This window comes from Lampetra fluviatilis, chromosome 53, assembly GCF_964198595.1.
Source record: "Lampetra fluviatilis chromosome 53, kcLamFluv1.1, whole genome shotgun sequence".
Classification (NCBI taxonomy): Eukaryota; Metazoa; Chordata; class Hyperoartia; order Petromyzontiformes; family Petromyzontidae; genus Lampetra; species Lampetra fluviatilis.
The window spans coordinates 5,928,804-5,988,967 of record NC_136327.1 but is presented as its reverse complement, the minus strand read 5'-3'; the positions used below and the strand labels follow the sequence as shown (position 1 = coordinate 5,988,967).

The 60,164-nt window shown below is 52.6% G+C and overlaps 1 long non-coding RNA gene across 3 annotated transcripts; it reads left to right on the top strand.

Annotated features, from left to right (window-relative positions):
• The first annotated feature begins 4,362 nt into the window (after positions 1-4,362).
• Positions 4,363-59,329, top strand: LOC144949326 (uncharacterized). Of its 3 annotated transcripts, none has more exons than XR_013640265.1 (4): positions 4,363-4,408; positions 14,963-15,048; positions 33,879-34,041; positions 59,283-59,329. It is a non-coding gene; the product is annotated as an uncharacterized LOC144949326 (long non-coding RNA). The 3 variants fall into 3 exon arrangements; XR_013640266.1 differs by lacking the exon at positions 4,363-4,408 and adding an exon at positions 4,544-4,587; XR_013640264.1 differs by lacking the exon at positions 4,363-4,408 and adding an exon at positions 13,420-13,509.
• The last annotated feature ends 835 nt before the right edge of the window (positions 59,330-60,164 follow it).

The window sequence follows — 60,164 nt, the reverse complement described above, 5'->3', positions numbered from 1 at the left end:
TCAACATGACCATAAATAATAGCTCAACTTAGTATCTTATCGTGTGTAAATGTATAGCAGCAGCATAATCTAAATAATCTAACAACATACACACAACAACAATATGATTATATGGATGGCATGGCATGTATAGTTTTGACTTGCACTGATAGGTATAAAATAACCCGATGTTTAGACATATATACACCGTTCATGTATTTATATTTAAAATCGAGCGGTGGCGCATTGGTTAGCGCGTCTGCGTCACTGACCCCCCCCCCCCCCTGCTCTTCCCTTTACCGACCTGCATTGCCCTGCGTGGTGAAGTATGGTCACTCATGGGCAAGAGGCCTTCATCCAGCAGTGGATTGGCAAAGTGGCTATACCCCTTAAAAATGCGTAGCCTTCATATATGTATCTCTCCCCCTCCACACGTAAAACAAAGCTGTTACACGTGCTCATCAGCCACACGGCCTTTCTGGGGGTGTATACGTTCAGCAGCACTGATTGAGCACAAAGAAAACACTCGACCGGTTTCCACATTCAGTGTATCATCAGCAGTATGTCAGGCTGGCTAGAACCATTGGTTCAGCACACACGCAGAATCTCTCGGCCGGTTTTAATGATTATGATGATAGTCAACAATTATAATTATTGTATTTCAATACGACCTCTCTATGATGATAATGGTATTCGCTGTATTAAGACCTTTATAGGATCACAAAATGAGCATGCCATGTAATGCGCTTCATGTATGGCGATGATGATAATTGCGATAATGATGATGATGATGATAATGGCGTTCTGACATGATGATGAAGTTGATGCGACTTTTGTAGGATGACGACGACGATGTACCGGAGTTGATCATTACTATTTTCGGAAGATTAGAGTGATTATGATGATGATGATGTTGCTGATGGTTGATGTTGCTGACCACGTGGTGGTGGTAGCTGGTGGCTGTAGCTGGTGGCTGTCTCGTTGAAGATCAGCGCTGTCCCCTCGAGTCAGCTCGTGCATCCATAACACACACCACACAATATACACAAAACACAATACACACACATACACAACACAATATACACAATACACACACACAACACACATATACATAATATACACAACGCACACACTACTCACATACATAATGCACAACACAAACATAAATAATATACACAGCACACAGGCACATAATACACACAATGCACACACATAATACACACACCACAAACATGCACAATATGCATAATACACACAATGCACACACATACACAATACACACATACACTACACACACCACAAACATGCATAATATACGTAATATACACAGCACACAAATAAATAATATGCACAATACACACACATAATACACACACCACAATACACGCAAATAGACACAATACACACAATACGCACATCACAAATGTACACAATACACAAAGCGCACTTACATAACATACACAATACACACACAACACGAATACAGTACATCATATACGTAATGCACACAACACACCCCGCACATAATATACACAATATACACACACAACACACATACTATACACAATATACACACACAACACACATACTATACACAATACACACACACAACACACATACTATACACAATATACACACACAACACACATACTATACACAATATACACACACAACACACATACTATACACAATACACACACACAACACACATACTATACACAATATACACACACAACACACATACTATACACAATACACACACACAACACACATACTATACACAATACACACACACAACACACATACTATACACAATATACACACACAACACACATACTATACACAATACACACACACAGCACACATACTATACACAATACACACACACACATACTATACACAATACACACACACAACACACATACTATACACAATACACACGGCACACATGCATAGTACACATAATACATACAACACGTGTAATATACATGACACACCCAAGACGTGTGCATAATATACATGACACAATACACAGAGCACGTGCGTACATAATACTGTGTTCATAATATATCATACGCAGCGTGTGCGCAAGATAGTAGGACACACCGGGGAGAGAGACACGGGGAGAGAGACACGGGGAGAGAGACACGAGACACGGGGAGAGAGACACGGGGAGAGAGACACGGGGAGAGAGACATGGGGAGAGAGACACGGGACACGGGGTGAGAGACACGGGGAGAGAGACACGGGGAGAGAGACACGGGACACGAGGAGAGAGACACAGGGAGAGAGACACGGGACACAGGGAGAGAGACACGGGGAGAGAGACACGGGGAGTGAGAGACACGGGGTGAGAGACACGGGGTGAGAGACACGGGGTGAGAGACACGGGGAGTGAGAGACACGGGGAGAGAGACACGGGGAGAGAGACACGGGGAGAGAGACACGGGGAGAGAGACACGGGGAGAGAGACACGGGGAGAGAGACACGGGGAGGGTGACACGGGACACAGGGAGAGAGAGACGGGGAGGGAGACACGGGGAGAGAGACACGGGGAGAGAGACACGGGACACAGGGAGAGAGACACGGGGAGGGAGACACGGGGAGAGAGACACGGGGAGAGAGACACGGGGAGAGAGACATGGGGAGAGAGACACGGGCCACGGGGTGAGAGACACGGGGAGAGAGACACGGGGAGAGAGACACGGGACACGGGGAGAGAGACACAGGGAGAGAGACACGGGACACAGGGAGAGAGACACGGGGAGGGAGACACGGGGAGAGAGACACGGGGAGTGAGAGACACGGGGTGAGAGACACGGGGAGAGAGACACGGGGAGAGAGACACGGGGAGAGAGACACGGGGAGAGAGACACTGGGAGAGAGACACGGGACACAGGGAGAGAGACACGGGGAGAGAGACACGGGGAGGGAGACACGGGACACAGGGAGAGAGAGACGGGGAGAGAGACACGGGGAGAGAGACACGAGGAGAGAGACACGGGGAGAGAGACACGGGACACAGGGAGAGAGACACGGGGAGGGAGACACGGGGAGAGAGACACGGGGAGAGAGACACGGGGAGGGAGACACGGGGAGGGAGACACGGGGAGGGAGACACAGGGAGGGAGACACTGAGAGAGAGACACGGGACACAGGGAGAGAGACACTGAGAGAGAGACACGGGAGACAGGGAGAGAGACACGGGGAGGGAGACACGGGGAGAAAAACACGGGGAGAGAGACACGGGGTGAGAGACACGGGGAGGGAGACACGGGGGGAGAGACACGGGGAGGGAGACACGGGGAGAAAAACACGGGGAGAGAGACACGGGGTGAGAGACACGGGGAAGGAGACACGGGGGGAGAGACACGGGGAGGGAGACACTGGGAGGGAGATTGGAAGAGACAGGGGGGGAGCGAGACGGGGTTGTCTGGGGGGGTAGGGATGTGGGTGAGGAGGGGGGGGGGGTAGACTGGGGTGGTGGCTGGAGAGGGGGTGCGTGGCAATGTTGATTGAAGGTGGGGGGGGGGTGTCTCTAATAATGGGGACGGTGCCTTCGTGCTTTAACTGGGCGTGGGGAGCGGTGGGTGTCGTGGTTAGGATAGCTCGAGGGGGTGGGGTGGGTGGTGGTGGTGTGTGCGTTCTGGTTGGAGCGGTGGCGCAGTGGTTAGCGCGCTTCGCCACGAACCCGGCTGTAAGGGTTCGACTCACCGATTATCTGAACGGGTCCTGGGACCCATCATAGGTGCTCGCTAACAGCACTTGCCCCAACATTCACTATTGGGATACGCGTGTTGTATGATCCAGTCATATTGTTTTGTGGGTGGCTAGCACCACACCCGGGCCGCCTTCGTCTCCCATAGTGGCGATGTTTGCACACCATTTGAGGCCGAGTCGACCTAGGGGGAGGCCCAGGACCGGTTCAGATAATCGCCACTGCTGTTGGTTGGCCGTGAGCGGGAATCGAACTCGGGCGTTCGTTAGCGCAGCGCAGCGCTAACCGCTGCACCACCGCTCCGCGCAAGCCGAGTCCACGTGCATCTCTCTACACACAGCGCGACGTTGTCGGCTGCCGTTGTAGCTTCGCTGCTGGTTGGCATCATCATCATCATCAGCAACAACAACAGCAGCAGCAAGCATCAGCACGTAGCCGTGGACCGCATAGCGGCGGTGCTGCTGCTGCTGATGATGATGATCGTCGCCGGCGGTGGTGGTGGTGGTGCTGCTGCTGTTGTGTGTGGGGGGTGGAGAGGAGAGAGAGGCGGGGCCCGCCCGGCCCGGCCTCGACCCCAAACAAAAGAGGCCGATCGCTGCATTTGTATCCCGCGCCGGGCGAGGCGCATGTGAACGCATGAACGGAGCCGTTCCCACGGCCGCTCCGGGCACAGACGCTCATGCAGCACCGCTCAACGGGACCTCTGTCAAGGCGTGTGTGGTGGGGGGTTGTGGTGGTGGTGGTGGTGGGGGGGGGGGTGGTGGTGGTGGCAGAGATGGGAGGCGAGGGAGAATAGAGAGGGATGAAGGGAGGGAGGTGTGGGGTGGAAAGATGGAGAGATGGACGGGCGGGCGGGCGAGCGATGGGATCAGTGGGTGGTGGTCGTGATGGTGAATATGAGATTGTCCAATAAACGTGGTCACGTTCAGTTATCGTAATATGGTTGTTATTGGTTATTGCTGTGTCAATATCTGGATGGAATTCATGGTGAATATGAAATTGTCAAATCGTGGACACATTCAAGCATATCGTTGTTGGTTAGTGCTGTTCCATTATCTGGCGGTAGTAATGGTGAATACGTAATGTGTCCAATCACAGTCAATCATTCAACGATAATATTATTGTTATGACTGCCCCTTGCTGCGTCATCGTTATCTGTTGATGCAAGGGTATCGTCCAATAGGAATTGCGTTCAATCGCAGCACCATCATCCTCGTCATCGCTGTGAGCGACGGCATTTATCTGGCGGTGTTGGTGGCACATTCTGTTGGTCGTATAATTATGTTGTGTGATGTTGATGATGGTGGTGGCTGGCAAGAATCGCATGCAATCATTATCATTGTCATCATCATTATCATTGTCATCATCACTGTCATCATTATCTGGTGGCAGATAAATACCCTGTATATTTTTTTGTAATGAATTCCAAAAGATGATGATGATGATGATTGAATGTGATTCCTCTGTAACGATGATGATGATGGTATCTGTCCGTCTCGGTGCTCATGAATGATAACGGTGGTGCGGACGTGTGCGATGTTCATTGCGGGTACAATGATTGATCGCTTTGCGTTATTGTGTTTCGTGAATGCCAGATGATAACGATGGCTGAGACACCAATCGTGATTGAGGAATCACATTTAAGCATATTGATATTCACATTATCATCTCACATGGTGGTGGTGGTGGTGCCGCCCGCTTACGGCCAACACCAGTGACGATTATCTGAACCGGGCCTGGGCCTCCCCTAGGTCGACTCAGCCTCAAGTGAGTACCTGGTTCAGTGTGTAAACATAGCACCTAGGGGTTGGTTTTGGCCACCCACCCGCTAGTGTACTGTTCCGGCCTTCGTTGCTGTTTTGCTAACAGCACTTGACCCTACAGTCATCCAGGAGATGGTTGCGTCGTATCATCCAGTGGTATTGTCTCGTGAAATGAATGTCACTTAATAATCACAACTATTGCCGAGGCACAACTGTCATCGTTATGACGCATAGCCCCCATTCTTTATAACATCGGTGGTGGTGGTGGTGATTGTGGTGATGATGACTCATGATGGTGGTGGTATAAGTGGTGGTGTTGAGGATGATGCTGATGATGATCCGAATGATCGTGGGAATATGATGGTGATGATCAGGATAGTGGTGATTGTGTGGTCGTGGTGGTGGTCACGATGTAGGTGGCAGCATCTCTGTAATGGGAATAGACGACTGCTGGGGATTATGATGCTGGTGTTACTGGTCATATTGATGATGATGATACTGGTGATGATGATGATGCTGGAGATGGTGACGCTGGTGATGCTGCTGCTGATGGTGATGCTGGTGATGTTGCTGGTGATGATGATGATGGTGATGATGCTGGTGATGATGATGATGATGCTGGTGATGCTGGTGATGATGATGCTGGTGATGCTGATGATGATGATGGTGGTAATGATGCTGCTGCTGATGGTGATGCTGGTGATGTTGCTGGTGATGATGCTGGTGATGGTGCTGGTGATGGTGGTGCTGGTGATGATGGCGGTGATGGTGGTTGGTGGTGATGAGGGGGGAGGGTTTGGGGTTAAGGGGGTGGGTGGGTGGGTGGGGGGCTCTGGTGACACCACGTGTCTCTCTCTCTCTCTCTCGGCATTGTTCCCGACTTCGCGTCGCCTATTCCTGACACTGCCCGTGAGCCAGAGCCCGGGGTTTTGTTTGGGATGGCCGAAGCGAGTGTGTCTGTGCGCGTGTCTGTGCGTGCCTGTGGGTGTGTGCGCGTGTCTGTGGGTGTGTGCGCGTGTCTGTGTCTGTGCGCGTGTCTGTGCGTGCCTGTGGGTGTGTGCGCGTCTGTGCGCGTGTCTGTGCGTGTGTCTGTGCGCGTGTCTGTGCGTGCCTGTGGGTGTGTGCGCGTGTCTGTGCGCGTGTCTGTCTCTGTGCGTGTGTCTGTGCGTGTGTCTGTGTCTGTGCGTGTGTCTGTGCGTGCCTGTGGGTGTGTGCGCGTGTCTGTGCGCGTGTCTGTCTCTGTGCGTGTGTCTCTGCGTGCCTGTGGGTGTGTGCGCGTGTCTGTGCGTGTGTCTGTGCGTGCCTGTGGGTGTGTGCGCGTGTCTGTGCGCGTGTCTGTGCGTGCCTGTGGGTGTGTGCGCGTGTCTGTGCGCGTGTCTGTGTCTGTGCGCGTGTCTGTGCGTGCCTGTGGGTGTGTGCGCGTGTCTGTGGGTGTGTGCGCGTGTCTGTGCGCGTGTCTGTGCGTGCCTGTGGGTGTGTGCGCGTCTGTGCGCGTGTCTGTGCGTGCCTGTGGGTGTGTGCGCGTGTCTGTGGGTGTGTGCGTGTGTGTGTGCGTGTGTGCGTGTGTGTGTGTGCGTGTGTGTGTGTGTGTGCGCGTGTGTGCGTGTGTGTGTGCGTGTGTGCGTGCGTGCCTGTGGGTGTGTGCGCGTCTGTGCGCGTGTCTGTGCGATCCTGTGCGTGTGTCTGTGCGTGTCTGTGGGTGTGTGCGTGTGTCTGTGCGTGTGTCTGTGCGTGTGTCTGTGCGCTTGTCTGTGCGCTTGTCTGTGCGCGTCTGTGCGCGTGTCTGTGCGTGTGTCTGCGATCCTGTGCGTGTGTCTGTGCGTGCCTGTGGGTGTGTGCGTGTGTCTGCGCGTGTGTCTGTGCGTGTGTCTGTGCGTGTGTTTTTTGTTTGTGTGTGTGTGTGTGGCTGTGTGTGCTCGCTAACAGCACTTCCCCCCTCCCAAAAGTCTGCGAAGGCTATATGGGGGATCTTTGTCGGTGTGTCTGTGCATGTGTGTGGTTGTCTTTGTTTTGTGCCTGTGCGTTTGTGTCTGTGAGCGAGAGAGTGTGCGTGTGTGTGCGTGTGTGTGCGTGTGAGAGCAGTCGTGTGGGGAGCGGCAGTCTGCTGGTTGGCGACCTGCACATCGAACCCGGCGACCCGAGTTCGATTCCCGCTCACGCCACGGCCAGTGGCGATTATCTTAACCGGTCCTAAGCCTCCCCCTGGGGTCGACTTACCCTTAAATGAGTACCCGGTGCCTTGCGAATTGAACACCACCAATGGGGAGACAAAAGCGGCCGGGCGTGGTGTTGGCCATCCACCCCCTCGTATCCTGTGCCGGCCTTCGTTGATGCTCGCTAACAGCACTTGCCCCAACAGCATGTTGAAGGCTATACGGCGGACCATTGTCTTTTGTGTTTGTTTCCCCATATTCTGCCCTCTGTGTGTGTGTGTTTCTCTGAGCCTGACTGCACCACTGGGTGGGTTCCGCAGGATTGGAAGGATTCCCCGATATGTCCTCGTGCTTGGAAGAAGGGGGGGGGGGGCGTACTCTGTGCCAGGAGCGGTCCCAGCAAGGATTATTCTGCATCGCGCACTCGCCACGCAGCACCTTGAGGGAGAGGCTTGCGTAGCCTCGATGTGGCTTCAGACCGTGGCGATCCTGCACGGAAGCCATATTCTCTGTCCGTCTGCTACAGCAGAGGAGCAGAGAATGTTACCAGGACCTACATCTGAGCTTTATTGACCTGGTCAAGGCCTATGATGCCATCAATAGGCCATTGCTCTGGGTTGTTGTTCGTGCTTTCGGAGACCCCAGACTCTCTGCTCACAATCATTAAGGACCTTCACGATGGTTGGCAGGCTCGGGTAAAGCTGCGTTGACGCGAGTCGGAGCCATTCCCTGTTCACCTTGGGGTACGACTGGGATGTCCTCTGGCACCGACATTATTTGACATCTTCTTTGACCGCATAGTTCGAGAAGCTTTCCATGGCTGTACCGGAGGAATTCCATCTGGTGCAGATAGATACAATGGGAGGCTGATCGATGCGGCCAATGGATGGCTCCCTATTGGTCAAGCATGTACGCTGATTATGTGGTAATTGCTGCTCGCTCTGAGAAGCATTTGGAGTCTCTACTGCTGAACCTGAAGTGTGTTGCTAATAGATGGGACATTGCCATCAGTCTCACACAAATACAAAGCGCCTGCCTGGGTCTGTTGTGCCATCGAACACTCCACCCTGTCAACTTCCCGTGAGCGATGGGGCAGTTTGTCGACAGAGTGAAGGAGTTCCCTACCTGAGGCAGTGTGCCTATGACCAGCTCCGGTTGGCAGTGGAAGTCAAGCGGCATTATCTTTTCATTGGCTGCGGTAACGCTGTGTGGAAAGCTACCTTGGCCTGTCGCTCCGGTGCGAAGCTCCGGGTCTTCTTGGCTCCAGTTTTAGCCTCTACCCCCACGATGCTTTGCAAAATGTCGACCCCTTTAAAGGTGCACACCCTCTCTGCTGATTTGAAACATCCTGAGCGAGCGTGTCTGAGCGGGGGCTCTACGCTGCGCTGCAATACACTCGCTGCGAATCTTTGTGGACGGATTGGACATTGAGCTTTAGACGAAGCTACGCAACCGCCCCTTCCTGGGTTCGATTCCCGTTCCAGGTGCCTTTCTGCGTGGATGTCGGTGTGTGTTGTCTCCCCCGATTCCGCGTGGGATTTCTTCCAGGTTCTCCGGTTTCTCCCTCCCATGGCGAACAAAGAACCACCCCCCGCCCGCTCGCTCCCGACATACGATGCAACTGTTATTTATCCAGAACGTCCCAATGCTCAAGAGTGTTCATAATCACCGTTTTTGGGTTTAGATCGCGTTATTTATAAATGTGTCGTAACCCTCCACCACCCGACACGGCCAATCAGTAAAAAAGTGTCACGTTGACAAAAGACAAATAGTTCACTGCTTTAGCCCACCGGTGTGTTGAAGCGTGAAACCACAACATTTACAATCTGGCGAATTTCCCGATGATGCTGGATGCAATAACCAGCGAAACGTCGTACTCAAATTGTAAATGTTGTGGTTTCACGCTTCAACACACCGGTGGGCTAAAGTAGTGAACTATTTGTCTTTTGTCAACGTGACACTTTTTTATTGATTGGCCGTGTCAGGTGGTGGAGGGTTACGACACATTTATAAATAACGCGATCTAAACCCAAAAACGGTGATTATGAATAATATTGGTCGCGAAAGCCTACGTGTTAAACTGCTCAAGAGTGTACCTACAAACAAGGTAGGCCCTGAATAATATCCAGGGCCTACCTTGGCTCCTCCCACCCTCAACCAGTATATATACATGGACTCATCTTCTTGGTTCTTTCGGTAAAGTCACGTAGAAGGGAAGTAATAAAATAATAAAAATAAAACATTTTAAACATAATAAAATCATTCTCACGACGTTTCGGCCACAACGCAAGCAGCCGTCCTCAGGTGGAGAACAGGTCCGTCAAGTAGACAGAGTCTGAATGGCACGCTCCAGGCTTGGAGCGACTCCAACGCAGAAAGGTACCTGGAACGGGAGCGACTCCAAGCCTGGAGCGTGCCATTCAGACTCTGTCTACTTGACGGACCTGTTCTTCACCTGAGGACGGCTGCTTGCGTTGTGGCCGAAACGCCGTGAGAATTGTATTTTAATATGTTTTATTTTTATTATTTTATTACTTCCCTTCTACGTGACTTTACCGAAAGAACCAAGAAGATAAATCCCCACAGTCACGAAAGCTTTAAATAGAAATATACAAGGACTGTTTTCTTGGAATTTCTCTCACTTGATACAGCCATCGTGCTGTGACGGTTGCACATGAAGACGGAAGCTTGTGTTGCCTCCGAAACGTCGTGATTTTTATTTTATTTTTATTTTACTTTTATTAATTTTAATTTTAATTTTTTACCTACGTGACTTTACCGAAAAAACCTAAGAATATACCTACAAACAATGTAATTGGGATGACACGCACGCGCACACAGCAGCGACATTTGCTCCCCCCTTCCCCTACTGCGAAAACATGGCAGGACCCTCTTCAATCCGAGCCTTGAGACTCGGCGAGGCTTTCATCGGTAAACAAACGTGATGATGATGGTAACAATGCACGTTGGACTTCTTTCGCACCGTACGTAGCCAACCGTGCGAATTGGAGGTGCCCGATTAGCCTTGTCTGCTCACGATGAGCAGAAGAGGCCGCGATGGCTAGATGTTGACTACCTCGCCTGGTATACAGAAGGTCGTGGGTTTGATCCCGACCCTGACGCCTGCTGTATATTTGGAGTCTGCGTGTCTCTCTCTCATAATCACGGTGGCTAGGAGATGTTGACTACCTCGCCTGGTATGCAGGAGGTCGTGGGTTCGATCCCGACCCTGACGCCTGCTGCTGTATATTTGGAGTCTGCATGTCTTTCTCTTCATCATCATCATCATCACGGTGGCTAGGATATGTTAACTACCTCGCCTGGTATACAGGAGGTCGTGGGTTCGATCCGGAACCTGACGTCTGCTGTAAATTCGGAGTTTGCGTGTCTCTCTCTCAACGTGACCACGTGGATTTTTCTCCGGGTCCTCCGATTCCCCCCCTCCCACACCTCCGCATTTAGAATCAACGTCACGCGTTTATTTAGAGAGTATGTGGCTACTGCTAGAAATGTCCACGTGACGATGACGAGTCACTTCGTTGAGCTTTCATTTGTGACGGCCCAAAGTCGCTTCTGAACAAGAGCTGCTCTAGAGCCCAGCGGGGCCTTAAAATAAAATTAAAAAAATAGTTAAGACCAGCTCTGTGCCTACTAAAGCCGACGGCGATGGTGCAATGAACGTCACGTTAACGTTCGTGACGATGTTGTCCATCTCTCCCGCTGTGTGCGTAGTCGCCAGTCGTGTTCTACGCTCGTCTCGCTCGTCCCCATTTAAAGAGCGACGTTGCTTCTCGCGGTGGTTCGCCGTGAATGTTACGGACACGGGGAGAGCAAAACAGGCGATCGCGAGAGTCCAATGTGAATCTATGAACGCGCGGCTCGCATGAAAGGGGGTCCCCCCGTAAAGGGAAAAGGACGCCTCGGAAGGTCTTTTGAAGGAACTCGGGTTGCATGAGGATGAGAGAGATGTTTAGAGACGGATCAGAGAGGGAGAGAAAGAGAAAGGAGGTGGGGGGAAGAGAGATAATACTCGTACGGACAGGGCGTCGTTCGTCTCGCACTCTCTGACATTCACTCAACATCGAATTGCGTTGTTGTGACTCGCAGATGGCAGTGAAGCGGCGGTCGCTGCGCTGTTTGTTTTCTCCGTTAAACGTGGGTGGGGGGGGTCACACCGTTCTCCAAGTTAACTTAAAAACATTTTTCTTGGTTCTTTCGGTAAAGTCACGTAGAAGGGAAATAATAAAAGAATAAAAATAAAACATAATAAAATAATTCTCACGACGTTTCGGCCACAACGCAAGCAGCCGTTTTCAGGTGAAGAACAGGGCTGTCATTCAGACGCTGTCTTTCCGACAGACCTGTTCTTCACCTGAGGACGGCTGCTTGCGTTGTGGCCGAAACATCGTGAGAATTATTTTATTGTTTTATTATTATTTTATTATTTACCTTCTACGTGACTTTACCGAAAGAACCAAGAAGATGAATCCCTGCAGTCACGAAAGCTTTAAATCGAAATTTTACTTTAAAAAGGTAACAATTTGAAAAGTCGATTTTTGTTTTTGGTTGCGTAACTTTGATTTATGTTCTGCTCATTGTGCTGATTTTGAGTCTAGGGCCCTGCACATATTTAGGCAATGCGTCGAACAAACCAATAAAAACATATTGCAGTGCATCAACAGCGATGTTTTAAGGGAACGCATTAACGTGCCTCGCCCTGCTGATGAGACGGGGCAAGGTCAAACACCGGTGTAGGCCTGGGAAGGTTTCTCAACAAATTCTGTTGGAAAGCATTGGTCGTGGGGACGTCCATTTCGGTCACGGCCACGGCTCTGACTCCCTCCCTCCCTCCCCCCTCCCCACCTTCACCAAACACGCGTTGGACAAGCGTGGTGAAGTATGGTCAAACAACCCCCCCCCCCCAGGCCCATAATAGGTCAGTCGGGCTCTTGAATGTTTCGTTTTAATTAGAGAATTTTGAGATAATTCGAACAAAACAATTGCGAACAAATGTCAGCCGTAGATTCCTTTAGACGCCTGACTGTTTTTTTTAACTCGCAAAGCAACGCGATCACAACGGTGTCACATCTGCGCAGCTGGCAGATCACACGCGAGCCTGGCTCTGCTGATGAGACACTGAATATCGAAACCGGTTCAGCAGTTTTTTTTTATTGCTCATGGAATGGATAAACAAAAGACGTGTCGTTTTTTTGTTTCTTTACGTACATGATGATGGGAAGGAAGAGGACGTTCCTGCCGAGTTATTTAATTTCTGATTACTATAGCGGCCTCTAGCGGCTGATGGGGGTGTCATGGTTGGAGCGCTGCGCTACGAACCTCGCCACCCGAGTTCGATTCCCGCTCACGGCCAACGCCAGCGACGATTATCTGAGCCGGTGTTGGGCCTGTTGAGTACCTGGTGCGGTGTGTAAAACATCGCCACTGGGGAGACAAAGGCGGTCGGGCGTGGTGCTGGCCACCCACCCCCTCGAGTGCCTTCATCGGTGCTCACTAACAGCACTTGCCCCAACAGTCTGTTAGGGCTATACGGGGGATCTTTGCCTTATTTAACAATACCGTGCCGTAATACTGGACTCTAAACGAGGAACCGATTCGTATGAACATCGATTCGACAACGGGTATCTCGTAGGCTGAAGAAATGATATCAATCGACGACTATCGATCCGTTTCTCTCGACTTTTGAATGGGCGTTGTTGGCGTTGGCTTTGCATGCGCCTCTATTAGAACCCACTACGGCAATTCAACACGCGCGCTCCTGTGCACCGCCCGCTCTATTCGAGATATTACGGCCCCACGCGGTCGGTATTTAAATTACGTCACCCACCAGCTCATCAGATCGTCCGGATTATAAGACGCAAGCCCCCTCCAAGCGCAGGTGAGCCCGGGTGTTGATGGAGTTAACTCGCATAGGCAGTGGACCTAACAACTCCCCACACTATCGGTGCTGTTAGCGAGCTCCTATGAAGGCCGGCACGGCACACGAGGGGGGTGGGTGGGTGGCCAGTACCCACGCCCGACCGCCTTTGTCTCCCCCAGTGGCGATGTGTTTTACACACGACGCGCCAGGCACTCGTTTGCGGCTGAGTCGAGCGAGTTGGGAGGCCCCAGGACCGGTTCGGATTAATCGTCGCCGGCGTTGGCCGCGAGCGGGAATCGAACTCGGGTCGCCGGGTTTCGTGGCACGGCGCGCTGACCGCTCCACCACCGCTCCCGACAAAGACAAAGATCCCCCTATAGCCTTAACAGGCTGTTGGGACAAGTGCTGTTAGCGAGTAGCACCCTATGAAGGCCAGGGGTAACACACACAGACACAAACACACACACACCAATACCAACACAGCCGCCATTCGCCACTATGTGCCTGTGCCAGGCTAGGTGCACCTGAGGCTACTACCACGTGAAGTGTCGAAGGCTCGCTGCTGATCGGAGTTCTCGGGACAGACCCAGCAGGTGCCATGGGGTTGGCCGACTGAGACGACCGGTAGATGCACCACCGGCTGTTATACCCCCCTCCCCCTACTGTGCCAACTTTGCCGTATTTTATCCGCCCGGCGCTCCGCTCGTTGTTGTGAGCGTCGCTTCTCTTTGACCCCTCGGTTATTGCTGGAGGAGCGACTGCCTCCCAACTGCCCAGCAGCAGTAGCACCAGCAGCAGTAGCACCAGCAGCAGTAGCACCAGCAGCAGTAGCACCAGCAGGAGCTGCAGCACCAGCAGGAGCTGCAGCACCAGCAGCAGTAGCACCAGCAGCAGTAGCACCAGCAGCAGTAGCACCAGCAGGAGCTGCAGCACCAGCAGCAATAGCACCAGCAGCAATAGCACCAGCAGCAGTAGCACCAGCAGCAGTAGCACAAGCAGCAGTAGCACCAGCAGCAATAGCACCAGCTGCAGCACCAGCAGCAGTAGCACCAGCAGGAGCTGCAGCACCAGCAGCAGTAGCACCAGCAGCAGTAGCAGCAGCAGTAGCACCAGCACCAGTAGCAGCAGTAGCACCAGCAGCAGTAGCACCAGCAGCAGTAGCAGCAGTAGTAGCAGTAGCGTCCTTCACGAGCCTCCTCCACAGAAGGCCGATCTTATCCACCGCTCACGGACCCACAGAGAGGCACAACACAAAGACAACCGCAGGCGGACACAGCCACACAGACACCCCCCCCCCCCCCCAGGCATATCGACTTTTTAAACTCCACTTTTGGGGGGGCAAGCGATGGCTGTGTGGCTTTGCCTCCCGTACGCAACCTCCACGAGCCCAGCGGGGACTTGACAAGTTGTGGATCTCATTGTAATCCGGCGCTCCCGTCGTCGTGGTGGTGTTGGTGTTGTCGATTTGCAGGCTCGCGAGAGGTTTGGCGACTGCGTGTGGAGAGAGGTCCTCATCCAGCGGTGGATCGATCGAGGCGCACGGACGAATCGCCCCGGGTGAGATCTCCCACGGGAGCCGTGCAGACTTAAGGGTTCGCCGGCCGGCACCACGGCCGGTCATCCTTTGCCTCCCCGGCGAATGCTGGTTTTAAAGGCCGAATCGACCTAGGGGAAGGCCGAGGATCGGTTCAGGTCATCGCCAGCGGTGGAGGTTGGTGGCCGTGGGCGCGAGTGGAACTCGGCTGGCCGGAATCGTGGCGCAGCGCTGACCGCGACGCTACCGCTCCCCGCTCATACACACACACACAGACAGACAAACACACACAGACACACACACAGACACACACAAAGACAGACAAACACACAGACAGACACACATGCAGACATCACACACACACAGACACACACAGACACACACGCAGACAGACAGACAAACAGACACACACACAGACAGACAAACACACAGACAGACACACATGCAGACAAACACACAGACACACATCACACACACACAGACACGCACCACACACACCACATACACACAGACAAACACCACACACAGACACATCACACAGATACACCACACACAGACACACCACACACACACACACCACACACACCACACACACACACGCGCAGACACACAAAGACAAAGACAAAGATCCCCCGTATAGCCTTAACAGACTGTAGGGGCAAGTGCTGTTAGCGAGCACCTATGAAGGCCAGAACGGTACACGAGGGGGTGGGTGGCCAGCACCACGCCCGACCGCCTTTGTCTCCCCAGTGACGATGTTTACACACCTCACCAGGTACTCATTTGAGGCTGAGTCGACCTAGGGGAGGCCGGGACCGGTTCAGATAATCGTCACTGGTGTTGGCCGTGAGCGGGAATCGAACTCGTGTCGCCAGGTTCATAGCGCAGCGCGCTAACCGCTACACTACCGCTCCCCCCATATACACACAGACAAACACCACACACAGACACATCACACAGATACACCACACACACACAGACACACCACACACAGACACACCACACACACACACACCACACACACACTACACACACACTACACACAGACACACACAACACACAGACACACACACACAGACACACACACACAGACACACACACACAGACACACACACACAGACACACACACACAGACACACAGACACACACCACACAGACACACACCACACAGACACACCACACACAGACACACCACACACAGACACACACACAGACACACCACACAGACACACCACACAGACACACCACACAGACACACACATACATGCACTCACACACAGACACACACACAGACACACCCACACACCGACACACCAGACACACCACACACAGACACACACATTACACACACAAACACACACGACACACACATTACACACACATTACACACAGACACACACCACATACACACACCACACACACAGACACACACACACAGACACACAGACACAACACAGACACACCACACACAGACACACACCACACAGACACACCACACACAGACACACACACAGACACACCACACAGACACACCACACAGACACACCACACAGACACACACATACATGCACTCACACACAGACACACACACAGACACACCCACACACCACACACAGACACACACCACACAGACACACCACACACAGACACACACCACACAGACACACCACACACAGACACACCACACACAGACACACCACACACAGACACACACACAGACACACCACACAGACACACCACACAGACACACCACACAGACACACCACACAGACACACACATACATGCACTCACACACAGACACACACACAGACACACCCACACACCGACACACACATTACACACACAAACACACACGACACACACATTACACACACATTACACACAGACACACACCACATACACACACCACACACACAGACACACACACACAGACACATTACACACACACAAACACACCACACACGCGCAGCATCAAGCCTTTTTCTCACCCCTAAACACAATTGACCATTGACGGGGGGGGGGGGGGGTAGTGGGGGGGGCTAACGCAATTAATGCCCCCCCCCACTCGACCAGCTACCACCCCCCCCTCAAACAGAAGTATCCGTCAAGACAGACAGAGCACACATACTGTCCATCTGCTTGACCAAAGGCTGTCTGGCCTTTATGTTAATTCTCTCGCGTTTAGCATAGAGAGATTCTCGCTCCAGCCTAAGGCGCAGTAAATCCTCGCGTCTCTGCGCGCGCGCTCGCTCGGTCGCGTGTGTGGTGTAGGGGTTGTGTGTGGTGTGTGTGTAGTGTGGGGTGTGTGTGGTCTGGGGTGTGTGAGGTGTGTGTGTGTGTGGTGTTTGTGTGGTGTGGTTTGGTGTATGTGTGTGGTGTAAGGTGTGTGTGGGGGGTGTTTGTGTGTGGGGTGTGTGTGTGTGGGGTGTGTGTGTGTGTGTGGTGTGTGTGTGTGGTGTTTGTGTGTTGTGTGTGTATGTGTGTGTGGTGTGTGCGTGGTGTGTGCGTGGTGTGTGCGTGGGGTGTGCGTGGGGTGTGTGTGGTGTGTATGTGGTGTGTGTGTGTGTGTTGTCTGTGTGTGTGGTGTGTGTGGGTGGTGTATGTGGGTGTGGTGTGTGTGTCGTGTGTATGTGGTGGTGTGTGTGTGTGGTTGCAGAGCAGAGGGGGGGGGACCCGGGGAGGGATGGAATGGAGGGGGTGGGGTGGATGAAGGGGCTATTGGGGTGGAGGAGGCGGGGGGCGGACGGTCTAATGGAGGATGGGAGGGCGGGGGGCCCTCATTGTTTGACCCAAAAAACGAGGATCTGGGTTCACGTTTACCCCAAAAGAATCGCGCGTTTTTTATTAATTCGGCGGTGGGGGGAGGAGGGGGGTGGGCGTTGGGAATCTTCGGCAGAACGGAGCTGCCATCCGGGAGGGACGAATGTTCCGAGTCGGATCTCCCGCCGCGGCAGCCGTAACAAATGGTGCACGTTCAGTCCTTCACATCCTACGCGGCCGTGGTGGTAGATGCGCGTACGTCGACAGAGTGTGCATCGGCTGGCCCACGCGTGGTCGGTGTGGGTGACGTGTGGGTGACGTGTGTGGGCTACTCGGCAGAGGTCGCAAACGGGTTTTGATTCCTTACCCGTACCCGTACCCGGCCGCACCAGGGTCGCAAATGGGTACCCGTACCCGGCCGGGTACAGGTAGCCGTATCCTACCCGTACCCTACCCGAAATGAGTGACAAACGGTTACTCACCAGTGACTCACGGCCTACCCGTACCCATACCCGGCCGCGCCAGGGTCGTAAACGGCTACCCGTACCCGCCTGGGTACGGGTAGCCGAGTATCGGGTAGGGTACGGGTATCGGGTACCCGGTTGCGACCTCTGCTACTCGGACCTGTCCCGCGGACGTCGGTAATCGTGTTTCTCGTCTAGGGCGCCCCTCTAGGTCAAGGCGATTCTGCCCGCGTCTTTAGCGGGCGCGTTATGGGATGGACATGGATGCGGCGGGGGGGGGGGTCTGTACGTCTGTCTGTGTCTGTGTGTCTGTGTGTGTGTGTGTCTGTCTGTGTGTCTGTGTGTGTGTGTGTGTCTGTGTGTGTGTGTGTGTCTGTGTGTGTGTGTATGTCTGTGTGTGTGTTTGTGTGTGTGTGTCTGTGTCTGTGTGTGTGTCTATGTCTGTGTGTGTCTATGTCTGTGTGTGTCTATGTGTATGTGTGTGTGTCTGTGTGTGTGTGTCTGTGTGTGGAGGAGTGGGGAGCGGTGGTGTAGCGGTTAGCGCGCTGCGCTATGAACCCGGCGACCCGAGTTCGATTCCCGTTCACGGCCAACACCGGTGACGATTATTTGAACCGGTCCTGGGCCACCCCTAGGTCGACTCGGTCTCAAATGAGTACATGGTGCGGTGTGTAGTAAGCATCGCCACTGGGGAGACAAAGGCGGTCGGGCGTGGTGCTGGCCACTCACCCCCTCGTGTGCCGTGCCGGCCTTCATAGGTGCTCGCTAACAGCACTTGCCCCAACAGTCTGTTAAGGCTTTACGGGGGATCTTTGCCTTCGTCTTTGTTGTACGTCGAACTTCTTTCGCACCGTACGTAGCCGACCGTGCTAATCGCAGGTGCGGTGTGTGTGTGTCTAAATGCGGACTCGGGATGTTCTCGACCCGCCGTGGTAATGTGGAATTTCCGACAGTGTGTCCGACGAGAGTGTGTCCGTATGCGCGTGCGACCGCGTGGTGGTGGTGGCACAGTAGGGGGCACAGGTGGTGCATCAGCCAGTCATCTCTGTCATCTCAGTCAGTCGACCCGTGGCACCTGCTGGGTCTGCCCCGTGACCTCCTGCCAGCGGGCGTTCGACACTTCACGTGGCCTCAAGGTGCACATTGCCTGGCACAAGCGTCGTGGTGACGTCACCGCCACTTAGTGTTGTTGTTGTTGTTGTACTGTGCTCGTATCTGTGTGTGTCGGTGTGTATGTGTGGGGAGCGGTGGCGAAACTTGTGCCACGGTTACCTGAACCGGTCCTGGGCCCCTCCACTAGGTCAACTCAACCTTAAACGAGTATCATCTGGTGCGGTGTGTAATGGGGGAGACAAAGACGGGCGGTGCCGGCTGACATTCGGTGCTCACTCACGGCACCGACCCCCAATAGCCCAGAAGGCTGCACAGTGGATCTTTGTTGTTGTTGTTGTGTATTAAGCAACACGGCTAAGCACGATTTCAACTTGGGTGGTGCTGGAATAGGCAAACACCGCCGTTCATACGAGGTGCTATCGGCTCCTACCGCCGCATTATTCGGATCGAGCAGCACACGTTCGTTGTCACGGCGTCCTCCGTTGTTTGACTATCGCCGCCTTCAACCCAAACACCACGTGCTTGCTGGACAAGGACGTGGTGAAGTATGGCTGGGTGATTCTAGATTTGAAGCCTTCGTGACTGCAAGGATTCATATTCTTAGGTTTTTTCGGTAAAGTCACGTAGGTAAAAATTAAAGAAATAATAAATAATTGGAAGAAAAATTACGTTATTTCAATTATTTTTATTTAGTTTATTTTAAATAATTATTTTATTTCTATTACTATTTATATAATTTTTTATTTGCTTAATTTTTTCCCGAAAAAACCTAAGAGTATGGCTGGGTGAACGACCGCCTTGACCGAACACTTCGCAAGGACTTGCGCTCATTTCACACGGCCTCATTCTAGATTTGAAGCTTTCGTGACTGCATGTATTCATATTCTTAGGTTTTTTCGGTAAAGTCACGTAGGTAAAAAAAATCAAAATTAATGAAAGTAAAATAAAAATAAAATAAACACAACCTCACTTGGGGGGGTACTCATCCAGCAGTGGAGAAAACATGTATCATTATTTGTTATGTATATAAGGCTTATATAACATGGGTAACCTTAGTCTTCGTGGTATGGAGTGCTTTACTTACGATCAGTTTAATCTTCTTAGGTTTTTTTCGGTAAAGTCACGTAGTGATTTTTGTTTTTATTTTTTATTTTATTTTACTTTCTACGTGACTTTACCGAAAAAACCTAAGAAGATGATTCCTTGCAGTCACGAAAGCTTCAAATCTAGGATCAGTTTAATGTTATATTTAAGGCTCTGATAGGGATGATTATGAAATTCTAGATTTGAAGCTTTCGTGACTGCAAGGATTCATACACTTAGGTTTTTCGGTAAAGTCACGTAGGTAAAAATAAAATTAAAGTAAAAAAATTATTAGTTTATTAATAATATTCTTATTTTATTTTTATTTTAAAAATTATTAATAATATTAATTTTATTTTATTTGTATTCATTTAATTTTCATTTTTTACCTACGTGACTTTACCGAAAAAACTAAGAATATGATTATGAAAGCTTTCCCCGTCCGCCTTTGTATCCCCAGGCGCTCACTTGTTCCGAGATAAATTTTAACCTCGATTTACGAACACATCAACGTTTTTTTGGCTCGCGTCAAATTCATAATGAGCGCGCGCCAATTAGAATTATTTGGTTGTCGAATCATTTTTTTTTCGTTTAACAGCTGGAGGTGATAATGTGCGCTGGGCATTTTGTCATAAGTGATAATTGCAATACACATAGTGTAATTGATGATAATAATAATTACATTAACATTGAGATTTGGTGACTATGATGTAAGTATGCCATCGGGATGTACGTGGTTTAATACGCTCAATTATAAACACTTAACGCTGAGTGTGTGGGATTGTGTTGTGATCTGCCATGTGGTGGTTGAACTCGGTGGTGGTGATGGTGGTTGAACTTGGTGGTGGTGGTTTAACTCTGGTGGTGGTGGTTGAACTCAGTGGTGGTGGTTGAACTTGGTGGTGGTGGTTTAACTCTGGTGGTGGTGGTTGAACTTGGTGGTGGTGGTGGAACTCGGTGGTGGTGGAACTCGGTGGTTGTGGTGGTGGTTGAACTCTGGTGGTGGTTGAACTCTGGTGGTGGTGGTTGAACTTGGTGGTGGTGGTGGTGGTTGAACTCTGGTGGTGGTTGAACTTGGTGGTGGTGGTTTAACTCTGGTGATGGTGGTTGAACTTGGTGGTGGTGGTGGAACTCGGTGGTGGTGGTGGTGGTGGTGGTGGAACTCGGTGGTTGTGGTGGTGGTTGAACTCTGGTGGTGGTTGAACTCTGGTAGTGGTGGTTGAACTTGGTGGTGGTGGTGGTGGTTGAACTCTGGTGGTGGTTGAACTTGGTGGTGGTGGTGGTGGTGGTGGTGGAACTCGGTGGTGGTGGTGGTGGTTGAACTTAGTGCTGGTAGCTGAGCTCCGTGACGATAGTTGACACGACACGGCCAGTGTCTGGCCGAAGCGAGGAGCACTCCGCACGTGTCGAGGCGCCAACGAGTGGAGTCTCGGGCAGCGGTGACCACGGCGGCAGTCGCGGCGAGACGCGAGAGCGGAGAGCAGTCGGTGTCTCTCCCGGGAGACGCGTTGAGTTGTTAGTTGAGCACTTTTTGATCGCGACACTACTCACAGTTGGAGGATCCTCGCCAGAGGTCGCAAACGGGTTTTGATTCCTTACCCGTACCCGGCCGCACCAGGGTCGCAAACGGGTACCCGTACCCGGCCGGGTATCGGGTAGCCGGGTATCGGGTAGGGTACGGGTATCGGGTACCTGATTGCGACCTCTGGGATGAAGACATGTTGCAGGCGCGGGTGGGTTGATTCTAGGAACTTGAATTGTGAGAAGAGACAAGACGTTGGGAAATGAGTGACAAACGGTGACTCACCAGTGACTCACGGCCTACCCGTACCCGGCCGCACCAGGGTCGCAAACGGGTACCCGTACCCGACCGGGTACGGGTAGCCGGGTATCGGGTAGGGTACGGGTATCGGGTACCCGATTGCGACCTCTGATCTTCGCCCCAGGGCTCAGCTGGTGCGCTGTCGTTGTTTGGCCGTCGGCGTGGTTTAGCATCGGCGGCATCGTCATCGTCGTTGCCGCTCTGGAGGCCGGGAGATCCGGCGATCGACGTTCGGTGGTCGCGTCGACGGCACCCGTCGTGATCTCTCGCGTAACAGCCGCGCGCGGTGGGCCGCGTTGAAGGCTGCTGCCGTGCTCCGCTCCACCCAGACCCACGGTTATCTGCGGGCCTGGCCACCTGAATGTGAAATCGTGGCTTTGTTGCTCTGCGTCCACATCAGCAGCCGTACGGGAGAAGTACCCGGCACCGTTTGCTTCAGCCGAGTACTGAATTTTTAGTTTCCGTTGCTGCTGCTGCTGCTGCTTTGGCAGTTGTGCACAAGCACAGTTAACACTACCACCACCGCTTCTCAACACGATTGTCAACAACACTCTGTGTGTGACCCTTAATGGGAAAATATAAATCGCAGGCGACGTTTCGGACAACGTCCCTTCTTCATTGCACATAAAGGCCGTCGTTTATCTATGTGCTGTGAAGAATTTTTTTTTAATCTGGATTGAAAACTAATTTTCTTCGGAACGGCTGTTTGTGTTGAGTTTTTTTTGTCCGTCCCTCGCGCCTCCGATTCGCGCGGTTGGCTTCGTGCGGTGCGAAAGAAGCTCTCCATACGTACATGCAGAGACCCGAGTCGTCATTTGTTGTGTATGATGCTTTCTCACCTGATGACGGACGCTTGTGTTGCGCCCGAAACGCCGTGATATATTTTATTTTCTACCTACGTGACTTTACCGAAAGAACCAAAGAGTATGGATTCCTTGCAGTCGCGAAAGCTTCAAATCAAGATTGTTGCCTATTGTTTTACTTTTAAGGCCACGCAACGGCGTGATTTGGTGAAAGTGTGCCGACTTGTTGTGTTTCTGTTTGTTTGTTTGCTAACCTACCGAAAGGAGCCGTCACCAGGTAGATCAGTCCAACTCTCGACAAACTTCCTCCAAAGTAATAATAATGAGGCATTCCACTTCGCCGCAGTCGCCAAAGGAATTCTACGTGGCAACTTTGTTCAACGCGGCGGCGGGCGAACGGAAGACGCCACACGGGGTACAAAACACTTTAGCCACAATAGAGGCCAGAATAATTTATTTTAACACGTGGTAGGCTTTCGCGACCAATATCATCCATAATAGAGGTTATTTTTGGTGTTAGATCGCGTAAATATATAAATGTTTCGTTAAAACCCGCCACCACCCGGCACAGCCAACTAGTAAGGGTTGTCACGTGAACAGAACGTGGGCAATTCGTCACTAGTACAGCACTAGTGTATAGTGTAGTGTGTAGTGTAGTGTATAGTAGTGTAGTGTATAGTAGTGTGTAGTATAGTGTATAGTGTAGTATACTAGTACAGCACTAGTGTATAGTGTAGTTATACTAGTACAGCACTAGTGTATAGTGTAGTGTATAGTGTAGTATACTAGTACAGCACTAGTGTATAGAGTAGTGTATAGTGTAGTGTATAGTGTAGTATACTAGTACAACACTAGTGTATAGTGTAGTGTATAGTGTAGTATACTAGTACAACACTAGTGTATAGTGTAGTGTATAGTGTAGTATACTAGTACAGCACTAGTGTATAGTGCAGTGTATAGTGTAGTGTATAGTGTTGTATACTAGTACAGCACTAGTGTATAGTGTAGTGTATAGTAGTGTATAGTGTTGTATACTAGTACAGCACACCGGTTGTGTGTTGGAGAGCCAAGCCACAACATTTACAATCTGAGCACGACGTTTCGCGCCGGTAATTACAACCAGCTTCATCAGGCGACAGCCAGATTTGTGGACAAGTTAAACTGTCCCGTTCCTTATATAGATAATTAACATATATCAAAAAAAATCCTCGTTTTGCAAGCGTGACCTCATTTGCAACAGCACCCAAAACGGACTGCCACCTCCATCACTTGCAACCGCACCTACCCAACCCCCCCCCCCCCCCCTTAAGACCGTTTAAAAGACCATAAAGTTGTAGTTTTGTGTAAAAAAAAAGAAAATCAACAGGCTTTTATTGGGCGCGCGCGTGCCTGGCGTGTGGAGTTTCCCCCGTGCGGGCACTTGTTCGAGTTTTAGGACTGGTAGTCACAGTTTATAGAGTGTGGGGTCGTGCTGTGTGCGGGCAGTGGGGGGGGGGGCAGGGGGGGGTAGACTGGGGGGAGTTGTGGGTGGTGGTGGTGGGGTGAATTGAACAGCAGCACCAAACATAAAGTTACGTGGAGGACAGACGGACAGACGCGTTCACAAAGCCAATGTTGTCTTTAACCCTCCCTCTCACTCTCACTGCCTCTCTCCTCCCTCCCTCCCTCTCTACACTAAACAGCCCCATTAGCTTTATAGACTCTGCTGTTAAGCACCAAGGGCCGCTATACGCGGGCGGGGGGGGGGCTTGATTTCTCTGCTGCTTAGTACGAGTAGAGGAGGCTTGGCTTGCCAGGGGTACAATAAGTCCTCGTACGGATTGTCGGCGGAGGGCACACAAGCGTGAGAGTGCAAGGCTCAAAGCCTGTCCAATAAGATCCTCACAGTTATTGCTGTAATCATGTTGATGTGTGTTTACACGCAACCGCAGACAAAGGTCCCCCGTGTAGCCTGAACAGATTGCTGGGGCAAGTGCTGTCAGCGAGCGCCTCTGAAGGCCGGCACGACGCACGAGGGGGCGAGTGGCCAGCACCGCTCCCGGCCGCCTTTGTCTCCCCGGTGGTGATGTTTGAGGCTGAGTCGACCTATGGGAGGCCCAGAACCAGTTCAGATAATTGTCACTGGTGTTGGCCGGGATCGTCGCGCAGTGCGCTAACCACTGCGCCACCGCTCCCTACATATTCACTACTTTAATGAGCCAAGAATGTCTGTGTGTCCCGCGCGTGACGTCACTCCACGTCGGTCAGCCCCCCTCATTAATAATAATTAGCCGTGTGACGTCACTCCACATGGGGGAGGCGAGGCGCCTCCTCCCCCCTCCTCGGCGTCAACTCACAACCCTCACGTCACGTGATCTCCGTGACGCTGTTGAGACATCGAAGTAAAAATGACGTCATGATGAACAAGGGATTATAACCTTAAAATGAAATAAGTCCGTGTCACCGCGGCCTTACAAATTGCACACGAATTGATGCAATGCATATGACGTCGCGCTCTGCTTTTCGCTTGCAAGTTTCAGATTTGCTGCAATAAAACCCGTCCTTGGACGGGCAAAAGGCTAATCAATGTACATTCTCAAAACACATGCAGCGAACCGTTTTATATGCGTGTATATATATGTATGCATATAGACACACGTGTACGTATACAGAATGACATTATACTATACAGGCACGCATATACAGAGACGTAAAAATAGCAATAACAGTGGCAAATAACTGCACAGGTCCTGGGCCTCCCCTAAGTCGACTCGACATGAAATGAGTACCTCGTTCGGTGTTTAAACGTCGCGATTGTGGGGAGACAAAGGCGGGTGGGGCTTGATGCTGGCGACCCACCCCCAAGTGGTGCAGTGGCAGCCTTAATAGGTGCTCGCTAACGACACGTGCCCCAAATGCTATGTGGGCGATCGCATAGCCTTAGGTTCACATAGACATATGCATATATACACGCACACAAGAAATATAGTTGGACACATACGGCTATAGACACAAATAAATACAGCAAATAGACACAGACACACGTAAAATCACACACACACAAAGATAAAGGCAAAGATCCCCCGTGTAGCCTTAACAGACTGTAGGGGCAAGTGCTGTTAGCGAGCACCTATGAAGGCCGGAACGGTACACGAGGGGGTGGGTGGCCAGCGCCACGCCCGACCGCCTTTGTCTCCCCAGTGGCGATGTTTACACACCGCACCAGGTACTCATTTCAGGTTGAGTCGACCTAGGGGAGGCCCAGGGCCGGTTCAACTAATCGTCACTGGTGTTGGCCTTGAGCGGGAATCGAACTCGGGTCGCCAGGTTCGTAGCACAGCGTCGCGCTAACCGCTACACCACCGCTCCCCACTCCTCCACACACACTGACACACACACACAGACACACACACAGAGATACACACACGCACACACTGCCCATAAAGGCGGCAGCAGCAGCAGTGTTGCTCTCTGCTCGTTAAGGAACGAGCGAGCGTGGACCCTTCGCGAAGATGGATGGGAGAGAGCGAGACACCACCCCCATCCCAACCACCACCACCCCCCACCCCCACCACCGCCACTACCACCCCAACCTTCATAGCCATCACCACCCCCACCACCACTACCACCCCATCCCAACCACCACCCCACCCCCACCACCGCCACTACCACCCCCACCACCGCCACTACCACCCCAACCTTCATAGCCATCACCACCACCACCGCCACTACCACCCAAACCTTCATAGCCATCACCACCCCCACCAACACCACCCCCACCACCGCCACTACCACCCCATCTCAACCACCACCACCACCCCCACCACCGCCACTACCACCCCAACCTTCATAACCCTCACCACCACCCCCACCACCGCCACTACCACCCAAACCTTCATAGCCACCGCCACCCCCACCACCGCCACTACCACCCAAACCCCAAGCAGCACCACTAGCACCCCCACCACAACCTTCATAACAACCACCAACACACGAACCACAACCTTCATAACAACCACCAACACACGAACCACATCCTTCATAACCACCACCCCCACCGCCTCCACCCGACCACAACCTTCATAACAACCACCACCACCTTAACCACCAACATCCCTACCACCACAACCCCCACCACCACCACAACCTTCATAACCCCCACCAACCACCACTGCCACCATAAGCCCCACCGCCACCGTAGGCCCCTACACGTGGACCTTGAGCTCACCGCTCCATCTCCCCCGATGGCCGCCCTCTCGGGGCGAGGTCTCCCTCCTTGGGCTGCCATTCCTTCCCCCGGTCTCTCGTTTCCTGTAAACGGCCGGTCCCGTGGCCGTGACTCGACCCCCGGGGCGATGAGGCCACACTTTCTTTTGTTTACGTTTCCCCAACGTCGCTAAACCGTGCTCACCGGAGGTGCTGCGTGCGTGCGTGCACTCGTTCTCCCGTCCGCGTGTCCGTGTCGCGTGCGGTGCCGGCGGAGGTGCACACGTGCGTCTCGCTTCACCCCTCGCTCTCCTTGGGCCCCTTTCTCAGCTTTCAGAATCGTCGGCATCGTTGTTTCGACCGCAGGAGGATTGAGGAATCTGATGAGCTATGAAGCTCTTTCTCTCACTGATGTCCAGTATGGGGGCACGGGGGTAGGCAGGTTACGACGGCGAACGACACGACAAACGCGAAAGGAGTGCAAAAAATAGATGCGAAATGGTAAGCAAGTCACCTAAATGCAAGTCAACGAATAATACATAAGAGGTTTTTTTTTGGGTTAGATCGTGTAAATATATAAATGCGTCGTTAAAACCCGCCACCACCCGACACAGCCAACTAATAAGGGTTGTCACGTAAACAGAATGTGACAATTGGTCACTAGTACAGCACGCCGGTTGTGTGTTGGTGAGCCAAGCCACAACATTTACAATCTGAGTACGACGAAGAATGCATCCATTTGTTATACAAGTTCGATTTATCAAGCTTGGGCAAGGTAGCAACACGGTCCCAGACCACCCCAAGATAACGCCGTGTAGCGTTAGCCCCCCAGTCGCATGGCACGGTAACATCCAACTACAGCGATTCTACACGGGTAATGATCGAAGTTACGAATCACATTTGTTGCAGGTGGTGCATCAGCCAGTCGTCATCTCGGTCAGTCGACCCATGGCACCTGCTGGGTCTGCCCCGTGACCTCCTGCCAGCGGGCGTTCGACACTTCACGTGGCCTCAAGGTGCACATGGCCTGGCACAAGCGTCGTGGTGACGTCACCGCCACTTAGTGGCGAATGGCGGTTGTTGTTGTTTGTGCGTGAAACAGCAGCACTGGGGGTGAGACAAAGGCGGCCGGGCGTTTGGTTGTGCTGGCCACCAAACCCCCACCGTCTGACGTGGTGGGTGCTACTCGCTAGCAGCACTTGCCCCAACAGTCTATGAAGGCTGTCAACCGGTCCTAGGCCTTCCCTTGGTCGACTCGGCCTTAGACGAGTACCTGGTGTGGTGTGCGAACATCGGCATTGAGGGGAGACAAAGGTGTCCAAGCGTGGCGCTGGCCACCAACCCTCTTGTGCGCCTTGCCGGCCTTAATAGGACCTCGCAAACAGCACTTGCCCCAACAGTCTGTTATAGTCGACGCGGGGGGGGGGGGGGGGTGGAGATCTTTGCGTGTTATCGCAAGATGTAAATTGCAATAATACGCGCACTGCCGCAGCCAAGGGTCGTGGGAACTTTCCAGCGCAAAACGGGAAAGATTAAAACGGCCTCGAATTTTATTGCCAATCGGCGGCGAAACTCTCCGAGTGGATCGAGGAGGGCTCGGAGCGACGATGAAAAATAAACCGAATCCTTTTATCAAAATGTAAACCGGATAGCGAGTTACGGTCGCGCGGCACTTGCAGGGAAAATGTTTGTCCGGCCTTCGGCCTTGTGTTTTGTCGCCGAATGGATCTCAACGTGGGTTTTGACGATCGTGACATCCGCAAAAACCTTGTCTCGACGTAGACCAAACCGCGCATTGGAATTTCTTTTTGCGTCGGTACATTTTTTTTATGACGCAGTTGTCCACTCGTGGAAAACTTTCGGGGAAGGCCGCCTTTTTAGAAAAGTCTTCGATGAGCACGGTTGGCTACGTACGGTGCAAAAGAAGTTCAACGTGCATACTTTACGTTGGGGGGGGACGCGTTCCTGAACGGTGCGATGACGAACATCGAAGCAACGTCAAAGGAAGCGATTTCCAGGGTTAGTTGGTGGAGGCGAAGGCTGAGAGGCGATGGATAACGAGAACTGACGGACGAGGCTGTCAGCGACGCAAGTTTGGGTTGAGGCGACGCAAATCAAACAAACTGCAAATTCTTTTTTTATTTTGCCAGTTAAGGCCCATTGAGCAATATAGCTCTTTTTCAGAAGTGACCTGGCCACAAATGAAAGTTCAACAAGAGTGGCTTACCATCGTGTGGACATTTATAGCAGCCAAATACTCTAAACGCGTGATGTCGATTCTAAATGCGGAGGGAAAAAGCGGATGACCCAGCGAAAAATCCAGCTTTTTCAGAAGTGACTTGGCCACAAATGAAAGTTCAACGAAGTGGCTTATCATCCTGTGGACATTTATAGCAGCCAAATATTCTAAACGCGTGATGTCGATTCTATATGTGGAGGGAAAAAGCAGATGACCCAGAGAAAACTCCACGCGACCATTTACAGGCATCAGGGTCGGGCTCGAACCCACGACCTCCTGTATACCAGGCGAGGGAGTTAACATTTCGCCACCGCAGCGCCCCGAGGTAGTGGTAATAATAATAACATGACGACGTATTTGTGAAATTACGTCAAAGCGGGGGTGGAGAGACGTAATAGTATTGTATCAACCAGGCACCCGCCGCTTTTAAATATCGTCTAACAATACGTCACCATTTTGTTCGTTAAGCGGGTACGCGCCTTCTCTCTCCCTGTGGCCTAAATAAGGCTCCGTTGGCTGAATTTTTCTAAATCCCGCGGAGATGGTGGCGGCCGTCGAGGCCTCGTTTTGTCGCTAACGATGGTGGCGGCAGCGGCGAAGGAAATTCTTCGCGTGCGTTTTTGCATCGCCGGTCGGTGAAATATTACACGACAGCGCTGAAAAAAATTGTTACTTTTTTTTCTATGAAAAGCCTCACGTCCCACCGACCAATCGGGAGGCAACGTCTCGTGCTTAATTTAGGCCGATTTATCGCGGACGAATGCTGCCGCGCGCTAATTGGTCTCTAATTGCCACCGTCGCCTCCTGCGTCCCTTCCCGAGGAAAGTCCGCTCCCGTTAAATGCAAATGCAACCGCCGCGATAAAAAAAAAAAATTCTTCACATTAATTTACATCGAGTGATACTACCCAATTTTTTTGGAACATCACGGTAAAAAAAAAAAATTCTTCACATTAATTTACATCGAGTGATACTACCCAATCTTTTTGGAACATCACGGTAAAAAAAAAAAAATCTTCACATTAATTTACATCGAGTGATACTACCCAATCTTTTTGGAACATCACGGTAAAAAAAAAAAAATTCTTCACATTAATTTACATCGAGTGATACTACCCAATTTTTTTGGAACATCACGGTAAAAAAAAAAAAATTCTTCACATTAATTTACATCGAGTGATACTACCCAATTTTTTTGGAACATCACGGTAAAAAAAAAAAAATCTTCACATTAATTTACATCGAGTGATACTACCCAATTTTTTTGGAACATCACGGTAAAAAAAAAAAAATTCTTCACATTAATTTACATCGAGTGATACTACCCAATTTTTTTGGAACATCACGGTGAAAAAAAAAAAATAACTTTTTTTTTGCTGCTGATGTTAGTAATTCCTCTGTGTCCGCAAACGACGCCTCCTGGAACGCTTCTCGTTTGTCACATTTGCATATCGCAGCGCACAGCCTGGGAGGTTCAGCGAATTTAATAAATGGTCCCTTCAGTCACGCGGTGCCAAACCGCTCGTGGCGACGCTCGGCCCCCTCGGCGATGCACGGTCCCCTCGGCGAGGAAATGGAAGACCTCTGCAATTCCCAAACGATAGGACCTGGGCCCCCACCTCCAACACTTCACCAAGCTGCTGTGATCAGCGTGGTGAAGTATGGTCAAATTAATTCCCCACCCCTCCCCCCACCCCGTGTATTATGGGGGGGAGGGGGGTGGAATTATTCATCTCGTGGTGGATTGGCACGGTGCTGTGAATTACCCTCGTTGTTGAATTCGGTAGACGGGGGCGTCGCTTTCGCTTTCGAAAATTAGCCGAGAACGAAAAGAAGCATTCGTTACTTCGGACCAAACCAGCCCCAACGATTGGAACCAGCTGACGATGACCAAAACGATGATGACGACAATGACGACGGTCACGATGATGATGATTATGACGACGATGAGAACGATTACGATGATGATAACGATGACGACGACGACGACGATCGTCACGATCGCCTTCCCAGCGGATCCGATCGCCAAGCCTCGGACGAAAGCGGAGCGGGAGAGCTCGCGCGATCCATCGGGTCTCCGTGGCCGCGGATGCCTCCAGAAATTACAAATGGCCGCCGTGCCTCGGCGGTGCTGGCGGCTGCGGTAGCAGCAGCCTCGGCGTCACCGCCGTTGTCATCGTCGCTTAATTTGCATGCGGTGTATTTCACCCGTAAGAATCCATTCATTTCCCTTTCCCCCGTTTTCTCGCCCACGCCGAGCTCCGTCGCTCCCCCCCCTTCTGTCCCCCACCGCCGCTGCCGTGTCCCACGTTTTGTTTTGTTCGGTGGGGTGGTGGGTGGGGGGGCAGGAGGGTGGTGGTGCTGTGAGCTGGTTGGGGGATTGGGGGGGGGGGAAGCCTGCGATAATTCTGCGTAGAAATTAGCATGCGAAAAACTACACTCGTTTCGTATACACGGACGCAACCGTCAGCTGCCAGCGACGCGCACACGCGCTCGCGCGCGCACGCAAGCACGCGCAAACGTGCGCATATTCGCGTGGCAATTATTTATAAAATTATTCGCAGCCGTCGGGACGAGATAACAAAAAAATATAAACGTGCCCGGATTATTTCCAAATGTTTTATATATATATATGTATTTATTTTCTTGGCTCGGACGTCCGCTTTCGTAGAAATCTCAAAATACGCGGTCGGCGGCGGGGTGGTGGATGGGGAAGATTTATTTTTTCCACATCATCATCCTCCCCACCATCGCCGCCACCGCCGCCGTCAAATAGAAAATCCGATCCGCTGCCAACGGGAGATGACGCTGGGACGAACCGCGCCGCGCCCCCTTTGCGCGTGGTGTGGAGGTTCGACGTTTTTGGAACGACGCTGACTCCGCGCGGGGGACTGAGGTCGCGTGACAACCGGCTTCTCCGCGGAGACGGCTTTTGGGGGGGGGGGGCGGGGGGGCCCCCCCAAGTCCTCGGTTCGTGATCCACGCGAGCCCCCAGGGGGTTGTTGATGACGAGAAGGGGAGGAGGAGGGGGGGGGGGGCATGGGGACCGTGGTGGAGATGCAGGCGTCGCGAAAACTCCGCGTAAACGAGACGGCGTTGAGCTTGGTGTTTCTTGTTGCCCTCAGTTCCGATATCCAGGAATAATTAAATAAATGAAACTGTTAAGTTAGGCGCCTTGCGTGTGCTGTGTACGTGTGTGTGTGTGTGCGTCTGCACGTTTGTGTGTGTTTGCGTGCATGAGGAGCAGTGGCCCATTGGTTAGCGCGTCGTGCTACAAATCCGTCTACCCGAGTTGGATTCCGGCTAACGGCCAATGAGCAGTGGTGAATATTTGCACCATTTGTGGGCCTGTCCTGGGTCAGACCCTTGTGTGCCGTGTCCGCCTTCATAGGTGCTCGCTAACAGCACTTACCCCAACGGTCTGTTATGGCTATGCGGAGGATCTTTGTCTCTGTTTTGTGTACGTGTACGACTGTACATCTGTGCGCGTCTGTATGTGTGTGTGTACGTGTGTACATCTGTGCGCGTCTGTATTTGTGTGTGCGTCTGTGTGTGTACGTCTGTACGTGTGTGTATGTCTGTGTGTGTATGTCTGTGTGTGTATGTACGTCTGCGTGTGTGCGCACGTACGTGGCGTAAACCCGTCACTGTGATTTTTTTGAAAGTCGCTCTGATGCGCAACACCACATGCATATTTTAATGATCGCGGTTATTTAGAAAAATCGCGGAATTTTTTTTTTACTCTATAACATTTTTGACATTTTATTATTTTGTATTTGTATCCCGTGTGTGCGCGCGCGCGCGCGTTGGGGCTACGTTGGCCGTCGTCGTCGGCGTGCGTCGTTGTTGCTGTTTTTATTTTATTTTTCCCGGGGTTTTCACGCAGCGGCCGTAGCCGTATCGCGTCGACAATTTGGCGAAAAGGCCGAGAGAGTTGCGTTCGCCGATTCAGAAAGAAACGGAGGAAATTGCGATTTGTAAAAAAAAAAAACGTGCTTTTTTTTTACGGTTTACGATTTTTTTCATGGCTATAGCATCGCTTACTGGCAGAAGTTAACATTTCCACCTCCTGGAATGCCTCTAAACTGCGGTCAGTTTTGTTCGGGCTGTTGAATTTTTGTAACAAAGATTGAATAAAGGGTAGTGGCGGTGGCGGGTGGGGGTGGCGCTTGGGTCACACCGATGTTTTAGTAGAATTCCAAGATTCGCGATCCCGCTTCGATCGGATAATTATATTGCTTACATTCCCCGCATAATTCGCTCGCCGTGAGCAGTCAAGTACCGTAGTGCGGTCGTCACTCCTGCGCGTGTATCGCATGGCAAAAAACATTTTTTAGCGGCTCTTGATATTAATTAAAAAAAAATTTACATTTTTTTTTTACAGCTCCTTCGCGCAGAGGAGGAGGTCGCAGACAGCGGGAGGAACATCGCGGGGACGATCGAGCGAACGCCGTGCCAAGGATGGCAACGATCACGACGACGACGACGATGAAGAAGAAAGAAGAAGCGAGCGAGGGGTGGGGTTCAGGAGTGGCGACGGCGACGCGGTGAGTGGGGGGGGGGGGATGGGGGGGGGGGGGATGGGGGGGGGGGGCATCGGAGCGATGGTGCCGTTGAGGCTGGGGAGCGGATGGGGAGGTACTGGCACACACCTCGGTCGTCGCTCGTACCGCCCACTCGCTCTCCTGCCCGCTGTCCCGCTCGCTGTCCTGCGCGCTGTCCTGTTCGATGTTTCTCTTGCTGTCCCGCTCACTGTCCCGCTCGCTGTCTCGCTCGCTGTCTTGCTCGCTCTCCTGCCCGCTGTCCCGCTCGCTGTCCCTCTCGCTGTCTCGCTCGCTGTCCCGCTCGCTGTCCCTCTCGCTGTCCTGCTCACTGTCCTGCTCACTGTCCCGTGCGCTGTCCCGCTTGCTATCCCTCTCGCTCTTCCGCTCACAGTCCCACTCGCTCACCGATCTCTGTCCCTCTCTCTGTCCCGCACACTCTCCCGCACGCTCACCGCTCACGCGCCCCCCCCCCCCCCCAAGCTCGCTCCGACAACATGAATATTAAACGCTCGGAGGCCATTTTCTGTCGTGCCTCTCTCGTTATCGTTAGGCGGCAGCGCGGCGCGCAAATTCTGCCCAGGCCAACGCCGCTCGCTCAATTACCGCAGTTTGTAGATTTCCCCGCGTCCTGTCCGCCCCCCCCTCCACCTCTTCTCGATCTCCATCGTCGTATCACGGAAGCCGTCGTGGCGTTATTTATTTTTAATTAAAGGCGTGCGACGCGATATCTGAGCGCGTGCGTGCGACCCCCCCCCCACCCCCGCCCCTTTCCCCGTTGCGTCCGTGAGTGGATTATACCGCCAGGTTTTCGGGGGGGCGGGGGGGGCGGGGAGGGGGTGCTGCGATAAAAAAAAAAATTATGTAAATTTTTCGTGAACGTTCCCTTGGAATATTTTTTCACCAGCTTTTCGTTTTTGTGCTTCGCTTGCTTTCAACGTTTCTCGCAACCATCGGGTTTTGTGCGGGATCATTGTTGGGGGGGGGGGGCGAGGGGGGGGTGGTTTGCCGTTGCTTTTCATTCACGTGCTTTGCGTGCTTTTTAGCTACGGTGCTAGCAGGCAGATGGCGATGGGAAGCGTTCGCACAAGGAGATCGTGGGGCGTAAATTCTGCCCCGTCCAATTTTCGGCAGAACGGCGGTCGTACTGACTCCGTACGGTTATTCTGGGGCAATTCCACACACACACAAAGACAAAGATCCCCCGTATAGCCTTTAACAGACTGTTGGGGCAAGTGCTGTTAGCGAGCAGCACCTGTGATGGGCGGCACGGCAGAGGTGGTGGGTGGTTAGCACCACGCCCGGCCGCCTTTGTCTCCCCAGTGGCGATGTTTACGCAACGCACCAGGTAACTCATTTGAGGCTGAGTCGAGCTAGGGGAGGCCCGGTGTTGGTGGGCGTGAGCGGGAATCGAACTCGGGTCTTTGCCGAGTTTGTAGTGCAGCGTGCTGACCGCTACACTGCCGCTCGCCCCTGCACACACACGCACGCATGCACACACGCACGCATGCACACACGCACGCATGCACACACACACGCATACACGCATGCACACACGCACGCATGCACACACGCACGCATGCACACACACGCACGCATGCACACACACGCACGCATGCACACACGCACGCATGCACACACGTAAGCACGTACACCTGCACACAGGCACGCACACGCACACACACACACGCACACGCACACACACGTCGCACATTATTAAAAACATTTATCAGACGGAACTTTTAGTCACCGTTCACGTATAAACACCTCCCCCGCCGTTTTTATTTACGCAACGGCAACAATTCGCAGCCGCGTAACGTTGCCCAATCTCGCAAAACGAATATCATTGGAATTAAACAAAAATGTAAAAAAAAATAATGTTTCATTAATTAATATTTTCCTCCACGTACCGCTCTTTTTAACGCAGAAATGGACACACAAACTCCCCCCCCCTCCCCCACCGGATTTTTCGCGCAAAAGAGCGGCAAACTTCCAAAAGCGTGATTTTATTTCGTTGAAAGTAAGACGATTGCGACGACGATCAAGCGTCAGAGTCGGAATATATATTCATACCGGAGGAATCCGATGAACTATCAAGCTCTTTTTTCCCACAGGTGTCCAGTAGGGGGGTGAATCCTTCGTGACCTCGCCGCCGCCGTCGTGAGCGTCGATCGGCACCGTCGGTGTGCCGGCCGCGGTCGCGTCGACGATTTACCGCGCACGGGAATCCAAATTGGCGGTTTGGGAAATTCTCGCAAACTCGCGTACGGTCGTTCGAAAAGCATTCGGCGAGCGGAGTTGTGGGGGGTAGTGCAATGCGCGTTAATCTACCACCACTACGTTCAATCGCGAAGTCCAGTCTCGTTGGAATATTTATTTTTATGTAAAACGGGGCGAGCGTGAGCGCGTTGTTGCTGTTGTTGCTCCTGCTGCTGCCGACGTAGGAACGTAAATTATTAAGTCGAATTCAAAAACGAATTTGTAAATCATCCTAAGTACAGAAGACTGGACTCGGGGAGACGAACGACCTCAGTCCGTCGTTATATTCCTTGATCTCTGCGTTTACAATCAACTGAACACCCCTTTCCCCTCGTACCAATTGAAAGTCACAACGCAGCCACACGGGCATGTGATTCTAGATTTGAAGCTTTCGTGACTTGCAAGGATTCATACTCTTAGGTTTTTTCGGAAAAGTCACGTAGGTAAAAATAAATAAATAAATAATAAAAATAATATAATAGAAATTAAATTATAAATCATTGATTTATAAAAAAAAATGCTATTATTATTAATTATAAATCACTGATTTATAATTTTATTTCTATTATTATTTCTATTATTTCTATTATTTTATATTTATTTTTATTTATTTTTACCTACGTGACTTTACCGAAAAAACCTAAGAGTAGGGGGCATGTGAGCCTCACTAACACTAATCGTGTTCATCAGGCACCCCGTGGTGGCGAGATGTTAACTACCCCGCCTGCTACGCAGAAGGTCGTGGGTTCGATCCAAACCCTGACGCCTGCTGCTGTATATTTAGAGTGGTCGCGTGGATTTTTCTCCGGGTCCTCCGCTTTTTGCCTTCGCATTTAGAATCAACATCGCCGTGCCACGAGTTCCAGTGGGCACGCGCGTATGCACGTGCGTTGAACTTCTTTCGCACAGTACGTATCCGACCGTGCTAAACGTCTCTCTCCTGGCCTCTTGAACTCACCCGCCTGGTTAAACAAAAAGAAACTCGCGCGGTCATCCGTCATCGGGTTCATTTATAAGTCCAAATTTCAACAATTCTAGATTTGAAGCTTTCGTGACTGCAAGGATTCATATTCTTAGGTTTTTTCGGTAAAGTCACGTAGGTAAAAAATTAAAATTAATAAAAGTAAAATAAAAATAAAATAAAAATCACGACGTTTTGGAGGCAACACAATCTTCTGTCTTCAGGTGTAACCATCACAGCTTTTTTTTTTTTACTTGATACAGCAAGCGTGCTGTGACGGGTCCACCTGAAGACGAAAGCTTGTGTTGCCTCCGAAACGTCGTGATTTAAAAAAAAATTTTATTTTACTTTTATTAATTTTACGTGACTTTACTTTTATTAATTTTACGTGACTTTACTTTTATTAATTTTACGTGACTTTACCGAAAAAAGAATATTTCAACAATTATTTTAGATATTTTTACTTTAGAAATATATCGAATAATAATTTAACAGCTCGTGCGAACTGTTCGGCAACTTTACCGGTGCACGAGCCGACATGGTCGCGATCGGCGCGCCGCTAAGCGCCGGCTGCACCGCCGGGCAAGTTCCGGGCGCCGTGACGCAACTCCGCACCGTGCCGGGTCCCAACGTCGAAGCGGCGTCGACGGCCAAACGAACGTCGGGGAACGACATTCTCGCTGCGTACGCGTGGGCGTCGGTTACATGGGCTCGCGTTGCCGCCGCGCAACCGGTCATCCAGCAGCGGATCGATCACAACCCGTGATAATGGGCGCGAGTGTAACTGCGCGGGGACATTTTCATCCAGCAGCCGAGAGTGGTCATCTCTGTCGGTGATGATCGGTGTAACTGTATGGGGAGGCTTCCATCCAGCAGTGGATATATCGTGGTTCATGGTGATGATGATGATGCCGCACGCGTATATCTCGATGGAAAGACCTTCAACGAAGCAGTAGATGGATCATGGCTCTTGATAACGACGAGAATAATTCTACGGGGGAAATCATCACCCAGCAGCGGATCGATGTTGTTCTCGGCGACCCACGCCGACGTCCGCGACTCGCCGATGAGCACCGAAAAGAGCGAAACCTGACCGGTCGGCAAGTTCAGACGTCGGACCTTGAAACGGCCCAAGGGGGGGTCAACCTGGCCAGTTGAGATTTCCTCTTCGTCTTCATCTTCCCGTGAATGCATTTCTATTATAAATATTGCGTGTGTCGTGTATGTGTGTGTATAAATGTTGCGTGTGTCGTGTGTGTGTGTATAAATATAGCGTGTGTCGTGTGTGTGTGTATAAATATAGCGTGTGTCGTGCCGCTTATGCATTGTACTACGTTTTGTTAAAAGGAGAAATAACGTGTACGTGACCTCTTCCAACCCGGTCTGTTTTCATTCCTCGATTCATGAGGCTCGGAGCCGCCCCATCACGACACCGGCCTCCCGCCCAGTGGCTAAAGCTGCACCGACACCACCAACGCCACCACCAACACCACCGCCACTACCGCCACTGCCATCATCAACACCACCGCCACTTCTACAGCCACCATAAACCACCGCCGCCGCCGACCACCGCAATCACCACAACCACCGCTATCGCAACCACCGTCACCGCCGACACCACCGCCATCACCACCACCACTGCCGTCATTGGTCTGTTAAGGCGATATGTGTGTGCGTCTTTGTGCGTGTCTGTGTGTGTGTCTGTGTGTGTGCGTGTGTCTGTGTGTGTGTCTGTGTACGTGCGTGTGAGCGCGTGTGTGTGTGTGTGCATGCTTAAGTACGCGCGTGTGTGTGTGAGTGTGTGAGTTTGTGCGTGTGTGAGTGTGTGCGTGTGTGTGCGCGCTGCCTCTGCTGTCTGCCAGCTAGCGGCATACATTATTCAAATTATGAAAGCGGGTTCTCCATTCCCAGCTCCTACCCCCACCCCCTTTGTCTCCCCCAGACACCCTCCCCCCCCACTCCCTGCTACCCCCCTCCACCCCCCAGAGCGTGAACCAGCGATATCTGCCTATACCGCAACCACCGCCACCCCCATTACCACCGCCACCAACACCGCAACCACCTCCACCATTACCGCCACCGCCATTACAGCCACCACCGCCATTACCGCCACCAACACCGCAACCACCTCCACCCCCATTACCACCGCCACCAACACCGCAACCACCTCCACCATTACCGCCACCGCCATTACAGCCACCACCGCCATTACCGCCACCAACATCGCAACCACCTCCACCCCCATTACCACCGCCACCAACACCGCAACCACCTCCACCATTACCGCCACCGCCATTACAGCCACCACCGCCATTACCGCCACCAACACCGCAACCACCGCAACCACCCCCATTACCACCGCCACCAACACCGCAACCACCTCCACCATTACTGCCACCACCGCCAACACCGCAACCACCACCACAGCTGACACTGCCACCAGCGCTGCTGCCACCATGGCCACCGTCACCGCCACCACAACCACCACACTCCGTGTCCATAACCCTCCACTTGGCGATTGCGATTCAAACATTTCGCAATCGCCGGCCGCTGTTGTTTTGCCCATGGTGTCTGTCGCAGCTGGGCCGGCCGTGATGCGGTTGGCGGTTGAGGGTTGGGGAGAGAGGGCGAGGGGGGGGTGCGACGTGGTGGTGGTGGTGGTGGGGGGGGGGGGTGAGGACGTGCGGTTGGGGCACGAGACATGGCGCCTTAGGCGAGCCGCGTGGCTCTCTCTCGAGAGAGCAGCACGACGAGCCGAGCGGGACGCCCGAATCGGACTGGGAATGTTCAATTCGACGCTGGAGGAATCCAATGAGCTGTGGAGCTCTGTTTTGTCCACGCACGGTCCAGTCCTGAGCGCTGTTCCGCTTCGCGAAGGGTGGCTGGGTGGCTGTGGTTTGGGTTGCGGTGCGGGATGCGGGGCCCACGCTGAGCCACGAGTGAACATCTTGCCGAGAGAGATGTGTGATCCCTACAGCTCCCACTGCTGCGGAACAGGGCTTGCACGCTCGTGTACTGCTGCTTCTGCTGCTGCTTCTACTGCTGCTTCTCCTGCTGCTGCTTCTGTCCGCTGTGCGTTGTCGGGGGTTGTGCGCCGCGCGTTGTTGGGCCCGATGTCCGACGTTTTGCTGCCACGTGCCGGGAGATTTATTGAAGCGAATGTTTCGTAGATCTCTGTGTGTGTGCGCGTACGTTCTTTGACTCGCGTACAAAAGACGAAGATCCCCCGTGAAGCCTTAACAAACTGTAGGGGCAAGTGCTGTTAGCGAGCACCTATGAAGGCCGGCACGCCACTCGAAGGGGGTGGGTTGCCAGCACCGCGCCCGGCCGCCTTTGTCTCCCCAGTGGTGAACGTTACACATCGCACCGGTGACACACGCATAGTGACACAGCGCACACGGTGACGCATGCGTAGCGACACACACGCGGTGACACACGCGCTCGGTGACACACACGCGTAGTGACACGCTTGGTGACACACGCATAGTGACACAACACACACGATGACGCATGCGTAGCGACACGCACGCGTAGTGACACACGCGCTCGGTGACACACGCGCGCAGTGACACGCTCGGTGACACACGCGCGCAGTGACACACTCGGTGACACACGCATAGTGACACAGCGCACACGGTGACGCATGCGTATTGAACACGCACGCGGTGACACACGCGCTCGGTGACACACACGCGCAGTGACACGCTCGGTGACACACACGCGTAGTGACACGCTAGGTGACACACGCGCGCAGTGACACACTCGGTGACACACGCATAGTGACACAGCGCACACGGTGACGCATGCGTAGCGACACGCACGCGTAGTGACACACACGCGTAGTGACCGTGTAGGCTGCTCGGTCTGGCAGCTGCTGCCGCTGCTCATAGTCGCCTCCATTCACGGCGAGGCTGTGGGAAAGAGACTTTGACCCCCGGAAAGGTCGCAGGTCGGAGGTCAAGGTCGCCGCTTCTTGTCGGCTGTGATGAGCGGCACTGCCCAAACTCCCCCCTCCCCCACATTCCCCCCGCCCCTCGCTCCCCCCCCACGCTCCTTTCTCTCGCACCGCCGTGCTTTGCTTCATCAAGGAACAGAAACGTCACGGAATAAAAGCCACGATGCTTTTTTATCCCAGTGGTGGTGGTCGTGGTGGTGGTTGTTGGTGGTCGTGGTGGTGGTGGTTGTTGGTGGTCGTGGTGGTGGTTGTTGGTGGTCGTGGTGGTGGTTGTTGGTGGTCGTGGTGGTGGTTGTTGGTGGTCGTGGTGGTGGTGGTTGTTGGTGGTCGTGGTGGTCGTGGTGGTGGTGGTTGGTGGTGGTGCGACAGTGGCGGCCGGGCGTGGTGCTGGCCGCCCACCCCATCGTGCCCCGTGCCGGCCTTCATAGGTGCTCGCTAACAGCACTTGCCCCCAACAGTCTGTTGAAGGCTATACGGGGGATCTTTGTCTTTGGTGGCGCTAGGGATGGAGGTGCTAGGGATGGAGGTGCTAGGGATGGAGGTCCCAGGGATGGAGGTGCTAGGGATGGAGGTGCCAGGGATGGAGGTGGTGCTAGGGATGGAGGTGCCAGGGATGGAGGTGCTAGGGATGGAGGTGCTGGTGATGGAGGTGACAGGGATGGAGGTGGTGCTAGGGATGGAGGTGCCAGGGATGGAGGTGCTAGGGATGGAGGTGCTGGTGATGGAGGTGCCAGGGATGGAGGTGGTGCCAGGGATGGAGGTGCCAGGGATGGAGGTGCTAGGGATGGAGGTGCTGGTGATGGTGGTGACAGGGATGGAAGTGGTGCTAGGGATGGAGGTGCCAGGGATGGAGGTGCTGGTGATGGAGGTGACAGGGCTGGAGGTGGTGCTAGGGATGGAGGTGCCAGGGATGGAGGTGCTAGGGATGGAGGTGCCAGGGATGGAGGTGCCAGGGATGGAGGTGCCAGGGATGGAGGTGCCGGTGATGGAGGTGCCGAGGATGGAGGTGCTAGGGATGGAGGTTCTAGGGATGGAGGTGCTAGGGATGGAGGTGCCAGGGATGGAGGTGCCAGGGATGGAGGTGCCAGGGATGGAGGTGCCAGGGATGGAGGTGCTAGGGATGGAGGTGCTAGGGATGGAGGTGCTAAGGATGGAGGTGCCAGGGATGGAGGTGCCAGGGATGGAGGTGCTAGGGATGGAGGTTCTAGGGATGGAGGTGCCAGGGATGGAGGTGCCAGGGATGGAGGTGCCAGGGATGGAGGTGCCAGGGATGGAGGTGCCAGGGATGGAGGTGCTAGGGATGGAGGTTCTAGGGATGGAGGTGCCAGGGATGGAGGTGCCAGGGATGGAGGTGCTAGGGATGGAGGTTCTAGGGATGGAGGTGCCAGGGATGGAGGTGCCAGGGATGGAGGTGCCAGGGATGGAGGTGCTAGGGATGGAGGTTCTAGGGATGGAGGTGCCAGGGATGGAGGTGCCAGGGATGGAGGTGCCAGGGATGGAGGTGCCATGGATGGAGGTGCCAGGGATGGAGGTGCCAGGGATGGAGGTGCCAGAGATGGAGGTGCCAGGGATGGAGGTGCCAGGGATGGAGGTGCCAGAGATGGAGGTGCCAGGGATGGAGGTGCCAGGGATGGAGGTGCCAGGGATGGAGGTGCTAGGGATGGAGGTGCTAGGGATGGAGGTGCTAGGGGTGGAGGTGCCAGGGATGGAGGTGCCAGGGATAGAGGTGCCAGGGATGGAGGTGCTAGGGATGGAGGTACCAGGGATGGAGGTGCCAGGGATAGAGGTGCTAGGGATGGTGGTTCTAGGGATGGAGGTGCTAGGGATGGAGGTGCCAGGGATGGAGGTGCCAGGTATGGAGGTGCTAGGGATGGAGATGCTAGGGATGGAGGTGCCAGGGATGGAGGTGCCATGGATGGAGGTGCTAGGGATGGAGGTGCCAGGGATGGAGGTGCCAGGGATGGAGGTGCCGGGGATGGAGGTGCCGGGGATGGAGGTGCTAGGGATGGTGGTCCCAGGGATGGAGGTGCCAGGGATGGAGGTGCTAGGGATGGAGGTGCTATGGATGGAGGTGCCGGGGATGGAGGTGCCGGGGATGGAGGTGCTAGGGATGGTGGTCCGAGGGATGGAGGTGCCAGAGATGGAGGTGCTAGGGATGGAGGTGCCAGGGATGGAGGTGGTAGGCATAGCGAGGTGCAAGCCACGCAGACACGAGGTGGAGCTTTAGCGCGATGAGATGACACAAAGACGCGGCCGAGACGTGGAGGAGAGGCAGGCACGAGATGGCCAGCGACAGGGAGATTGTTTCGCTTGATACCAAAAACGCGAGTGCGCTGGTTTTTAACGCGAATCGGCGTCGTCCGCGTCTCTTAGGATTCGTGACTTCGAGATGACATTCGCAGCCCTTCCGTTGCCTGGGCCACCGGAGCCCTTTGCTTGGTTTGGTTACGGGGTTTGGTGGATCACGCAGAGATTCGAGTGAGATCCCCCTCCTCCCGCCCCTCCACCCCCTCCGCCGATGGCACAGCGTGAGCTGGTGGGCCTCTGTTGCGGCGTGCTGCTGCTGCGGCTGCTGCGGTGAGGCCGTGTCGATTGGCAGCACAGCACGTCGGTACGGACAGGGTAGAGCGGAATCATTCTGGGACATTCAGCATCTGGAGCCGCTTGTGCGTCTTTGTACCGTTTGTTGTTGGAACGCTCTTACCTCGTGCCCCTGCTGGGAATAAGTGAAAAATAGCTTCATAGCTCATCGGATACCTCCAGTAAAAATAAATATTCTTATTCTAAGGTGTACCTACTGGACATCTGTAAACCACAAAAAAGAGCTTCATTGCTCATCGGATCCCTCCGGTATAAATAAATATTATGACTCTGATTCTGCTTCTGACCTCTCCCATCGTGCCTTTTTTTTCCACGGTGAGCAAATGACCGAGCGGATCGGTGAACACATCCGTGCGGAAACTCTGATTGCTGTCACCTCGTATGACACGCGGCTTCCGGGATTTCTCCCCCGGATTTTCATTGCAAAACCATCCCCAGGTGGGGAGGATCCTCGTGAAAACGGAGGCTTCCGAGGCTCGGTGAGAACAACATCCCGCGTAAAACTCAACGATATTATTGTTGTTATTATTGTTGTTGAAGTCTATTTAAAATAGAACATCGTTGATGACGTGAGGATTGCAGCACGGGTCATCATCTCGAGTTGTACCGCCTGTCGTCGGAGTTGGTTGGTAAATATTTGGTGATGGAGTTTCAGAACGGTCAGGTCAGAGATGTTTCGGCGCCAGGGTGGCTAGGAGATGTTAACTACCTCGCCTGGTATACAGGAGGTCGTGGGTTCGATCCCGACCCTGATGCCTGTTGTATAATTGGAGTGCGTGTCTCGCTCTCATCATCATCATCATCACCACAGTGACTAGGATATGTTAACTACCTCGCCTGGTATACAGGAGGTCGTGGGTTTGATCCCCACCCTGACGCCTGTTGTATAATTGGAGTGCGTGTCTCGCTCTCATCATCATCATCATCACCACAGTGACTAGGAGATGTTAACTACCTCGCCTGGTATACAGGAGGTCGTGGGTTTGATCCCCACCCTGACGCCTGTTGTATAATTGGAGTGCGTGTCTCGCTCTCATCATCATCATCACCACAGTGACTAGGAGATGTTAACTACCTCGCCTGGTATACAGGAGGTCGTGGGTTCGATCCCGACCCTGACGCCTGTTGTATAATTGGAGTGCGTGTCTCGCTCTCATCATCATCATCATCACCACAGTGACTAGGAGATGTTAACTACCTCGCCTGGTATACAGGAGGTCGTGGGTTTGATCCCCACCCTGACGCCTGTTGTATAATTGGAGTGCATGTCTCGCTCTCATCATCATCATCATCACAGTGGCTAGGAGATGTTAACTACCTCGCCTGGTATACAGGAGGTCATGGGTTCGATCGCAGTGCTGACATCTGCTGTATATTTGGAGTTTTCGTGTCTCTGTCCCTGTGATCAGCGTGGATTTTTTTTGGGATCCTCCGGTTTTCCCCTCCACATTTAGAATCAACATCACGCGCATTTGACTGCTGTACATTTCCACGTGATAAGCCACTTGCCTTGAGCTATCATTTGTGGCCAGGTCATTTTGAAAAACAGCTATATAGCTCAGTGGGCCTTACGTGGTAAAATAAAAATAATAGTCTAGTAAAAAGAAAATAAATTAACTAATAGAATACGACGTTTCGATTGCAACACAAGCAGTCGTCATCAGGTAGAACTAAATTTGAGAGAGAGACACAACACAGACACGGAGACACACAGACAGACACACAAGCAGAGAGAGACACACAGAGAGAGACACACAGAGAGAGACACACAGACAGAGACACACAGACAGACACAAGCAGAGAGAGACAACACAGAGAGAGAGACACAGAGAGAGACACACAGACAGACACACAAGCAGAGAGAGACAACACAGAGACACAGAGAGAGAGACAACACAGAGACACACAGAGAGAGAGACACAGAGAGAGACACACAGACAGACACACAAGCAGAGAGAGACAACACAGAGACACAGAGAGAGAGAGACACAGAGAGAGACACACAGCCAGACACACAAGCAGAGAGAGACAACACAGAGACACACAGACAGAGACACACAGACAGAGACACAAAGAGAGAGACAGACACACAAGCAGAGAGAGACAACACAGAGACACACACAGAGAGACACACACAACATAGACACACAGAGACTCTGCGTGTCTATGTTGTGGTGTCTCTCTCTGCTTGTGTGTCTGTCTGTGTGTCTCCGTGTTTAAAGCTGCGTTCGCAATTGTAGCGAGGTGTGCATGGCCTTGGCCCCACGCTGTCACTGATGACTCGCAGAGGGACCCAGCGACTTTACAAAGGAACTCAAGCTCACCCATTAGAAGCCCATGGACCCCATAGAGACCCAGAGACCCCCGTATAGACCCCCATATAAACCCCCGTATACACCCATGGACCCCCCCCCTCGTATAGACCCATACACCCCCATATAAACCCCCAAATAGACCCATGGACCCCCATATAAACCCACGTATAGACCCATGGACCCCATATAAACCCCCATATAGACCCATGGACCGCCATATAAACCCACGTATAGACCCATGGAACCTCATATAAACCCCCATATACACCCATGGACCCCCATATAAACCCACGTATAGACCCATGGACCCCCATATAAACCCCCATATAGACCCATGGACCCCCATATAAACCCACGTATGGACCCCCATATAAACCCCCATATAGACCCATGAACCCCCATATAAACCCACGTATAGACCCATACACCCCCATATAAATCCACGTATAGACCCATGAACCCCCATATAAACCCACGTATAGACCCATGGACCCCATATAAACCCACGTATACACCCATGGACCCCATATAAACCCCCATATAGACCCATGGATCCCCATATAAACCCCCTGTATAGACCCATGGAACCTCATATAAACCCCCATATACACCCATGGACCCCCATATAAACCCCCATATAGACCCATGGACCCCCATATAAACCCGCGTATAGACCCATGGACCCCCATATAAACCCCCATATAAACCCCCATATAGACCCATGGACCCCCATATAAACCCACGTATGGACCCCCATATAAACCCCCATATAGACCCATGGACCCCCATATAAACCCACGTATAGACCCATTCACCCCCATATAAATCCACGTATAGACCCATGGACCCCCATATAAACCCACGTATACACCCATACACCCCCATATAAACCCACGTATACACCCATACACCCCCATATAAACCCCCATATACACCCATAGACCCCCATATAAACCCACGTATACACCCATGGACCCCCATATAAACCCACGTATACACCCATGGACCCCCATATAAACCCACGTATACACCCATGGACCCCCATATAAACCCACGTATACACCCATGGACCCCCATATAAACCCACGTATACACCCATAGACCCCCATATAAACCCCCATATAGACCCATGGACCCCCATATAAACCCACGTATACACCCATAGACCCCCATATAAACCCCCATATAGACCCATGGACCCCCATATAAACCCACGTATACACCCATACACCCCCATATAAACCCACGTATACACCCATGGACCCCCATATAAACCCCCATATACACCCATAGACCCCCATATAAACCCACGTATACACCTATGGACCCCCATATAAACCCACGTATACACCCATGGACCCCCATATAAACCCACGTATACACCCATGGACCCCCATATAAACCCACGTATACACCCATGGACCCCCATATAAACCCACGTATACACCCATAGACCCCCATATAAACCCCCATATAGACCCATGGACCCCCATATAAACCCACGTATACACCCATAGACCCCCATATAAACCCCCATATAGACCCATGGACCCCCATATAAACCCCCGTATAGACCCATACACCCCCATATAAACCCCCATATAGACCCATGGACCCCCATATAAACCCACGTATACACCCATAGACCCCCATATAAACCCCCATATACACCCATGGACCCCCATATAAACCCCCATATACACCCATAGACCCCCATATAAACCCCCATATACACCCATGGACCCCCATATAAACCCGCGTATACAGAACCAGGGGCTCGCGTAGAGCATCACACGTTGTCAGCGAGACCTGCAATTTCCCGCGCACGGTTCACGCTCAAGGGGAGCCGACGGTATCCGCCTCGGCTCGCCGATGAATGCCGCACAATACGACAACAACAAAAGATCGCCACCAGGAGCAATATTAAATTTGGTTTTTAATTTAACTTGTCTTAGCGTGGCTCAAAGCGTATTAGGCACAGAGAGAGAGGGGTGGGGAGAGAGGGGGGGGGGGTATCACTCTCCCGCTCAGTCGAGGAGCCCTGGAGGAGAGAGAGACGCGTCGACGGGGTTCCGCCGCCCCGCGAACGACGGTGATCTGAACCGGTCCTGGGCCTCCCCTCCCCTAGGTCGACTCGGCCTCAAGTGAGTACCTGGCACGGAGTGTCAACTTCGCTGTTCGGGAGACAAAGGCGGCCGGGCGCGGTGCTGGCCACACACCCCCCCAACTCGCCTCGTGTGCCGTGCCGGCCTTCATCGGTGTGCCACTCGCCGCTTGCCCCCAACAGTCTGTTAAGGCTATACGGGGGATCTTTGTCTTTGTTCCGAACATTGAAGCTTTGCCCCCCCCCCCCCGACTACAGATGGGTGAGGGTCTGTGGCCCGAACGAATGTAAATAAATAAAAAATAAACAATCAACTGTTTTTGAACAAATAAGGAATTCATCTTCTTGGTTCTTTCGGTAAAGTCACGTAGAAGGGAAATAATAAAATAATAAAAATAAAACATAATAAAATACAATTCTCACGACGTTTCCCTTCTACGTGACTTTACCGAAAGAACCAAGAAGATGAATCCCTGCAGTCACGAAAGCTTTAAATCGAAAAATAAGGAATTGCGTCTGCTTCGTTTCCAACCAAGGTTGCTGCCTGTCCCGATTCGTCCCGGGACCGTTGGTCGTGTGATTGCGACAACTGCTTTTGCGTAATAATTAATTGCGGTTTCGTAATAATTGAAATAAACATTCGTCATGATCCTATGGGAACCTCATTTGCCAGTAAAAATATGATAATTGGTTCTTTACCCTTCTATCTGGCAACAAAACTGACACCTTTTTGTCAGTTTTGTTGCCAGATAGAAGGGTAAAGAACCAATTATCATTCGTCATGATTTTAACAATGGCAATAAAGCTACGCTCGCAAAGACAATGATACGTTGTCACGCAGTTCTGCCCACTCCTACCGCGATATCCCTACATACTCTTTGGTTCTTTCGGTAAAGTCACGTGGGTGAAAATAAAATAAATAAAAATAACTCGTTTAAATCACGACGTTTCGGGCGCAACACAAGGGTGCTTTCCCACCTGATGATGGACGCTTGTGTTGCGCCCGAAACGTCGCGATTTATTTTTTGTTTTATTTCTCTACCTACGTGATTTTACCGAAAGAACCAAAGAGTATGGATTCCTGCAGCCACGAAAGCTTCAAATCTAGATTGAATATTCCTCCTTCCCAAGATGTTTTTTTTCGACATCAGAGGTGGCAACCGCCATTTACACACCGCGTTCAGTACTAATTTAAGGCTGAGTCGAACTAGGGGGGGGGGGTGTGGGAGAGGCAGAGATAATTACGGCTGATTTTGGCCCGTGGTCGGGTGTCGAACTCTGGTTTGCCGAGTTCATATCACGCAGTGCGCTAAGCACTGCGCCACCGCTCCCCAGCATACACAATGGCAAAGCCTTAACAGGCTGTAGGAGCAAGTGATCTTTGCGAGTAGCAGCACCTGTTCGGGCCGGCACGGCACACGAGGGGGAGTTAGTTGGGTGGCCAGCACCGCTCCCGGCCGCCTTTGTCTCTCCAATGGCGTTTACTACACACCGAGTCAATGAAGGGGATGGCCAGGGCCGGTTCATATAATTACCGCCGATTTTGACCTATGGTCGGGATCACAACTCTGGTTGCCGGGTTCATATGGGACACCACGGTGGCTAGGAGATGTTAACTACCTCGCCTGGCACACAGGAGGTCGTGGGTTGAAAGCAGACACTGACGCCTGCTGTACATTTAGATGTTTGCGCTGCTGCTGTATTTTTTTTCCGCGCGCTGATAACGCCGCCACTTCGTCGGACTATCATTTGTGGCCAGAACCGTTTTGCGAAACGGGACTCTGGTTAAAACAATAAAATAGTAAATATATATTTAAAAAAAATAGATATATGTATAAAACGCAGTCGCGCTAACCGCTGCGCCACCGCTCCCCAGCCACACGCGCGCGGTGGGAGAGACGGAGAGAGAGACTCTCGCAGCTCGGAGCAATCGAAGTCGATAGAGAGAAAGACAATGGGCCAATCAGCGACAAAGCCGGAGCGCCCCCCCCCCCCACTACGGTGGGAGCAGACACGGAAGAGGAGGGAGGAGGAGGAGGGGGGTGGTATTGGGGGGTGAGGGGGGGGCGGCTGACGATGTCAGGCGGGAGGAGACGTCGCCTCTCGCAACGCGTCGCTCGCAGCGAGCCGGGGAGGGCGAATCGTGAACGCATTCGCTGCTGATGATGAAGATTATGATGAAGATTTTTATGATGATGCTGCTGATGCTGCTGATGCTGCTGATGATGATGTAGATTGTCCGGATGATGCTGCTGCTGCTGCTGATGATGAAGATTTTTATGATGATGATGATGATGCGGCTGCTAATGTAGATTGTGCGGATGATGATGCTGCTGCTGCTGATGATGAAGATTTTGATGATGCTGCTGCTGATGATGTAGATTATGCAGATCATGATGCTGTTGATGATGAAGATACTGCTGATGATGAAAATGCTGCTGCTGCTGATGATGATAATGAAGATGGTGATGATGATGAAGATGCTGCTGCTGATGATCATGCTTATGAGGCTGCTAATGAAGATTCTGATGATGATGCTGCTGCTGATGTAGAAGATGATGATGATGATTCTTGTGATGCTGATTAAGATTCTGATGATGATGCTGATGAAGATGATACTGATGATGATGACGATGAAGATACTGATGATTCTGATGATGATGCTGATGCTGCTGCTGATGCTGCTGATGCTGATGAAGATGACGATGCTGATAAAAATGCTGCTGCTGATGCTGCTGGTGATGATGAAGACGCTGCTGATGATGTCTACAACAAAAGATAGGGTCAGGATGACGATCGTGCCGCGTTTTTGTCGTTACTGCTGCGGAGTGGAGGACGGAGGATTTGGAGCACTTGCTTCAACATTCTGTTCAGGCTATACGGGGGATCTTTGTCTTTTTCTTTGGGCGCTTCAACACACCGTGCTGTTAGCGAGCACAGATGAAGGCCGGCACAGCACACGAGGGGGTGGATAGCCACCACCACTCCCGACCGCCTTTGTCTCCCCAGTGGTGATGGTTACACACCACACCAGGTACTCATTTGAGGCTGAGTCGACTTAGGGGAGGCGCAGGACCGGTTCGGATAAATCGTCACTGGTGTCGGTGGTGGCAGTGAGCGGGATTCGGCGTCGGGTTCGTAGCGCAGCGCGCTAACCGCTGCGCCACCACTCCCCTACACTACCGCAACACGAAGACAAAGATCCCCCGCATAGCCTTAACAGACTGTAGGGGCAAGTGCTGTTAGCGAACAACTAAAAAGGCCGGAACGGTACACGAGGGGGTGGGTGGTCAGCACCACGCCCGACCGCCTTTGTCTCCCCAGTGGCGACGTTTACACACCGCACCAGGTACTCATTGGAGGCTGAGTCGACCTAGGGGAGGCCCTAGGACCGGTTCAGAGAATCGTTACCGGTGTTGACCGCGAGGGGGAATTGAACCCGGGTCGCCGGATTCGTATAGCGCAGCGCGCTGACCGCTACACTACCGCTCCCCACGCACACACGCACAGACAGACACAACTCACATACACGCACAGACAGACACACTCACACACACGCACAGACAGACACACTCACATACACGCACAGACATACTCACACACGCACAGACAGACACACTCGCACACACGCACAGACACACGCGCACGGACACGCACAGACAGACACACTCACACACACGCGCACAGACAGACACACACACGTACAGACACACACTCACACACATGTACAGACACACTCACACACATGTAGACACACACACGCACAGACACACACGTACAGACAGACACTCACATACACGCACAGACAGACACACTCACACACACGCACAGACAGACACACTCACACACAAGCACAGACACACACTCACACACAAACAGACAGACACACGCACGTACAGACAGACACACACGCATAGACAGACACACTCACACAGACACGCACAGACACACATACGCACATACAGACACACTCGCACACACGCACAGAAAGACACACACGCACAGACAGACACGCGCAGACATACTTACACACACACAGACAGACACACTCACACACTCACACACAGACAGACTCACACTCACACAGACAGACACTCACACACTCACACACACGCACAGACAGACACACTCACACACACACGCGCACAGTCAGACACACACACACAGACAGACACACACACTCACACACGCACAGACACACACACACACAGACAGACACACACTCACACACAGACAGACACACACACAGACACACACTCACACAGACACACACTCACACCCATAGACAGACACACTCACACACTCACACACAGACAGACACACACACGCACAGACAGACTCACACTCACACAGACAGACACTCACACACTCACACACACGCACAGACAGACACACTCACACACACGCACAGACAGACACACTCACACACACACGCGCACAGTCAGACACACACACACTCACACACACTCACACACACGCACAGACACACACACACAGACAGACACACACTCACACACAGACAGACACACACACAGACACACACTCACACAGACACACACTCACACACACAGACAGACACACTCACACACTCACACACAGACAGACACACTCACACACACTCACACACACGCACAGACACACACACACACAGACACACACACACTCACACACAGACAGACACACACACAGACACACACTCACACACTCACACAGACACACACTCACACACACAGACAGACACACACTCACACACTCACACACAGACAGACACACACTCACACACACACTCGCACACACAGACAGACACACTCACACACACACTCACTCACACACAGACAGACACACACTCACACACGCACAGACAGATATACACTCACACACACAGACAGACACACACACACTCACTCACAGACAGACACACACTGATTCACACACACAGACAGACACACACACAGACACACACTCACACGCGCGCGCGCCCCTTCGCCCGGCTCGTACAGAAGAGCCATTGAGACAGGCGCGCAGACATTGAGGTCCAATTTAATTAGTCGGCCGCATCCCCCAGACCCCTCCCCCCCTCCTCCCCCCTCCTTCGTGATTCTTATTCTGTTTTATAAATAAGAAAAAAAAACCCTCCGCCCTTTCCCCCCCAACTCCCGTCTCTCTTTAACCCTTATTCTGCACTCGCACCAATTCCCCCCCCCACCACCTCTTCTCCCACCCCCCTCTCATCCCCCGGTCCCCCTCTATTCCTCAGCAAGCCCCCCCCCTCCCACCCTTGTTATTCATAGTGCGCCTCCCATAGCACAATGCCCACGTCTGGGCGCTGAAGGGGTTAACTCGGGAATTGTAACGTCAAGTTCTGTGCCGTGACAGGGCTCGCTTTTCCCACGCTCCTACTTTACAAAATAAAGTTCGCGAAACCTCTGTGGTGCCCCCCTCCCTCCCTCCCTCGCCCCCCCTCCCCCCCGAGAAAAAAGGGAGCCCCCGTGTCACCCACCCACCCACCCACCTTCCCTTCCACCCACCCGTCTAAGCGCTTACCCACCCACCCATCAACCTCCCAATCCCGCCACTAAATTGATATGCTTAGCCACCCCCCAAACCACCACTACCACCACCATCAGCATAGTCATCATCATCACCACTATCGTCATCATCAACACCATCGTCATGGCATTCACCATCAGCATCGTCGTTATGACCATCATCACCATCATCATCATTGCCTTCATCGCCACCATCATCATTATGACATCATCCCCACCACCACAATCATCATCATCATCATCGCCACCACCAGCATCATCACATCACATCGCCCAGACCCCCACCCCCACCACCCCACTCACCACCACCACCCCCACCACCAGCCCCATCTCTCGCCCCCTAAAACCTCTCACACCCCCCGCCCGCGCCCCGCAGCCAGAATGAGTCATCATTTGAACGTGAGCCGCGTGTGTAAGACGCGCGGGTAGGAGCGCTGGCTGAGTGGGATTTGAGACGGTGATTAGAGACGGGACGGTGGGAGGGAGCGGTCGAGGAGTTGTTGGGGGGGGGGTAGAGTGAGAGTTGGGAGCGGGTGGGGAGATCGTTTTGCCGCTTGTCAAAGTCTAGGGGGGGTCGTGGAGGGGGTAGGGCGGTCTATACTGCGGGGTTGGCAGACAGCGTTGGCACCGATAATATTATTTAGAATGTGGTGTACGCCTTTTGGCGTCCTCTGGTCTAGCACCGTTTTGAGACGAGGCTCAAAAGAAAGCTGTCTCTGGTGTGGAGCAATCAAGTTCAAAGACAATGCATATTTTATCAGTGTTTTTCTATTTGCATTCTGACCACAAGTTTTGTGGTTAATGCAGACACGATTCCTTGAAAAAGGTTTCAGTTTGGTGTTTTAACATCTTAACACAGCTATTTTGTTGCCACATAAAAAGGGGAAAACCTATTCTCTAATATTCATAACAATAAAAATCGTAATGTTTGTATATTTGTTCCCACCAAAAGAAGTTGATTGTAACGAGCTGCGTGTGGTGTTGGCGGTGGTTGTGTCGAGCTGGCCAGCAAGCGACCTCCGCTCAAACAGCGGGGGGAGTCGCCTTTAGAGAATCAGAATCTTTATTTGGACTGCAGGAGGAATCCGATGAGCTATGAAGCTCTTCACAGATGTCCAGTGGGGGCGATCGCACGCGGCCGGGGGTGGTGGTGGGCTACACGACCAAATTGCTCATTTGGGGCCGGATCATTCATATAACGGCAAAAATTCCATATTAATGAACATTAGTTTATACTTTATTCATTTACCGTTGTGTCTACCTCCACATATGCCAGGTCCTGTTCCTCGTTTCCTCCTCTGACTTGCTGGGTTTTTTTTCCTCCGTGGCTCTTCGGTTCCATCCCACCACCGAAGCTAAAAACTCCTCGCCCCCCTTTCGTCTTTCCGAGCAGCTTTCGAGGTTTGCCAAACGTCCCCGAGCTCGTGACCCCCCCGAGCTCGTGACCCCCCCCCCCCGAGCACGTGACCACCCCCCCGAGCTCGTGACCACCCCCCCGAGCTCGTGACCCCCCCGAGCTCGTGACCTCCCCAGCTCGTGACCCCCCCCCCCCCGAGCTCGTGACCCCCCCGAGCTCGTGACCCCCCCCGTAGCTCGTGATCCCCACGAGCTCGTGACCCTCTCCCGAGCTCGTGACCCCCCCGGAGCTCGTGACCTCCCCGAGCTCGTGACCCCCCCCCGAGCTCGTGACCCCCCCGAGCTCGTGACCCCCCCGAGCTCGTGACCCCCCCCCTAGCTCGTGACCCCCCCCCTAGCTCGTGACCCCCACGAGCTCGTGACCCCCCCGAGCTAGTGACCCCCCCGAGCTCGTGACCTCCCCGAGCTCGTGACCCCCCTGAGCTCGTGACCCCCCCGAGCTCGTGACCCCCCCGAGCTCGTGACCCCCCCGGAGCTCGTGACCCCACCGAGCTCGTGACCCCCCCCCCGAGCTCGTGACCCCCCCCCGAGCTCGTGACCCCCCCGAGCTCGTGACCCCCCCCCCCCCGAGCTCGTGACCCCCCCCCCGAGCTCGTGACCCCCCCGAGCTCGTGACCCCCCCCCGAGCTCGTGACCCCCCCCCCCCCGAGCACGTGACCCCCCCCCCCCCCGAGCTCGTGACCTCCCCGAGCTCGTGACCCCCCCCCCCCCGCCTCCGGATAAAACCTCGCGGTCGTCGCCATGGGCGTGATCGTTATGAAAGGTTGAACGGTGAAGGCGCAGCCCTGCAAGTGCTCGCTTAACGCCGCTGCTGGCGGGAGGGCCTCCCGCTAGAGGGAGCGCTCGGGAAGGGGTGTTTGGCCTACTCATCCACTCAGGCCGGACGTCGATCATCGCCCTAACTGTGATGAACCCGTTTAGACTGCGGGGTGGACAGAGGCAGTGGCGGTGTGACAACAACAACAACAATTGTTGTAGCAACAACAGTTGTAACAACAACAACAGTTGTAACAACAACAATTGTTGTAACAACAACAATTGTTGCAACAACAACAATTGTTGTAACAACAACAATTGTTGCAACAACAACAATTGTTGCAACAACAACAATTGTTGCAACAACAACAATTGTTGCAACAACAACAATTGTTGCAACAACAACAATTGTTGCAACAACAACAATTGTTGCAACAACAACAATTGTTGCAACAACAACAATTGTTGCAACAACAACAACAGTTGCAACAACAATTGTTGTAACAACAACAGTTGCAACAACAACAGTTGTAATAACAACAATTGTTGCAACAACAACAACTGTTGCAACAACAACAATTGTTGCAACAACAACAACAGTTGTAATAACAACAATTGTTGTAACAACAACAATTGTTGCAACAACAACAATTGTTGCAACAACAACAATTGTTGCAACAACAACAATTGTTGCAACAACAACAGTTGCAACAACAACAATTGTTGTAACAACAACAGTTGCAACAACAACAGTTGTAATAACAACAATTGTTGCAACAACAACAACAGTTGTAATAACAACAATTGTTGCAACAACAACAACTGTTGCAACAACAACAATTGTTGCAACAACAACAATTGTTGCAACAACAACAATTGTTGCAACAACAACAATTGTTGCAACAACAACAACAGTTGTAACAACAACAATTGTTGCAACAACAACAATTGTTGCAACAACAACAATTGTTGCAACAACAACAATTGTTGCAACAACAACAATTGCTGTTGCAACAACAACAATTGCTGTTGCAACAATTGTAAGAACAGCAGCGACAATTGTTGCGACGGTGCGACTGAGCTTGTCCGAGTGCTCCGTGTTGCACGGTTTGCGTGTGTCGTTGCACGTGATTGCATGTAGTCGCGTGTGGTCGTAGCTGGTTGCATGTAGTTGTGCGTGGTTGTAGCTGGTTGCGCGTGGTTGCGTGCGGTTGTAGCTGGTTGCATATGGTTGCGTGTAGTCGTAGCTGGTTGCGTGTGATTGCGCATGATCGTAGCTGGTTGCGTGTGATTGCTCATGATAGTAGCTGGTTGCGTGTGATTGCGCATGATCGTAGCTGGTTGCGTGTGATTGCTCATGATCGTAGCTGGTTGCGTGTGATTGCGCATGATCGTAGCTGATTGCGCATGATTGCGCGTGTTTGTAGCTGGTTGCGTGTGATTGCACGCGGTTGCGTGCGCGTGGTCACGTGTTGGTGTACGTGGCCGCGCGTGTGTCACGCATGTCGCTGCAAGTGGTCGCATGTGGTCGCATGTGGTAGAGGCGGTCGCGTATTCCTGCAGGCGGTTGCGCGCGTGGCCGGTGGGGTTTGTACGGTGGTGGGGGGGTTAGTGGGGGGGGGGGGTTATTGGTGGGGGGGGGGGTATTGGTGGGTGGGGGGTAAACTTAACCAATAAGGTTCCGGGGCCCGTTTTTCTCCCCGCACACAAAAGCAAAAAAAAGTAAAAAAAAATTCTCGCCGCCGTCCCCTTCTCAATGGCTATTCATTGCCATGGAGAAAGCGTAACGTAGAACGGGGGGTGGTGGCGTGGGGGGGGGCTAGGTGGGGGTGAGAATACGTCTCGAGAAGACGGGAGAGTGGTGGTGGTGGTGGGTGGGGGGTGGGTGGTGGGGGGGGGGGTACTGATTTACATCTCCCCGTTCTGTCCCCCCACTCGCACGACCGCCACGTCAATGGCTGTCCATCAGCGGCCGCCACTGGCTATGGCGGTGGTGGTGGCGGTGGCGGTGGTGATGGTGAAGGCGGCTCCAGCAAATGTATCGGGCCTGGATGGTTCACGCGTTCGAGTTGTGTGCGATGGAGCGGTGGGTGCGGTGGTCAGCGCGCCTGCTGCGCTCCGAACCCGGCGACCCGAGTTCGATTCCCGCTCGCGGCCACCAACACCAAGTGACGGTTATATTATCTGAACCGGTTCTGGGCCTCTCCTAGGTCGACTTAGCCTCAAATTAGTAACTGGTGTGATGTGTGAACATTGCAACTGGGGAGACGAAGGCGGCCGGGCGTGGTGTTGGTCACCCACGCACCTCGTGTGTCATGCCGGGTTTCATAGGTGCTCCCTAACAGCACTTGCCCCAACAGTCTGTTAAGGCTATAGGGGGGGTCTTTGTCTTTGTGAGTTGTGTGGGGAGCGGTGGTGTAGCGGTTAGCGCGCCTGCTGCGCTACGAACCCGGCCACCCGAGTTCGATTCCCGCTCGCCGCCACCACCAACACCGGTGATGACGATTATCAGAACCGATCCTGGACCTCCCCCGAGGTTGCCTGCAACAGTCCACCGAGCCGATGTCATCGTGGCTCCATCTCTGCCGGGGACACAGCCCCCAGGAGCGTTACCTCCTGAGGGCTGCCACTGTTTGTAGTCTCGAGCATGCGGGCCATCATCATCACCATCATCATCACCATCATCATCACCACCATCATCTTCATCACGGTCATCGCCACCATCGTCACCACAATCGTCATCATCACCATCATCACCACCATAATCATCTTCATCACCATCATCACCACCATCATCACCACCATCATCTTCATCACGGTCAACGCCATCATCGTCATCATCATGGCCATCATCACCACCATCGTCACCACCATTGTCACCATCATCGTCATTATCATGGCCATCATCATCACCACCATCATCACCACCATCATCACCACCATCATCTTCATCACGGTCATCGCCATCATCGTCACCACCATCGTCATCATAACCACCATCATCATCATGGCCATCATCATCCCGTCCAGTCAGCCTAACACGAAGTGCCCGGTGCGATGTGTAAACATCAGCAAACGAGGCGTTTGTGTTAACGGAGCTGACAAAACGCCTACAGACGAGGGCAGAGGGACCGATACGAACGAAGCGGTCAAACAAAAACAGTGAGACCAAACATAAATAATAATCGACTCCTGAACCGGAACCGCGGTTCCTAAATCGTCACGATTCATCGAGTCGCGAGCGGTGTGCTTAGCGCTTTAACAAAACGTCATCGTCTTTAATCATCGTAACAATAACCCTCGAATTCTGGCTCTTTTCTTTCGACCGCAGATGTTGTGGCGCGTGAACTGCGACGGCGCCAAGGGAGGACTGGGAAACCGAGAGACCGCGGGAGGACTCCGCTCGCCAACGGAAGGACGGAGTAGACGAGGAAGAAAAACCTTGCTCCCGCATGGAACCCCGCTAAGAAGTTGTTGCCCCCGGACGTATTTCGTACGCGATAATGACCCGAAATTTCGATTGAAAGCTTTCGTGACTGCAGGGATTCATCTTCTTGGTTCTTTCGGTAAAGTCACGTAGAAGGGAAGTAATAAAATAATAAAAATTCAAACATAATAAAATAATTCTCACTACGTTTCGGCTACAACGCAAGCAGCCGTCCTCAGGTGAAGAAACTTCTACTCATTCACTTCTTCACCTGAGGACGGCTGCTTGCGTTGTAGCCGAAACGTCGTGAGAATTATTTTATTATGTTTTATTTTTATTCTTTTATTATTTCCATTCTACGTGACTTTACCGAAAGAACCAAGAAAATGACCCGAAATTTGGAGGCGCGTGGCGACGTCATCGCCCCCCCCCCACCAATGACGACGTTCGCGGGTGATGACGTCACGAGTGGGGATGACGTCGCCCCCGCAATGACGTCGTTCGCGGGTGATGAGATCACCGCACAGTGATGTCATCGCCCGCAAATGGCGTCATCGCTCTGGCTGGCAAGACAAATACTTTTTAGCGCTGGTTCTTAAGTCGCCAAGTTCTGAGTGATTCGTCAAGTTTTGCTATGGGGGGGGCGGGGGGAGGTAAAGTCCCTTAGAAGATCTTCTTGGTTCTTTCGGTAAAGTCACGTAGAATGGGAATAATAAAATAATAATAAAAATAAAACACAATAAAATAATTCTCACGACGTTTCGGCCACAACGCAAGCAGCCGTCC